At 37.7% G+C, this 72,089-nt stretch overlaps 1 protein-coding gene across 1 annotated transcript; it reads left to right on the forward strand.

Moving 5' to 3' along the window:
- Positions 1 to 21,506: 21,506 nt before the first annotated feature.
- Positions 21,507 to 30,336, forward strand: LOC122145415 (zinc finger protein DZIP1L-like). The gene is given in 12 exon segments (XM_042759193.1): positions 21,507 to 21,774; positions 24,254 to 24,820; positions 26,093 to 26,177; positions 26,283 to 26,407; positions 27,190 to 27,255; positions 27,257 to 27,352; positions 27,532 to 27,663; positions 28,850 to 28,912; positions 29,276 to 29,422; positions 29,860 to 29,881; positions 29,990 to 30,052; positions 30,287 to 30,336. Coding segments are annotated over 11 exon segments (1,362 nt in total). The 5' UTR covers positions 21,507 to 21,774; positions 24,254 to 24,307.
- The last annotated feature ends 41,753 nt before the right edge of the window (positions 30,337 to 72,089 follow it).

Here is a 72,089-nt window from a genome sequence, read left to right on the forward strand (position 1 = left end):
GTTCAACTACACACAAACCAAATTTGGCACGAATGAGACATCACTCCTTGCTCACTTAATATATTTTTCTATGTCCCTCTCCTCTAACTGATTATAAAAACAGGTTTACTCGATGGTGCCCAGTTTTTAACCAACAGGGCAATTAGTGGCGTGAGCGCAATTCCAAACAATGCAATGGGAGGTGTGGACATTTATTATGTTTAAATAATGGCGCAAATGCCTAGCAATTTGACGAGCGCAAACAGTAGTAAAACACATTGCGTGATTCATCTGAATACTCTCCTCCGCCTAGCTTTTGCTAAATAAGGAGGGAACTTGACGCCCTCACACATACATATTCGACTAACGTCAGGTCACAAACTAATTTGTTCCAAGCCTGTTCAGGCGCTAATTCCATCGGGACTGGTGTGTATCTTTAGCAAAACCTGACAGTACATGTTATAACACCAAAAGCACGGTTTGCACTGGCGCAAGCTGTTCGTAAAACTGGCAACTAAAGCATCGCAAAACCAAGCCACCTGGACAAAGTCTCTTCGTTTTGTGGCACAGAAACAAGATTGGTGACTAGCTTGATAAAAACACCTTCTTACATACAGTAGTACAACACCGAATTATGATTCCATTCATGCATCTGAACTACATTTTGTGTGTGTTTTTATCATTACTTCTAAGTCAATTGTTTGTAAGTTCAATAAGGAAGTGGTCCCGCCGTCACATCCTTGATTGACAAGTGTCCCCTTGAACCCATGTGTGGCCCCGGATATTAAGCAGCTTGTCGAACAACAATATCTGCAAAACGTGACAAAATTGATCCGAAAGTGTTTATTCATGAGGCAGAGTTTCGAGATAGAATAGTCATTGGGGCTTCTCACTTTTGAATCTCAGCAGGTAGAGATGAAAATCCGCTCACATAAGCTGGAGGAAGACGAAAGTCACATCAAAGAGCAAAATACCCCTCATCAGGTTTTCCCTAATGCAATCCTTACTAATATGACCTTTTCACAGTTACTATTGCTATGATAATAAAAAAAAACTACTGTCAAAAAGTCCAGTCAATACGTTTTTACGTGGATTAGCATCAAACATTTGGAAGATTGAAGATATTGCCATACTATCCTTTCTGTTTCCCAAGGGGGCGGCATTCAGGTGTGATCGTCTGATGACGAATTTTATTACAATCCGTTACTGCCGTAACGGATTCACGACACAACAACTTTCAACCCTCTTCCTCGCTGTGTATATCGAATTACAGCAGCTGCACAATCCAAAGTGAGAAATTCCTTCACAGACCTGTGGCTCTGTGAAAGAGTTTTTTATCTATAGAATCGCTGTTTCAGTCCTTTATCTTTCGTGATCATCTCTCCTCATCGCCACGAGCAATACCCGTTGAACAGCATTCAACAGCCGCCTCCCACACCAGACACTTGTTACACATTTGGCTGTCCTTATCTGCTTTTCTTGTGGTATTGCCAAATGTGCTATGTTGTTGTTTAAAAATGGCTGAGCCTTTATATGTCAGTCCTGGCAGTTTTTTAAAAGGGCAAGAATTTAGAACATTGAGCAGCACACTATCAAATCACAAAAGTTGCTTCTTTTGCATCAACTCGAATTGCTTACTTGTGGCTTGGTACATGATACAGGGCCAATAACCATATACTGCACAGTGTTAGGTAAGCAAAATGAACAGGTCGATCCGCTTAAAAAAAAGAGAGGAGAGACGTGTGTATCATTTAAGCCCTGTTTTCATGTCGACACAAGGGTTTTTGCACAAAAATTTTGCATGGACAGTTCACCTGCTTCCGGTCCTTGAGAAGAAAGGAAATCACATACTGTGTTTTCTGCTCATATATTTGTATTCAAATTATCTTAATCCTGAAAAAAGAGCCTATTCTGGATTTGGCCTTTGTGTTTACAGAGGAACTCAAACTAGCGAACCATCTATAACATTCATATTTTTTTTCTTTAAATTGTTAATCTTCATCGAATCAAAATTTTGAGGGAATATTAGCGTTTAGGTGGTACCACTGATTCTACTAACATGTTTGAAAAAATACCAGGCATTTTCCACAAAAAACTTTATTTTGTGTGAACACACTTGATCAAACTTAGATAACAGTTAACCACTATAGCATGAAAAGAAGATTAACACTAAAAATTCTGAAGGGTTAGCAGCTGTCGTTTTTTTAGTAAGTGTCGAGGCCCCCTGCTTTGAAGTGCCATTCATCAGCATCTGCAGCCTCATGACATTCAACTCTCTCTCCCAAAATTCGATGTGAAAATAGTATTTTCACATTTCGCTCCACTTTGGAGCCTCAGTTTTTAGACTGAATGCTGGACTAACCAAAAATGTTGATATGTTGTGGATTGACCGGCCAAAACAGAGAGAAAAGATGTGTTTTTCAAACAAAGATGGTAATTGTGTGGGACAATGCCTTAGAGGTGCCCCCCAGCAATCTCCGTGAAAATGGGGCGAATAAGCTTCTAATGTAAATAAGATTTGTGCATCGGTGCCCCTGGACTCACAAAACCAGTCATAAGGGGTCCAAATTTGTGAAATCGAGATTTATACAGCCATCTGAAATCTGACTAACCTAAGATGTCCATTGATGTATGGTTTGTTAGAATAGGACATTAATTTGTCCGAAAGAACACTATTTGAAAATCTTTGAATCTGCTGAGGGTTGCAAAAAAAAATTGCCAAAAAAATTATTATTATCTACCTTTACATTTGTCCACATGAAGTCCCTCATCAATGCATATTACTATTCAACAAAGTAAGTCTTTGATACAATTTACGGTAAGAATTTCCATAATCCTCTTCATGGAACATGATCTTCATTTAATATCCGTTTATGCCTTTTGGCATATAAGAACAAATCAATATCTATAATTTATATAATGTATTTTTAGCTATTGGTACAAATATACCTGTGCTACTTATGACTGGTTTTGTGACCCAGGGTCACATATACATTAAGGAATTTAGCAACAGGTGCACAGATTAACACCAATAACTTGGATGTAACAGTGGGTGTTCTCTAATTTTGTTCAGAACATCGTTTTCAAATATCTCATAAGTTTTTGTTTAATTCTGTTTTACGAGAATATCATTAATTTATGACATATGCTTACAAAAACTGTCCTTTTATTACTGTTAGGATAACTTCATTCAGGACTAAGCAGTGACCTTGAAATTTAGGAAATTTTATATATTGTTCTCTAATTTTGATCTCCACTTTACACTGATGCTCTCTAATCAGAGCTAATCGGTTGGCCAATTTTTTTCAGAAGGCAATGGAGAAAAGATTAGAAGGAATAGAATTAGAGCTAGTTTAAACCACTTTCTTGTTGTCACTATATAAGATTTCAGAGGGACCCCAGTGTCAGGAACAAGCGGATGATTGATTTTTAATGGTGTCTCGAGTCAGATTTTTATATGTTTGTACAGAGATTCTGAGTGAATACCATACTGTTTGCTAAATGAGGGAGAGGTTTTAGGAATAAAGCAAACCATAACAGATTTTATAATGCTTTGTCTGTAAATGATGCTTTTATATGGATGGTTTCAAAAAAATTATTTTGAAATGAATGAAACAGGGCAAAGTGTTGTAATACATAATACATTTATATAATACATAACTCTATGACATGTTTACCAAGACATTTGTTGTGGCCTGAACAGCCCTTAAAACAGCAAATTCATCCATCACTTAACAAGCTGGGCTCCCATTTAAGTTTAATTTACACACACACACAAAAAAAAATTCAGACTGTCCCAATAACAATTTGCAAAAAAAAAAACTGTTTGTTCAAAACAACAAAATCATGACTTCCTGGAAAACTAGCACAAAAATGGAAGGTGTAGCCACTGGCGAAGCAACTGTGGCTCTTATATGAATGTAATAAATTAATTGTGGTTTAAAGTATGCAAACAAAACGCTCTGATGAACTTCAATTTTGCTAGCGATCGGCAGCAGATGCCTTCTTTCTGGTCTGGGAGCAAAAGCATCTGAGAGTTCTGGAAGGTAACAATCAATCATCTTAGTAATTATTCAGGTCACATGATTCTTTGATGTGCTTCATAGATTTAACAAAAAAAAAAAAAAACCCAAGAATTATATAAATATTTATACATAATATATATTTTATAAAATGCTGGTGGAAAGACTAAGATTATAAAAACTGCATCTTGGTCTTTCCAACAAGCATTTAAACAATACTGGCATAAAAATAAGTGGACTGAAAACCGTTATAGAAAAACGAATCAAGCTTCAAGATCTTCTCTAAAGGTACTTTTCGGTCAAATTATTCACATTAAATTGTTTATTTACTCCACAAAATTCTGCGGAATCAATCAACCTGCAGATTATCATTTAAAACATGTTTTTAAAATACAAACTGTCAATTTTCCTATTCAGCCCAAGCCCCAGATCAACATCCTGACGCAAACCCCATTGAGAGGTTCAGTGTTGCTTAACTAAAACCTGCAATTGTCCATTACTACAAGTGTGTATGTGCTCCACTCCGACAACAGAAGTGTTCAACCGAGTGTGTGATCATTGGAACGTGTGAGGCTGCAGACGTGAGTGATGTGTGGGTAGTGATGGAGATCTGGATGTTTGCAATTGCCAACAATACTCACACATTCGAATAGCCTCTGGCACGGGGCAGACCACAGAACGGCTAAGAGATGAGAATGGGAAAGAATTGATCTAAGACGGAGCGATATTCTTGGGTCCAGCACTGCTGCTATTAATATTCAGATATTCTCATTTAGCGCGATATTAAGGGATATTTAATTTCAGCCCTGAAAAGATTAAGAATCATTCCTTATGGGAGCCCACTGATAAGTGGGATTGCAGCTGTGAAAAGGTTAAAAGATTGTATTAATGAAATTGTGTGCAGCAGGAAGAACCATACGCAGTGCAAGAATGAAAAAAAAAATCTTTAGGTTGCAGGTGAAACCCCCCTGGTGTTGTGAAGCCATGCTCCTAGTGATTCTACATCTAGGCAGGCTGGATTATTTGTCACTTGATTAATCTAAAAGATCAATTGAAAAACAGTGGAAGGGGGAGGGACAATTAACGGAGAGAAAGAAACAAAGAGGAGGCATGCAAAGAATCACAAAGGGAGTAAATATATTTGGTTCAAGTCATTAGGAAAGTGAGACGTGAACATTTTGTAGTTGTATTTGCACTCAAGTTTTCTGAAAGTCTGAATAAATGCGATGCAAAACAAGCACCTAACAAAAGTATTGTGTCAGTAGTGTTAATTTTGACAGCAAATTTCGATTTTGTTTTAGTCATAGTCTTTTTACTAATATTCAGCCCCGCCATCATTTATCGTTACACTACTTCTCTCGTTTTCGACCCTCGTAACACTGGACTTTTGGAAAACGCTGCAGACCCCGTTTTAGTTTGAAAACTCCAGGGTTGTGTTTCAGTGAAACGGACCAAAAATGAGACTTTGAAAATGATGGAGTGGCTGCCCACATGTTGTTTCTTCGTATCCTTGTTAACCGTAGTAAACCATAACATCATGCGCATTGCTTGTACCCACAGATGTAACGTATATTCCCCATTAGATCGTTCCAAGCACGTAGACGCGTCCACGATCTAAATAATAGGGAATCTACCTATTCATATATTGGCTGTACCTCCATGATGGTTCACGTGACATGCGTTTTAGGTTGTGTAGTGTAGACGAGGAGTGTTTCATTCTAAAAACGCCGTTTTAAAATCCCCCAAATGCATAGTGTAAACAGGGCCTTAGTCTTGTTTTAGTTGACTAAAATATACAATTTTAGTTGACTAAATCTACAGTAGATTTACTCGACTGAAATCTAATGGGTTTAATTAAATTGTAATGCATTAAGTATTCATCTAAAATTTCCAAACTCAACGTATATTCCTGGAGAAAACCTGTTAATATGAATGATATTGCTGTATTTTAAAAAATTCATATCATAGCAAAAAAAACAAAACACCGCGTACACGGTATTCAGTATGAACAAGATTCTGCATTCTTTCAAGTAGACGTATTAATTTATACAAATTACTTTCAGATTAAGATTCAGATTAATCCAAAAGTGACTAAATCAAAATTAGGGATTGATTTTTTTCTTTGCCTTTTGTTGTTTGATTAACATTAGCAGACAACAGCAAGTAAATTAGGCTGCTTTCCCTTTAAGCCTGAATGTACGGATCCAATATACTGATACAAATTTGATATTTAACCAAATGTTTACATTTACTTAAAGGGGTCCTATTATGCTCTTTTACAAAGTCTTGATTTTGTTTTGGGGGTGTACTAGAACAGGCTCTCATACTAGGTTGTTCGAAAGTCAACACATTATGTTTTCACTTAGGGAATATTTTACACTTATATTACAATACCTCTCTCCCCCAGTCCTGGCATGAAGGGCTCGAATAGTTCCTGTATCAAATGAAGGCCCACCTTCTGGAATACGATATGTGCTGTGATTGGTTAGCTGGGTCAGTGTGTGCTGTGATTGGTTAGCTGGGCCAGTGTGTTCTGTGATTGGTCAGCTGGGCCAGTGTGTGCTGTGATTGGTTAGCTGGGCCAGTGGTGTGTGGAATGATTGACAGCACTCGGCGTCTCTCCCTGGTCGGGAAAGTCCTGCCTCTTACCATAGCTGCCTACTGCAAGCTTCAGTCTAAATATTGTGTCATTCAATCAATTTGAGCACTATTTAAACCCATATGATTTTAACCACTCTAATCTCGTCTGTCTTGGGAACACTAGCACGTCTCCGACATAGTGATAACACTCGTTGTCTTCTCTAGTGCAGCTCAACCAGGTCTTGTCCCATTTTGTCAATCTTTGTGATATTACAAATCCCGGAAAATATGTGTTGTAGTCCAAAACGAGTCATTCATTGTAGTCTTTGAAAAGTGATTTCTGTATAAATAAAATATCTCCTTTTTGAATTGGACTTTGAGCTTTGTAACTTTGCAGATCTTTTTTTATGCTCAAAAAACAGCAACATTACAGACTAACCTAAAGTTGAAAAAGTGAAAAAGCATAATAGCATCACTTTAATACGTAACTGAGTGTGTTTATGCGAAAACTCACCAAAGCAGACATCTTTTTGTGTGTATTCAAGTGTGGTAAGATGCAAAAGAGAACTGAATTCAGAACATGTGTGGTGTCTGAGAGGTGCTTTTTGTGTGCACTCGGGATACAAGACCAATCTGACTTCTTTCACGTTGTCACACTTTTCTAATTTATCATATGTCTGATCAGTGCAATCAGTTGGAGCTTGGCAAAATGAATCACAGAACATTATTGAAAGCTTAAATAAAAGCAGCTTTTTTGTGTTTGAGAGTACAGATGATCATTTGGATCTCATTACATTCTCAAAGGCATTTTTCAATATTGAGCCAATTTAACCACACAACTGCATCTATACGGATTATAAATGTCAGTCAACTGAGTAGAGATTCATATCATCCTCACAATCAACTGTGCAACTTAAACACAAATGTACTATTTTTTTTTTTTTTAAATATGTATTTGTTTCACTAATAATATTTTGCACCATAGTTGTAAAGCACTTTAAAGAACCATTTAAATAACATGGTAGACATGGGCAAACCTGTAGAAACCACAATACTGCTAAAAATTTGACAGCAAGCAGAAATCCATAGTGTACTCGGCAAACTGTCAGAGATGTGCTCTTCCAGTGTAGACAGCTCAGTTGAATATAATGAGGAGCCATTAAGTTTCTGAAGAGCCTAGTGAAAACACATTGTGACTGTAAGTAGTGTACAGTTGCCAAGCAACTTCCCAATTTGATGCATTATTAAAGAATTCAACACATCTTTTGGTTTCACCCCAAGTAAAACATCTGTTTTTGCACATGCCAATAAAAAAATAACAAGAAAAAAAGAAAATAAATCTCATTGTTTTGTGCTCAAATATTAAAAAGTACACTGTCTGGAAGAACGATACCATTATTCCAAGGGAACAAGTTTCTCCTCAGGACTGGAGTCTTTGTGATAAGGCTGAGGGGAAGTCTCTGTGGGAACAATAGACTAGAGTTCACAGTAAAATGAGAGGCAGCTGTCAATCAACCATTCCCTTTTTAGCTCTCTAGCCTCAGTAAAACACAGCTTTGCCAAGGAGACCCGCAGGTTGAGCAGGGAATCCACTACAGAACAAGAGGCATTCCGCTCTTCGGATAAAGGGGAGGAGCGGAGAGGGAAGCGAGTTGGAAAATCTATTCAGCTGTTCCCACACTGGGCTCTATGGGTTTCCTGCTTTCAGATTTGGTCTCTGAGTGGCTACAACCCATTTCTTTCAAAAGGGATTTCTATTCAGAAAGAGGTGGGGGGCTGTGGCAGCCAAATTTGGCAGACAGCAAAATACAAAAATTAGAAAGTGACCTTTTATTCTACGTGTTCCATCCATGACAAAAATTAATAATAATAAAAAGATTTTTTTTTAAAATGCAAAACTGAATATTCATTCTATGCGACCTAGTCTTCCAAGGCGTCAGAAGAGACTGAAGGCCTTTTAATGTATGCCTGCGACCACTGTTCTTTAAACAGAGGACACTGAAAAGGGTTAGTTCACCCAAAAATCCAATTACTCAGCCTTAATATTGTTCCAAACCCATAAGACCTTCATTCATCTTCGAAACACAAATGAAGATATTTTTTAATTAAACCTGAGAGATTTCTGTCCCTCCACTGAAAGTCTGAACAACCAAAACTTTGATGCTTCAAAAAGTAAAAAAAAAAAAAAAAAAAAAGACACTGGTTCTTGTAGAAGCTGTTCAAGAAAAACCCAATGCAAATTAGCTATCCACATTTAGTTTTTCACATGAGGTTTAGCAGTGGGTAAATATAAAATTGATACCACATTAAAAGACAGCAGTGCAATAAAGCGATAGTTCAAACAACAGGAACTAAATGGAACAAAGTTGTTCTCAAGAATCTTGTTTCATTTCTACTCATTGCCAAAAACAAAGGATGCACCAATAGAATACTGACAAGTCAATAATTACGTTGTGGTAGATTAAATGGCTATTATACAAATTCTATACTACTGTGTCTAAATAAATTCCAAATAAAATGGCCATTAATTAGCGTTATTTTAACATTATGTTTAGTTTTTGAATAAAACCTACCCCGTTCAGATGTCCATACAAAAATATGGACGTCTACTCTCAAACATTTCATATAGCGCTTTTACAGCAGGTTTAGTTCACAAACATTGGACACTCATGACCTAAATATGATTTTCATCTACAATAATAAACGCTAAAACACAGCATTAGTAACTTACTTTTCACGCCATCAGTCGCGTGTGCACTCAAGCTCCGAGGATCTCCCATTCGTGTCATTTTGAGACTTTTGAATCTAGTGAATTGTTAACTGGAGACTCAGACTCAGATTATTTGAATCAGTGAGTTGTTGTCTGCTCAATCCAATTCATGAATGAATCATTCAGTGCGATTTGCGAACTGATTTAACAGGCTCATTGAAAATAAACAGCTTGTTCACGAACCAGACACCACTATCTTGTCTCACAGTGCGTGACAATTTCTCCATATCAAAATATTTCTATTAAATTTAGTGGAGTAAAAAGTACAATATTGTGCTTTGGAATGTAGTAAAATAAACTTTACCAAAATAAAAATACTGCTTTAAAAAAAAAAAAAAAAAAAAAAAGTAAAAATTGTACTTAAGTAACGAAATAAAAAAATATTTAGTTACTGTCCACCACATTTGTCATATTAGCCATAACATCAAAATCATAACAGTATCTGCCAAAACATACAACCCTTAAAGACAGAAAAACTACACTTGTATAAGACAGAAATGTGCCAAGGAAACTAGGAAAGTAGGTCATAACAAAAGGCAGAATCAATAAACTAAAACTTGTTCAGTCTATGTCTCTATAAACTCCAAAATGTTATTCCATCATAAACACATTTTTCAGTGTAACAAGTTCTAGAGCCAGAGATGCATTAAAAAGGAGGAGAAAAGTTTTACTTGCAAATTTGCCATACTGCCCAGTTTCTACACAATATCTTCAGAGTATACATTGAGTATACATTCTTAAGGCACAAACACTCCAAGAAAAATAATTATAAAGATGATAATTGCAATAACTATACTAGTGTAGTGTACGCACACTAACAGAAAATAACTCAGTTGGATGGATTCTGATTGGCTGTCAAAGTTTTTCTTTTTTTTTCCTTCCTGTAGAGTCTGCTATTCTCTTAAATTTAGGAAGTAAGCATTATCATTTTTAAACAGTTTTTTAATAATCCTCTTCATTTGCAATTACACGGCTAAATAGCAACATTATTTTTTAGATGTTCCTATAGATGTTCCTATATAATTAAAATAAGATACATTTAGGTCATGTCAAATCCACTCTTTTAAAGCAGCACTTCACCTTTTTTTGTGTTTGGGTGAAGTGGGTCAATTTTACCAGTACAGTGACTGTAAAGACAAACTGCATCCCAACAGAGGAATACATTTAGAAACTAATGTGACAAAGAGATATACACCCTCTCACTGGCAGGATCTCAACCAATTCAGCAGTTCCCATGACAATGGAACACCAGCGGGTTGCAGGATAATCTCTAGGAAATGGAATTGACCCCTGTATGTATTATATTTCTTGGTAGATGCCTGTAAGCAATATGTGAAAAGCTGTATATAACAGATTTCCTGTGCTAGAACACACACAAACCTTACATCTAGATTGTTGTGTAGAGATTCTTCCACGGTGGGTAACTGGAAATTGTGTAAAAAGAAATAGAACTTTCAAGTACCTAAAGACGCTTTTACAATGCGAAAAAACAATCAAAAAAGAATAGCCAACAAATGATATGTTTACAACAAAAGCAAAATTAACACATGATGGACTATGGGAAAACAAAGCAGACAATAGCATAATAAAAGCCTACATAAATTAACTTTTAATTAAGAAGCAATTGCAACTAATGCATCATTTCCCATAAAATCACAGAATCACACCTCTTGAATCCAAAGACAAAGGGATTGCAAGAGTCTGTACACATGACAGAAAAGCAAGCCAGACAAAAAAAATAAATAAAAATGCACTGTCATCACTTAGACCTGTTCTGCATCTAGTCAGACAACACAGGGGCCATTTTCAATTCTCTGAGCATGACATGAATACTAGGAAAACAGCTGAGAGGTGCTGCCGTGATGACAAACAGAATAAATCACTCCATTTAAAAGTCGTCAGAGCAAGGTCTCCAATTTAGAGAGCTCTGCTATCAGCCACTCACCCCTGGGCACATGGACAGCAAGTTTGTCCACCTGAGTCCTAAAAGAGATTCCAGTAGCTGACATGGGAATGAATCACCTGCTAACAAGGACATCCAATCTTTGTGTCTGTTAAAAGTTAACTGCCATCAATGCAGAAAGAGACCTTTTGATAAAATGCCAGTTGTGATAAGAGAAAATGACTTTCTATCAGCAATACAACACTGTATAATTAAAGTGGCTTGATAAAAGGAACAAAGAAAATATTCTTAAAAGGTCAAGTGAGCGTATTCTGCACCACCACCATCACCAAACATAACTGCAAAAGTAAGGAAAAAGAACCATTCTGAAATTACCCATCATAACTCTGCATTTATTACAGGGATAGTTCACCCAAAAATGATTTACTCACCCTCAAGCCGTCCTACATCATCCGCTGGAACGCCACTCTCTTGTGAACATTTATAAAGTTTTAAATATGGATATTTTTCTTACACAAATGCATCAATTCACTTCAGAAGGCCTTTATTAATCCCCGGAAGCAAAGTGGAGCAATTTTTATGATGCATGGATGCACTTTATTGGACTTCAAAATCTCGACAGCCATTCACTGCCATTATAAAGCTTGGAGGAGCCAGGACATTTTTTTTAATACAACTCCGATTGTATTTGTCTGCAAGAAGGAAGTCATATACACCTCGGATTGCTTGAGGACGAGTAAATCATGGGGTAATTTTCATTTTTGGGTAACCTAGCCTATGCCTTTAAAACAAATCAGCTCATAATAATGTTTGCATAATACTGTTCAGGTATGTTGTTTTGTGTTTTGAAAGCAACCAGAAAAGATACCACATTATCATGCACTGCAAATTCAACAATAGTGGAATATTTTTGAATATTTTAAATTGCACACTTGACCTTTAGTGGTATTTAAGAAAAGCTTTAACTGTAAATTAAGCATTAAAACGTTGATTAACAATCTTTTTTCATTTTAAAAGTTAGGCTATCTTCCCATTAACACTACCTTTCAAAAATATGCAGTCAGTAAGATTTTTTTAATACTTTTAATGGAAGTCTGTTATACTCACGAAGGCTTTATCTGATCAAATAGAGATAAAAAAAACAGCAATACTGTAAAATAACTTTTCTGTTTTAACATTTTCAAATTTAATTTAGTCGTCTTCAAAGTCTTCAGTGTCACATGATCATTCAAAAATCATTCTAATATGCTGATTTAGTGCTCAATAAGCATTTCTTACTATTATCAATGTTGAAAACAGTTGTGCCGCTTAATATTTCAAAACCATCAACAGGTTTTTTTTTTGTTTTTTTCTTATAGAAAGTTAAAAAGAACAGCATTTATTATATAGTATCTTTTGATCAATTGACTTTGATCAATTTGATGCAGTCTTGCTGAATAAAATTATTATTTCATTCAATATCATCTACAACGTTCCTGCTGCTCCACACCTCCGAATGCATTTTTAACAATCTGGTGAACTATTTGCTCAGCATATCCAAGTGATTATGCTCCATATCATTGGCATCAAATTGATTTCAGATATTCAGTATTTCGGCTCTTTCATCTCTTTGCCAATAGGACAACATTAGGAGAATTTTACGACGGGCAATGTGGGCTCTTTAAAGCGGAGCTATTCTCGTCACACTGCACGCAGGCTTCTGCTTATTTCTCTTTGTGAGCTGCACAGCTGGTAGTGGAATGAAAATAAACTGATGTTGTATAATCTATGGCATAAGAAAAAAAACCCAATAAGAGGCCTGTTGGCAGTGGCTGAACACCAGATTTATAGCTTGACAGTGATGCTTGTAACTTAGTGGAGTGGGAGGCAAAGCTAAGGGTTTTCCATCTTCTAATGAACCATGTCATGTGAGACAACCTAATAAGCATAGTGCAGAGTCTATAAATTCAAAGCCTGCACAGGGCAAATCAGATTTCACTCCTCTGTCAGCCCTGGCATCCTAAGCCTCAACAAACGTCCATCACAGGGTTAGAACGGCAGCGTTGCTTTCAATTTAATTAACTCTCCACTTCATGAACTTATGATTAATATTTTCTCATCCATAATGCAAAAACTGGCCTCAATGCTAAATATGACAGCATCATTTGCACTGGTAACGGAGAGTGACATGTTTATTCATTTATTTTAAAGGTGCCACTATATGTAAATGCTGCCTGCCCTGCTATCTGCTTTGAATGGATTTCATTAGGCCTATATATTTGTGTATTGTTTATTTTGAGTTCAAATACCTATCATGAACAATAACATTCAATTAATCAACAGCAGAAGCCATTTAGGCTTATGAATTGCAATTGGAGGTTGCAGCAGCTGCGTTTTTTTCCCCACTTTAAAGGGATAGTTCACCCAAAAATGAAAATTTGATGTTTATCTGCTTACCCCCCAGGCCCCAGGGCATCCAGTATGTAGGTGACTTTGTTTCTTCAGTAGAACACAAATCATGATTTTTAAATCCAACCGTTGCAGTCTATCAGTCTTATAATGCATGGCAATGCTAATAAAATCTATGAGAGCAAAAAAAAAAAAAAACATGCACACTAGACAAATCAAAATTAAACCCTGCAACTCGTGATGATACATTGATATGTAAAGACACAAAACGATCGGTCTGTGCAAGAAACTGAACAGTATTTATATCGTTTTTTTACCTCTGAGTAACACAATGTCCGAACTGTTAGAACTCTTGTGAAGGCACATTCACAGCAGCAGGCGCCTGAGGCATCTTCTTCTTGCTTTATGACGGATCGCAGACTTATAAGTGACACTCCTAATTGAGGCTGTAGATAGAGTGTCAATGGTCCACTTGAGAGATAGGTGGCGGTAATGCAATTATAAGTCCATTTTTTGTTTTACTCTCATAGATTTTGTTACCACTGCCATGCATTATAAGACTGATAGACTGCAACGGTTGGATTTAAAAATCATGATTTGTGTTCTACTAAAGAAACAAAGTCACCTACATCTTGGATGCCCTGGGGGTAAGCAGCTAAACATCAAATTTTCATTTTTGGGTGAACTATCCCTTTAAGAAAAGTCCAAATTAAGTTTCCCGCTCTAAATCTTCAATCATTTCCACAGACCTGTAACCCGACCTCTACCCATCTTTTTAATGTCAAACTAAATGAATGGACTCATTTTAGCTGTTCTGCAGCACGAATGTGTGGATGCACCTGGGCTGCAGAAAACTGTCATAGGTCACTGGAGGATGTGTGTGAAAACACACCAGCTTCATTCAGTTCACTGGGAACATCAGCTGCAGGTGTGAGGCTTATACAGTAGATAAATTATTTTTGCACTGTTTAGGACACAAACAGAACGTTTTGGACATTAAAACAATCCATGCAAGAAACAGTGGTACAGTGAAATAGAAATAGTGCTATGACTCTGCTTTCACTTGCCTTCCACTGTATTTTCTAATAGTCAACATTCACACCAAAAGAATGGCAAATGGGTCATCTTAGGTGCTAACCAAACACAAATTTGCTTTGCAAAGTTAATGCATAAGGCTGATGGAACTCCGACTGCATGGTCATGATGCAAATCATGTAGACTCCATATTGAGCGGTTCAAAAACCAACTTTGGAATCTGGACCAACTAGAGGCAATCTTTAGGATGCTATAACATTCATAAACTCGAGACAAGAAAGACAAAACGGAGCACCAATCAGCATTTAAAGATTTTACTTCAGCTAAAGTCTGTTATTTGTCTAATAATCTCTTACCTGCCTAACACACTAAGTATTATGGTGAGCATAAATGTGTAAGCTGATTATAAACAAAAGCAGATTGGTGAGTAAAATTGGATTAGTGTAAGAGTTTGATCAAATGTACTAAATACCCTGCTGAGTGCTGAGTTACTGTATCTCTTCATTCAATACTGTATCTCTGAATGAAGTTTTTTTTGTTATAGCCTAAATAAAGGGACAGTTCACCCAAAAATAAAAATTATGCCATTTATTATCCTCACATCATTATAGATTTTGTCTTTTCTGATCAATAACAATGAAAACACCCCTTAAGATGTCAAGCCTCAACAGAATTAATTAAAAAGTAAAAAAGTTCCCCTCAAGACTCATGCACTAGGCTATATTCCAAGTATCCTGGAGACCAAACGAAATTTAAATCATGGTTTACTGAAAATCTAGCCATCCACCATTGCTCCAGTAATGATGTCCAGTTGGTGAACAAACAAATCACTGAAACAAATGTTCCTAATCAACCAGACAGCAGGGTAGCCCATTCACAAGATGAATTTTAAAATAAACTAAATATATTGTTTTTACATCATCAACATCTTTAAAACAATAGCTTTATACTTTCAAACACTATTTTTAATTTAATAAATGTTAGTAATATTGTGACTCACCTTGCTGCTTTTTTGGTATGGTTCAAAAAGACTTTTATTAAAAAAAAAAAAATCCATATGAGAAAAATACTTTCAGAATCAAGGACGTTGGGTACTTGTGCACTCTATTATGGTTTGACTCTTTTATCGAGGTGAAGATTATAAATGAGATGACATGAAGAATAGCGCATGGACTACTTTTTTATATTTCATTGGTGATTCTGCATCCATTTGAGGTTTGACATCTTCATTTACTATTCAGTGTCAATGCACCGCAACAGCATTCTTCAACATCTCTCCTTTGTTGTGTTTCGCAGAAGAGAAATATAACGAGTCAAACAAGACTATAGAATCAAATTTTCATTTGTGGGTGAACTATTAATTCAAATAAGTTGAATGCAAATTCGGTTGTCTTACAGCACTCTCATTCCTAATGTCTTGTGTTTTGTTGTAAAGAAGACAACAGAAGCAGACTGTCTCAAACCCCATGAGCTGCGCACCTAAACAGCATTTCTGTCCATAGGCGCGTTCCAATCGATTCTATTAAGAATCGAACGTGCATGAGGTCCAAAAAGGCTTTGTATGGTAGGTAGGCAGCTCACTGATGTTTGAGACAGAACCGCAGTCTTACCCAGCTTTGCCCGAGACTCTTCCAGCTTCTGAATCTGGTTCTCAATAAACAGCATCGCCACTCCAAACGCCATAATAGCCAGCAGCTGGAACTTGGGTGGCATCATGATCCTCAGGAGCCCCATCAAAGTATCGGATGATTATCTACATATCATGCCGTAAAATGTGAATGAGAAGCTCGGATCAATCCGTTACTGGAGCAGTAATATCGACTCCGGACAGATGATCTCGATTATGCGCAGAGAACACAGTAAAGTTACGGATGTAGTAACTGAATACATCAGTGCAAGCAAAGGCATGTCAGACGCTCATCTGTCTGCAGAAGGTGGTATTCTGTTCAAACCGGGGACGCTTGACTCTTGGTCAGTTGTTGCACATCAGTGCAGCTCCGACCGTCCACTGCTCTCCTGCGTCACTCAACGCTGGGATTTTATTCCTCCGCGGACTCAAATGAAGCGAGTGGAACAGGACGGCGCTTTAAGCGCCATCTATCGGGTTGGAGATTGAGACGAGCCAAGTCTTTCATATTGCTCGGCTCAGTGAAAGACTTGGCTCTTGATTATTAATGAGTTTATGCTACTGGATCTCCTTGGGATTACCACAAGTACAGTACACCTTGCCATATTAATATACATGAGCTAAATACTGGGCCAAAGTCTCTGACTGTGTCTTAATGTAAAAAAAATTAATAAAAAAAATAATGCTGATACCTTTTTTTCCCACCGTACACAGGCAAAACCTTTAAAGGATCTAAAGGCAAATCAAATTATAATTTACAGTGAAAACCTGTAAATTGACATTCCCAGTATTCCCTGTGGAACACTTTACAACTGAAAGTATTTTGTTTGAATAATTATGTTTCTTCATAGTTATCAGTTATAGGCACATTTGGGTTTTATCTGAATCAGTAAGGTGTTTATTTGCAAAGTAGGCCTATGTTGGCGCACACAAGGAATAACCTATGTTTTAGAGACAGAAGAAGCTTTCAGTTTCTGTACATCTTATGTTATTTAATCAATCTTTATTGCATTATTTTAGTGTCGTGTGTGTTACCATGATGGTGTTTTGGGTTTGCGTGAATCACTGCACCTTCTGAATGCTAGTGTAATTTTGCCTGTGGAAAAGCTTGTAAATTGACTTTTTTCGTGATTCGTAATTCGTCTTCCTTTTTTACCACCTGAATTAGTATGGTGGTTGTCAGTATATGTTAAAGAAATAAAGGAATACAGAAATAGATTTTAGTAGCAGTGTGCATTGTTGGATGAACTGGTTTACGGTTTTATATTGTAGGCCTATAATTTTCAGGTTGTTTTTATAGTTTTTTTTTTTTTTTATTTTTTTACAGTGTAGTGTTATTTCAAGCTTTTGGGGCATAGGTTCCCGTGAAACTCATTGAAGATTTATGTATTTAGATAAATATTTTCACAAATTATAAAACAGATTATGCAATAAAAAAGTATCAAATGCATTGTTTTTTTCTGTTTATTAGTGGTTCTTGCCTTGGGATTTATGCTTGACATTTCAAATTACATGGCTTGTGTCTTATACCTTTCTAAGAGATCCTTTTTAAATGATTTTTAAGAAAGTGATTTCTGCTTGGACAAGTAAAAATATATTTACATTAAATGCAATTCGGCGGTGGGCTCTCTTGAACATATAAACAATTATCAATCATTAAATCAATCAATAAAAGCACTCTAACAGCCATTTTGTAGTTGATTCAAAAGTCTGTGTATTGTTAACATAATGCTGCCAGGCTGATTGATTGATTGATTGATTGATTGATTGATTGATTGATTGATTGATTGATTGATTGATTGATTGATTGATTGATTGATGGATTGGTTGATTGATACACTCTCCAGATTTTATAAATACACTCTCAAAACTGCATGCCCTGTAAGTAGCCTGCATACAGAACATCTGAAACAAAAATAAGTCTGTATGATTATTTTCTGCAGTTAAATTCAAAAGGAAAATCAAAGTGAGAGTTTGAGAGAAAATAAAACACGATTCATAAAATATGAAGAATGAAATACTCTTGCTAAATAAAACCCTGTAACATACCCAACTAAACACTGTAATTGTAAAACTGAATAATATGATGAGAAGGCCCATTCTGGAGACCTCAGCCAAATATTTTAAGCATTAGACTCATATTTCCAATTGTGATTGCAGAGGGTCCACCATGGGAATTATGTATAGATGTATAAAAGACCAACTGTATTTTGTATCTGTGCCAAGTGTTGCCAACACACAGCACATATAGAGGCGTGGAGGAATCCAACTGTGCATGAAATTGCCACCAATCAAATCATCTGGATTTGGCTTCTGCTTTAAATATCTTCCTCTTACCATCTGTCACCACAGCAGGTGTATCATCATGTACTGTATGTATGACTCTCATCTTCCTGTGGCCATAGAAATAGTATATACTGCACAAACTGCAGTATATGATGCATACTGGAGGTACATATTGAAGCAGCCAATAGATGGCCAAAAGAAAAAAATATACCTACTGGTTCCATATAAAGGTGGGTATATAAGCTATGATTCTCAAAAGTAACTTGAATCTATCAAGTTCATTGGACCACGCTTTCATAAACTGAAGGCTCATTCAATGCATCATTCAATCGAATTGCTTATTTACTGTGTGAAACTATGAAAAGCGTGCAGCTCCTTGAACCTCTCTTAATCCACCACAACCCGCTGTTTCCAAAAAATCAATAGCGCTTCCTTCAGTGATCTTATATTCATTTTTCATTTCTAAATGCAATGAAAGGCAAATATTTTTCTCATTTATAGGTTTTTATTTTAATTTTTTTTATGGCTTTATTTTAGCCATGTCTGGTTAATATATATATATTTTTTTTCATTAAAATCTGCTTAGTGGTCCTAAGAAGGTTCATAGTTTTTCCAATCTTTTAATAACCTTTTTAGCTTTCTTTTTTTTCTGCTTACAGTTTAACTGAAAAGCTGAGACTCTTGGCCTTCATGACAACAGAGTATACAAAATGCTTTTAAACTGCATTTGTTGCACTTCAATCAGTGATTTATTTGTGTAAGCAATTATTAAACACACATTTATATAAAAATCAGATGTACATCATTTAAAAAAATGGCCAATTTACTGTCTTTTAGCATTTATTGTATTCTTATAATTTGGCTCATTTATTCTGTGGTCATGTTAAATGCCTCTTTTTTTAAGATTAAAATTAAAAAATGTTAATAATGCCGACACTTTGTTTGTGGTTTTTATTTAGGTCTGTTTTTTTTGTTTGTTGATAAAAAAATGTTGTTAAAGAAGTATTGTTGGTGGTAATAATAAGTTTTTTTTTTTGATTTTTTCTTACCAATGTATGTAGAATTCAGTTTTTTTGCTAATTGTTTATTTGTTTTTAAATATAGCTTTAGTGCATTAAAATGTCTCATTATAAAGAATTACTTCTACAGCAGTGGAGAAAAATCCTGTTTAAATTGTAAAGGTTTAATTAACTTCAAAACACAGCATTCAGAAATAACCAGTGAAGGGGTGAAACCTCCTTTCATCCAGATAATGTCTTATGAAAGTAAATAATTAGAAAAAAGCATGAAATGCTTATTTAAATTTGTGGATTAATTGCTTTTGATAAAGAAGACACTACACACTGAGTGTGAGGTGTTTTAGATTAACATATTCTGTACATTCAAGGGTTTCTTCAATAGTCTTTAACTGTGCAGTGGAAGTATCAGCCAATACAATACAAGGTCAATACATTCTCATGAGATTATTTGTGATCCATGGCTCGCTGTCATGTTGTATTGTTAAGCTGCTATGTAACTGACTTAAAGTATTATGTGCTATTTTTTGATATTTTATTTGCTTGTGAGTTAAATTATATTGTCTCTCGTTCACTATGGGAAATGTACTGTATGTCTGCAGTAAAATAAGCAGTAAAAAGGCATTACTCACAGAGAAAGGAGTAAAACTACAAGGCACAAAGAAGGCAACCTTAAAAAGGATTACAACACTAATCAGCAGTAAGGCATCTGTTAAGGCAGTAAGAATACTCGTATTAGCAGCTAATTAACAATGCATTAATCAAGCCCAGACATCCATTATTAACCTCTTGTACTATAACTCAAAACTAGTAATTAATAATAAATGCTTTGGCCTAAATGCTGATTTATTAATAGCAGGGAAGTTCAGCATATGGCCTTTTCTATTAAAAGTGTTTTACATAACTATAAGAGAGAGCCTATGGGAAATATGGAGTTTATTTTATTTCAGTTCCATAAGTGATGGAATCACAATGACCTCAAGTTCATACATTACTAATGTTGATGTATTATAAGCCTTTTTTAATGCAGTGCAATTACCAGTTGGTCGGTTTTTTTTTTACCAAACAGTTATTACTCTGAATCTTTGTTTTGGCGATAGAATTCATAAGTCCTAAATGTGACAGCCAGGCATTGTTCAAGAAAACAATCATTCATGCATTGGACTTAAAACCTATAACCAGTAACTGATATAAAGCCCCAACTTCACCATGTGACAGCTAGCCCTTTTCTCCCCATGTATGTATGCGTTCATCAGTATATTTGACTCTGTGGTCATAGAAAATAGAATCCCAGTCTGATGCGTTGTTGTGAAAAGGAGGCACTACTGACAGTGAAGCTGTTAGGAGTGTGTGAGAACAGAGCTGGGGAGAGAGTCACTTCAGGCAAGTCAAGCACCTCATTAAACAGACAGTGAAGGATGAACTTGCTCCTCAGAAGTGGCCGAAGCAGTCAGGCAGAGAGCACTCAATGAGATTTTAACATCCCTTAAAGAGAATCTGTAAATGCACAGAAATTCATTGATGATTGTCAAGCTAAATTGATTAAGAAGACCTATATAGCAATGTTTTCTTTGTCCATGCTTGCACATTCATAAATTTCATTTCATAAAGTTTTGCTGCTAACCTCTTTAATTAAATTTACAGTATTATATAGTATTTTAAATATCACTTTATTGTTATGGCGCCATCATGTGTTCAGTTGCAATGTTGCATGGCAGTTTCCGTATTGTTTTTGTTAGTTCGACTTTAAAATTTAATCTCAATTTGTTTTTCTTTTAATTGAATATAATGAAATGTCATTTAATTTCCTTTTTTATTTTTATAGGGCACAAGGAATACAAAAAAAATATATATATATATTTTACTCTGTACTCTGTTTACTTGGTTTTACTTTTACACAGTTATATCACTATAAATATATAACATATAAACATACACAAGCAATATACAATTTTCCTTCTCTGCTTATCTTTAGTTGTGGCACCTGAGGTCATCCACCTCCATGAGTCAGTAGTCACTATGGCAACAAGAAACGCTTCTCTCTTAGCCCCGCCTATCAGCAACAGTTGCCAGCTGTTAACTTCTCCTTTCAGTTTGCAGCTTAAAGCTTTTAACTGATTATTATTATTATTATTTTATTATTATTAACTTTTGTAATCAAGACAAAGGTAAGTGTCTGAAACATCTATGTCTAGACGTTACTTTTGTGTACAGTATGTCGTTGTTGTCAACCGTTGATCGCAGAAATAACAATCACATAGGTTACTTTTTAATGTATGTTAGTTATATTAGTATAATTTTCCCCCCCGCGGTACTGTTATTAGCAAGGCTACTGATGGGTCATTGACGACATTAGATATTATAAATGTGAGCAATCTTTTAAAAATCAAATCTCAAGTTAGTGCGTGTAATTAGTTACAACGTTGAAACTATTTTTAGATTTTTAGATAGAGATTTAATAACTCTAACTGCTAATTTACTTTGTTTGCAACTTTGTCAGCACACACTGCTAACACTTATTTTCCAAAACGATTTCAAACTTCATTTTTTTTTTTTTTATTATTATTATTTTTTTTCCATTAATATCATGAATTTTGAGCCATGAGCATATTGACGAAGATTTGTTGGGGTTGTATTTGAACTGAACAAAACATAATTTTTTTTTGTTTATATATATGTCATATAAGTCATATATGAGTCATCAAGCGGTCATCTATTTGTTTGTTTGTTTGTTTTAATCACATGACAATAAACTGCGTCTTGCACCTTGGTCATACACACTGAGGTTGATCTGATTATTTTCTAACCAAAATACTTCATTGCTCATACATTAGGCCTACATACACACATAGGCTACATAATAATTAGACACGTGCACAAAAAAATATACTTTAATTCCTAATATTAAGAGAAGTGATGCTGATTCTGGTGGGATCAAATAATTTAGTTATTTGGTCACTCAGTCACTGAGATCCAGGGAAAATGTTTATATTATGTTGCATGTAATTCACCTGGTTAACTGTTGAGATTGTTCAGTCAGAGGTGTGATTGGTTGTCTTGAAACATGGGAAGTAAAATTAGCCAGGTAGTGTTACGGGTTTAGTTTGAGTTGCAGAGAGACAGTTTACTGTTGATATGTAAACTAAAAGGCATTAAACTCAGTTCAGACCCCATGGCACTGATTCATAGCAGAACAAGATGAACCCTTACCAAGTGCATTTTCAGGTAAAAATATTTGTTTTTGACTGTTATAAAAAAAAAATAAAATGTTCTTTAAGAAATATGAGATCTCTTTCATATACAAGACTCACTTAACAGATTTATATTTGGTTCTGTTCTTATGGCTGACGTACTTACTATGCATGCTAATGTATATTATAGTCTATGTACTGCACAGAAAATAAGAGAAGAAATGCAGCTCTTGCTCTCTTTCACACACATTTTATTGTTGACAATTTGGAAAGCTTTTCATTGAAATTACAGTCCTAAAAACAATCGTGCAAGAGTGGCCGCTGACAATGGCTTTTAGTTGTTGTCATAGAGATGGACTCTTTGACTTTCACAAAATTTTGTCTGCCATTTAATTTACATGAATATATGTGACCCTGGACCACAAAACCAGTCTTAAGTCGCTGGGGTATATTTGTAGCAATAGCCAAAAATAAATTCTATCAAAATGATCGATTTTTCTTTTATGCCAAAAATCATTAGGATATTAAGTAAAAATCATGTTCCTTGAAGATATTTTGTAAATTTTCTACCATAAATATATCAAAATGTTAAATAACAGTGTCAAGGTCCAGAAAAGTATGAAAAGCATCGTCAGAATAGTCTGCCATTTACCACTTTTATTTTGTTTTATTTGTATACAAAAAGTATTGTCGTCGCTTCATAACGTTATGGTTGAACCACTGATGGCAGATGGACTATTCTGACAATGCTTTTCATACTTTTCTGGACCTTGACAGTGTAATTAACTTGGCAGTCTATGGGACAGTCACAAGCCTCCTGGTTTTCATCCAAAATATCTTAAATTGTGTTCCGAAGACGAACAAAGCTTTTATGGGTTTGGAACGACATTGGGGTAAGTAATTAATGACAAAATTTTCATTTGGGGGTGGAGTATCCCTTTAAATACTGGTTTTGTGGTCGGTCCAGGATCACATATTTCCTTCACTTAGCAATTCCATTAGAACAGGGAAAAAAGCAACTACAATAAAAAAAACAATAATGCATAGAAATATATAACTATATATTTTTATATATAACACATACTATAATAAATAATAATACAAAATGTAAAAAATAAAACTAAATTATCTGGTTTTAGATTTAAAAATGTATACATTGCTATGCATTGTTGGTAGGATATTTTTGCTGTTTTTGAAAGAAGTATTTTATGCTGACCAAGGCTGCAAAACTGATTTAATCAAAAACACAGTAAAACAGTAATATTGTGAAATAGTTTTACAATTTAAAATACATTTTTCTGGTTTAAAATATTTTAAAATGTCATTAATTCCTGGATGGCAATGCTGAATTTTCAGAAACAAATACTCAAGTCTTCAGTGTCTCATGATATTTTAACTATGCTAATTTGATTGTCATAGCTTAACTCAAAATATTGTGTTTTCTCTCCCCACTCAGCCTCTGTCTAGGAATCACCACATCCATTCACCTCTCTATCTCAAACCTTTCACTATGTTGGGCCAGTTCTCCCCTGGTGAGCCCTACAGTGCTCTCTCTACCACACCGCCCTGGAATCCAGGACACCAGCTTCAGCCCTTCCGCTTCCGCTCACGAACTGAGCCCATAGACTGGAGGCGTCTCTCTGCCCTTGACGTGGAACGTGTCGAGCGAGACATGGATGTTGATGTGCTTCAGAATTTCATTACGACCGTAACATTCTGTGCCGTGGAGGGCGAGAGGTGCCCAAACTGTCGAGGACCTGCTGACCCTTCTTTGATCAAACTGCTTCGTATGTCTCAGCTGAGCACTGAGTACCTGCTGCACTGCCAGGACTTGCTGAGCTCTCAGCTGTCAGGACTGGAGGAACGTCTGCAGGCGGCACTCTCTCTGATCCAGAAAGGAGAAGAAAAACGAGCAGAACTTGAAAAAAATTTGCAAGAAGCCAAGCAGGAGAATCGACGGAGAAAAAAAATGATCGCCACTCAACAGCTCCTCCTGCAGGCCAGTGCTAATAATTATCACAAGGTGGTCTTAAAAATTTTTGAACATTTGAAACCCTTTTAAAACCTTACACTCATAATCATACATACTGTTCAAACATTTAGGGTCTGTATGATTTGTGTGTGTGTGTGTGTGATTGAAGCCTCTTATGCTGACAAAGGCTGCATTTATTTGATTAAAATCTATATTAAAAACAGGAATATTGCAAAAGTATTACAACTTAAAATACCTGTTTTCTATTTTTAATGTATTTTAAAAATGTAATTTATTCCAGTGATGGCAAAGCTAAATTATTCTAGTCTTCAGTGGCACTTGACATGATATTATCAGTGTAAAAAAATCAAATTAAATTAAATTGGAAACTGTGACTTTTTGAAGGATTCTTTAATGAATAGAGTTAAAAAAACAGCATTTATTTGAAATATAATTTTTTTAACATTGTACATTTCTTTACTGTCACTTTTCATCATTTAATGAGTCTGTGCATCATGAAAGCATTAATTTTTTATATATATAAATGAAAATCTTACTGACCCCAAACATTTTAAAATAACTGTTTTCTATTTTTAATGTATTTTAAAATAATTTATTATTATTTTAGAATTTATTCCTGTAATGGCAAAGCTAAATTACTCTAGTCTTCAGTGTCATGGATATTATCAATGTTAAAATAATAATAATAATAATAATAATAATAATAATAATAATAATGGAAACTGACCTTTTGAAGGATTATTTAATGAATAGAGTTGAAATAGCAATATTTTAACATTGTAAATTTCTTTACTGTCACTTTTCATCAATTTAATGTGTTTGTGCATAATAAAAGCATTAATCTTTTTTTTTTTTTTAAATAAATAAATAAAAGGAAAATCTTACCGACCCCAAACTTTTGAATGGTAGCATTTTGAATCTGTAGGCTAATAAATGTAGGCCTATTCCCCTCCATCAATACCTTAAAAAATATAGTGTGATATCTTGTTCTAGATAATAAAAATAACTTTTTAAATTTGTATTGAGCTATCATTATACTAAGCTAGTAGGCTAAGCTGGTATTTTGCTAACCAAGGCTAACTGAAAAGATAAAGAATTGAAAATGTGTAATGTGAGCATTACACATTATTTAGTCTGGTAACATAATGTTACATGTAATATGCAATTTAAGAAACATTAATATAATTTCATGATTAAGTAGATACTGTAAAATTGGCACAGAATGAACTACTGGCTGCTTGGTGACCTTTAGTTATCATAAAACCAGTTCTAATATTTTTGATGCCTTTTCATTCATGACAGTGCCAGTTCTGTGAAAAATCATTTGTCAACTACTCTTACTTACAAGCACATGTTCAGCGACGACATCCTGAAGTTACAGATGCAGGTTGGTGGAAAAAAAATGGTTTTTAACTAAGGTTGAACTTCATTGATGATGTGGTTGGAAAGAATGATTAATAACTGAATATCACTGCTTGTGCATATGTCTCAGAGAGACAAAAGAAGCACAAGGTAGAAGAGATGGAAGATAGGATAGAAGAGCTAAAGGAGAAACTGAGATTGACGCAAATGCAGCTACAGACAGAGAGAGAAACAGAAAGTTTGAGGCGTCAGCAGGTGAGTTTGTTTAAATCAAGATCCAGCATAGAAAAATTCTTAACGCTGTTTTCTTCTGTATCTATTTACAGTATTTGATACTTACTGAAATTGTCATGTGTTTGTTTGCTTATTATCAGTTCAGTAAGCCTTATACTTCTTAAAGGTATACAGTAGCTTTCATTTACCCACCCTTACTATTATCAAGCAGAATTTCAAAGCTGCTCTTTTACATACATTGAAAGCATCTGGAGACTATAAATTATTTGCATAATTGGGGGAACACTAAAGTTTTGCGAGCAAAACCAAAATCATTGAAAATCATTGAAATATATTTTTTCTATCACCATCTCTAATAATTCTAATCTCTTAAAAGGAATATGTTGAGGAAAAATAATATTCCAGTGCTTTTGTTTTCCCTTGAGTAACTTGCATTCAACTGTGAAAATTTTGCATTATATCAAAAAAGTTTTGCGTTCTAATGGAAACTTTTTGCTTGCTTGCAAAACTTTTAAATGCAATCACAAAACTGATGATCAGAATAATTTGAAATGGGGAAAAAAACTGTTTCAATGCTTTTCCAAGCAAACATAACATTTCTTGCAGGAATACAATACTTTTTATAACAGAACACAAATGCAAAGTTTCTAGGGGGGACGCAAAAGTTTTGTGAGCTAGTGTGAAAGCATTGAAAGATCTAATTTTTACATCACCATTTCCCCTTAGATGACGAAGACTCCTTGAACTCCATATGAAATACCAGTTTAAGAGGAAATATATCAATTAACACAGATGTGTTCCAGGAACAAGAGGAGCAGCGAAGGAGAGAACAGTCAGAGAAGGAAGCACTGGAGAGATGGAAAGAAGAGGGAGAGAAGAAAATCTCAGCAGGAAATTGGAGAGCTGAGACAGTTATTTCTCCAGGAGTCTAAAGACATGGCAAGCAAGAGATCATCCATAGAGGCTGTGAGTATACAGTACATTGGTTTAAAATGAATAGCCAACTTTAAACTGTCACCAGTAGATGGAGACAGATCCTCTGGTATGTATGCCTGCCAGGCAGCCAACAGATGAGCTCCTGGGGTATGTTTTGTGTATGTCGTTGTAATAACATTTTATGTTTTTTGTCATCGTTCCATCTATAGAAACTGCTAGTGTTGCAGAACAAAGAGGTGGGTGTAGCTAATAATGTCACTTTACAAGAAGAGAGTGACCCTGAGAAAGAACTGAGAGAAAACAGAGAGAGAGAGAGCTAAAAAGAGAAAATGGCCAGGAAGGTGAGAGTTCTTTGCTTGTTCACTGAGTCATGCATGAGTCATTAATACAATGCATTTTTAAAATGAATGGTTATTATTTTTCAAGTTGGCAAAAAATTGGTTGGAAAAGAAAAAGGATTATTCATCAGCAGACACTGAACAACTCTTAGGCAAGTTCTTTCTATTTAGGAATGCCCAGTAAAGAATCTGAGGCAAAATAAATTACTTACGAGACTCTGTGAGTCTCAAGTATCAAATCTTAAATGCGATTAAGGTACATTTTCTCACACTCAAATATTAAAATCTGCAGTAATGTTTAATTGGCTAGGTGTACAAGACTGCCTCTGTGATCTTTGGTGACACAAGTGTGGGCATGCTTACGGTCTTTACAATGTTCACATTTACTATATGGGGAAACTTTTATACAAAACTTGGCTAGATATAATAAATGTTTCTCGAATTAAATAGGGGGTAGTGGTATATTAAAGACAAGAGAAAACGTCCTCCTTACATTACTGCGTACCTCTCTGTGGTAAATCATCAAAATACAGCACAGAGATTCCTTCATTCTTTCTTCTGTTGATTATGTGGTTCAGCATCCGTCCGACTGCTGGGGGATAACAAGCTGTTCATTCTCTTTCTGCGTGGAACAGCTCTATATATAAGATCGTACTGTTTGCGACTGTTAAACAAGACTTCAACATCCATTATGGACATTATGTTTCAGTAGCTACATTTGGTAACAGACCTCTACGATGTGAGTAAGCACTCGCTATGTGACTAAATTTCCATTCCATTTTCCTGTCAAAATAGTGGATTATATTTCAAACAACAAAATGTACAGTTTTCAGGCTAAAAAACAGATCATTCTGAAACTGAAAATCTGGTCATACTTTAGACAGCTATGTATTAAATAGGAAATATGTTCTGAATCTGATAATCTGTTAGCACGCTGAATTTTCTGTTGCCATGCTGGCACTGCTTGTCACTGAAAACTGATGTAAGGTCAAAACTACATTACAATATATATATATATATATATATATATATATATCTATATATATATATATATATATCTATATATATATATATATATATATGCATAATAATATGCATATTTAAGACTTTTTAGTTCACAGAGTGCTTGCATTTTTTTGCTGTTTACCAGTTTCTCAATATATTATACATGTCCATTTTTGTCATTTAGAAAAGTGAATGGAAGAAGAAATTTCAGGAAGCACAGAACAGACACCAACAGGAGAAAGCAGAGGCAAGTCTTTGTAGTATTGCACTGTCTGGGCATTATGAGTGTATTTAACTTTAAGTTTTTGTTTAAGTTAAAAGATATTTAAAGAAATTTTAGAATTCTAATAAATATATATATATAATTTTATGAGTTATACAGAGCTTATTTGTTAAACAAGAACTATGAAGGGAACAAAATTACATTTAAAACGGACTTACTGTGTAATTAGCAAAACATCTGATGATTTCCTAAATTTATTCGAATGCCGATATACTGTAGATAATTTTAAGATTGCTACAGATACAGATATTGGCTCTTCTGCACACCCCTGCTGGGCAACATACTGAACATTCTTATCATGTCTGTGATTTGTATGGTGTGTTACAGCTGAAGAGTGAGAATGCCAGGCTTGTGAAGGCCTTGTCTGTGGAGAAGAACTCTGGCTCCAGTCTGCAGAAACTTCAGCAGCAGGTTGCCTCTCTCTCTTCTCAGCTGAGCCAGAAGGACAGACTCATCAAATCTCGGGAGGAGAAGGTTGGTTATTTACTTCACAGTTACAAACAGTGCATGAAAGATAGCTATAAAACCATGCTCTTATCAGAAAATGTTACCTTAATGGTGAAGCGGCATTAGAGGCACCCAAAAGAATAGCAAAAATGATGTTTTCAGAATCCCCATCCCATCTGTTTTGTCTGGACAACGAAGTCAATTACATGCTAAAAAGTTCATTGCAAGCCATTATGTAAAAATAAGCACCAGTGTTTACACTCTTTGGAGATCCTATAAACCTATAGTTGTCTATACTTATTAAGCTGTGATGGTGTTTTTAAAGTATTTAAAAATGGCACACTTCAACTTTAACTCAATAATAACACATAATTAGATTAACGTGATTGTAGTTATTGCAAAATTATCTGCTGATGTCTTGATTCTTGAACACTATCATCTTTCTTATTGATGCTTCACCACAGATTAAAAAGTTGTCAGTCTCAGGTAATGAATTTTAGCTGCCATATATGGACTTACTCACTGCATGATCACATAAAGATTGTTGCTTTGAATTTAATGTGCTTTGACCCATTTTTGTGTCTCATTTGGTAGCTCCAGTGGTTTTGCAAAAAGCCCAAGATTCTCCTGAGGAACCACAGGAGGAAGACGAAGAGAGTGTGTGGTTCAGTAATTTCTAACCACAGTACATACTGTACATACACCAATCATGCCAGGGGGGGGGGGGGGGGGGGGTGGGGGGGGGGGGGGGGGGGGGGGGGGGGGGGGGGGGTGGGGGGGGGGGGGGTGGGGGGGGGGGGGGGGGGGGGGGGGGATGGAATGGGGGGGGGGGGGGGGGGGGGGGGGGGGGGTGATGTACATTATTAAAACAAAATTTGCATGCACCTTCAGGCATGGAGGATTCAGATGAACCCCAGTGGGAAGGTTCTAAAGTTACGTAAAGGAAAGTCAGAGCTGATGAAAGCGTCTAGACTCATTCTAGAAGAAACACTGGAGGAGAAACTGTAGAATATGGGACTGCGGAAGGTACAGATTGACTCAAACAAGCATCAATATTTAGTTTAAGGCATAAAATACTAAATGAAACAGTATTTTAGGAAATATAGCATGATTTATGTTAAACTGTAGGAATGATAGTCTGATCATTGACATACTGTACAATCCAACTACTAAACTAAAGAACACATCTGTTGCGACTTACGCAACAACAGTCACAACAAAAATATATAAAGTATGCAGCAAAAAAAAAAAAAAAATGCATGATGCATGAATATATGATGTAATTCAATAGCATTGCTCTGTGGTTGAAGTGATGATGTTTTGGCAGGGTACCAAGGGTATCTCTGAGCAAAACTTTAAGAACCTGAGTGCTCTGTTGACTGGTCAGCGGCTGCAGAGATACAGACAGCAGCCAGCCCTTCAGAACCCAAGAGACAACCTGACACATGAGATCATCAGGCGAGTGAAAAGCCTACAGAATAGCCAGGGGAAATAACACCCAGCACTTAAAACAGGGTAAGCAAATGTGTTATTTATCATGCCACCACACTACCCATACTCACACGTCTAACTTATCTGTAAGTCAGTTCCATTTGGTTGCCACTGTTCTGAACCAAGATCAGTCATTCTTTTATATTTGTTTTAGGGGGAAAGAAAAATTCAACCCTAGTGAAGGAAAAAAGCGTCCGATCCAGAGAGGGACTCAAAGTCCTCCATTCGGAGGACCAAGAGCCAGCAGCCACAAGCACTTATTCCAACACCCACCCCACGCTCCAATGCACCTCAGAAACAGACTCCAAAAACACAGCAAAAAAAAGAATGGGTATACTTTCTTTTAAAATTGGTAATGTTCAGAATATTCAGAAAACATATGAAATAGAAAGTTGAGATGTCAAGCTGTTTTTTAACTATGCTTAATATTACCTTATCAGTATGTTTTTAATGAGTACATTTTGTCTTGTTAGCACACCACCTTTCAGTTCAGATGAGGATGAGTCAGTTGAGGACAATGCTTATATCACCAGCTCACGGGGCAAGCCTTCCCCCTCCGTGCGCCTTGTGCAATCAGGATCACTGCTGAACCCAACAGCTGATCCTGATTGGACAGACAGTGAACCGTCAGAAGCTTTCAGACACACCCAAACTCCCCAAAAGTCCCAATTCACATGGTGAGCAAACGCCAAAGCCCTATACGTGTATTTATTTGAATTTCTCCATTTGGAATTAGTCTGAATACTGAATATATTTAATGTAAATCTGTTCACAGCCCTCTGTCATCTGTATCATTTTGCCAAAAATAGAGTGCTGCAGTGAGGACACATTTTGTAGGTGAAAAAAAACCCTGGAAGTTATCGTTATCGAGTTATTTTAATTTCTGTACAGTCTAATCTCTAATTGTCATGCCATTCGGATTTCATATTAAGAAATTATTTTAACCCAAAGAGCAAACTATGCTTCCTTCAAACTGGTTGTCTACCAGTTCGTTTCAAAAACTGGAATAGATTTAATTTCATTCACATGTTTTTCATAAACACATAATCCTTTTTGTATTACAATCCGCCATCAAAATGATACATTATTATTCCAGCTGCTGTGAGAAAAGGCTATAAACGATCCACTACCTGCAGCATCCTCACATGTGATATAACCTACTAGCCAGGACAACTTCTTTATGTTTACAGACGTGACGTTACGACACGGGTGACATGCTTTGAATTTTCGTTGTAAAAACGTACCTGTACCACTCAAATTAGAAAACATTATTATAAGCTAACCGTTATGACTCGGGCTAAAAGTAAGGTGATAGCTTTTGAACACTGGCTGGTTATGTACTTGCCAAATATTGATTTCGGATAATTAATAAAGTTACAGACTGCCGCTTATGTTCGGCCATTTTCATAGTTTCCATTAATGTTGAATTTAGAACAGTTTGGCAAACTCAAACTTTTCTATAATGCTACGGTAACTTGTTTCTGCGGTTTTGGTTCAAAAGTGGGTCAAAGTTTGGTCAAAAAACAATCCCTGCAGCACCAGAACAAAAACCCAACATAGACCGGATATTTTGCAATGCCAGCTATAGAACGAACAAACTTCTGTGGGATATAGAAATTTTAATTTGTAAAGGTAGTTTAATTTTAATTGTAAGTCTTCCGTTTTAGTAAGTTAACATGACTGGTTTTTTGATTGCAGGTCTGTTGTCCAAACACTGCCAAGAAAGTTGGGACAGACAGATAAGCCACAACAATCAAAAAGCCTGTTGGCGGGACTAGAGTTATAGCCACCCTCCAGACCCTCCCTCGCCCTTGCCATTGTGAAAACAGAAAGCGGTTATAAAAAAAAAAAAAGATTAAAAAAAAAATAACTACTCTTCTACCATATATCACATATTCTCACGTCACTTCCATTGGTGTTTAAAAGCTTGCGTGCCAGAACATATCATTTGTTTTTGGAACATTGCCTTCATTATTAGACTGAAAAGCTTGTAATATACCTGTCTTCTAGCATCTGTCATCTCTATGAGGAGAGTGACTTGAGCTGTCCCTCATAGAAGAGCTAACAGCCACAACCGTGCAGGAGTACACAAAAGTCAGAGCGCGGGGACCTCAGGGACCAGGCTTGGAGTTCTGTGGCCAGTAGCCCAGGGCGCTGGTGAAGTGTGATGGGACTGTCAATAAAGGCTGTTGTCATTCAAACCCAAATTCTTAAAGAGAATTAACAAAGGGCAGGTACAAAGGAATCATATTAAAAGCCTTTCTATGCTTTAGGAAATTAGTGAACCAAAAATTGTACCCAAAAGAAATCACACTTAGTTTGTGTGTGTTATCAACATTCAGGTGCTTGGTTTTGTAGTAGTGCCAAACCTAGTCCAGGATACATAAACTTTTAGCAGCAAGCAGGAAGCAGCAATAATATTCATGAGCTGTGAGTTGTTTATATACACTAAGTGAATCATTGGCTTTCAAAAGAAAAAAAGTATGAATTTGTGATATAGATATATTGATATTTTAACTATTCGGATTCTGATATTGAAGATTATAAATCAGTCATGACATTGTAGAGACCTAGGTGGCCATAATAATACGAAATCATCATGCTCATTTCAGCTGAAAATATACCATTAAGCTTTGTTACCGAAGCTGAAACAATATCGAGGTGCCATTCATCATACAGCTTTGGTGTTGTACTCCCTAGCGCTCACAAATCTGACCGATTATTAAACGGTATATTTAGTAGTAACCTTTATCGATTTAAGTTTTTCAAGCAGTGCAGATTAGGAATAAGCATCACTTAAGCCGTGTAGAATATTTCAACAAAATTTAAACATGAGCAATGAGAAAATATTTAGAAATACGTTTGTCATTCTGTAGAATCAAAATGATTTTCCAAGTTGTAAATAAGCGATTACTGTATATATAATATGTTTTTCTACTTTTCTGCTAATTGCCATTTCTGTATTGCTTGAATTACGTCTACCGGCATCATCATTATAATTTTATTCTTAAAGTATTACTTATCTTTTAGTGCATTGTTAAAGATGACCCAGTATTTGCATACATTTTGGTGACTGTAAGTTTGAGGAAAAAAACAAAGAGCATGACAACTGCACGGCTACCCAACTAGGTGCTCTCGCTGTACACATTTCTTCTCTCTCAGTTTCCACAGATAATGGTTTCAGTACTACTTCTTTATCATCATACCGCGCGAGCCACCCTCTAAGGTGAAAACCCCTCTCCGTTTCTTCCTTGTCAACGCACAACCTTGCCTTCATACTGCTCGTTTCAGCAGCGGCCGGGCGATTTGTGTTCATGACTATTCTATACCAGACTTCCCTCTCTTTAGGCGTACTCTTTAGAATGGCTTGCATCTCATAAGAGACATAAATGTTCCTGTTCTTTAAATTCTGGTTCTGTTGTCCTCTGAGCTCTGATAGCCTGAGGCAGCTACCTGCAGTCATTGTGGAGGGCCCTGCCATTAGCTTGAAGTCTGCTGAGAAAAGAACTGTGCGGTGGTGACAAAGTCATAGATGAAAGACTCCTCAAGAGGAAAGCAGTGACAAATGGGGATGCCATTTAACAGCCTTTTAAGCCCTGGTTACCTGGCTTACTTCCTCTGGAACTCTTTCCTCACTAACCACTAGATTGATATGCCTAACTAATTGCTATTACAAGCTCATCTGTCACTAGAGGGCGCAATTTGTACAGAATAAGCCGTCTTGTTTCGCAGCGAGGAAACAAGTTGTCAGAGCACTTGATAAGAGTGTTTCTTTTTAATTCTCTTTTGCATTCTCCGAAGCCCCAAGCGGAAACAGTTTGTTTGTACTTCACAACAGGCCTTGAGGATTTTTGCTCTGAATGTGGGCCAGTCAAGAAGAGGACAATCAGGATTTTACCCACATTTCACACTCGAAATAAGTGTTTAAACAGTCAAATCCATAGTTCCTCACAATCTTCTATGTCCTTGTTCTTTATTTTCTGTCCATCCCGAAGCTCCATTCAGCTGACAGACAGAGGATTTCAAATCCTTGAAGATGAGCATTTCCCGGGGCCCCTGGCTTCAATGTGCAGCATCTACTAATACCACAACCCAAGCAGACGATACACATCCAGTATGGCTCTCGCGGAAGACTGGGAAGCAACGTATTCAAGTGACATTGAAATAGTTTTTTGTTCTAATAACAGAGGAAACACAGATGCTAGAAACTGACATGGTCCCATCGGTGCTGGATACGAGGCTTAAGTTCCTGAAAAGGCTTCAGGATGCTGGATGAAAATAAGAGACCTTTCCCTATTACCTGATTGCTGGACTTAATGTGTTGATCCCACAGGTCAAAGCCTCGCAGATAGTGAGGTCACAGGGTGAATTATTTAGCATGGCATTTGGCTTTTCATTCTAACCAGGAAACATAAACTCACTCTAAAGATCAGCAACACCACGCCGCTGCATTGTATGGTCAAAATAACTTTGCAAGCACAGGCATGAGTACTGTCTGAAGCTGCTTTCCATCACGCAGGATTCAGGGAATGAAAAGAAACGACTTGAGAAGTGAGTTGAGGGTGGGAGATTCCTCCAGGAATGCTGAGTTTCCATGCACTTGAAGGATGGGAGGCACAAACTTTGCAGGATTCCAGGGCAATTAAACCAATCAGGTCTAGCAATATGGTGTGTGACAGAGGGAGCACATCATGGGCCACTGCGACTCACATCCGTTATGCATTGAGACTGGCCAGATCTAAATTAGAGAGCCACACTAACTCTGCTAATAGCCATCTCCACTGAAATCTGGGAGAGACAAATGGGATCACCGAAGACGATGCTTTATTATTAAAGTGAGGGAGCTCACACAATATCCTCTTTCTGCTACGATTGGAGGGCCTCCACTCACTGTCTTGTTTTTACTTCAGTTAGCCCACAATCGCCTCCCCATATGATTAAAAGTGCCTATAATTATTTTTCAATTAAAGCTTTGATCTGCAGTGTAACTGTATACAGCTTCCTGGCACGACAGAAAGAATGAGGATGAGACAGTGAATTTGTTCCTTTTCTGTTTGGCGTGGATTGGGGTGGGCTCGGAGAGATACTGTTTACAGGGAGTACCCTCTGGGATGGACACTGCCTCTGTGCAAAAAGCTGATGAAGCGCAGCTCGATTTAGTACAAGCTTTTTAAAGTTGCCGTTTCCTGAAATTTCCAGGTTTGAGTTTGTTCGGGAATATGAATGCATGCTAATAAGAGGATGTAGCTCGGTGTAAGTATAAGCGCATATACAATCTCTCGACTTCCTGTAAATTGGACCCGTCCCGATTAGCAAACCCGAACCTGAATACACAGCACTTTGTAAACTGCAGCAGGGAAGCTTCGATGCAACTCACTCAGAAAGGTCGATGCTTTGAACTGTAAAATTGCTTTGGATAAAATGTGTTAAATGTTAAATTACAAGTGACCTATAAATGTGTGCAGATTTTAGCCAAAAAGGAAAAATAGTTTGCCAGTGAAAATGCGTGCAAGAGCGAGAAGAATCGCATATGGTTTATATGTTAATTGCATAAATTGATAGGTTACATAGATACAAGCAGGCTTATGAAACAGTCAATGAGACTGGGAACGCATGTTGACACATAACATGTCATGGACATTTTTCTTTTCAACAATCAATCACCATCAATGTTTTAGATTTTTAAAAAAAAAATTAAGCAAGTATCATAATTAAGCAAGCGTATAATTTACAGTAATGTTACAAAAGCACCAAGCACAAAAGTGTAAAATAATAAATTAAATATTTAGATTATTATTTTAGAATTCAAATTGACTGCTACATTAAAGGAACAAAAATAGCTAAAAATGAAAGCTCTTATGGGTATTTGGTGTATGTTATAATAAATTTACAATAGTAAATATTGCTAGTTGGTTTCTAATGCCTGACGAGATCTATAACCAATTATATTGTTTTCAAATACGCAAAAAAAAAAACCCAAACAAACAAAAAAAACACTCTTTCCCTCTTTCCTCGTCACACAGAAAAATACAGATAACTTCCATACCACAATAAAATGCAAACAGGCACTGAACATAATACAAAGCAATAATCTTTAAATTCTTAAAAAAAAAAAAAAAAAAACACTTCCATATACTTCTGTGATTTAATCTTAGCTCTTTATCTAGTTGTTTTTGTTACTGTCTGCATCAACAGTTTTCCAATGATGGTCTGCAGGTTTTCAAAATTGCTGGTTCACTAGCGGTTATGTGTGTGAGATTTACAGGGTGGAAGCCGAAGGGAACTAAATTGTGGGGCAACACAAGAACAAAAAAAGTTAAGTGTGGGTCCTCGTTCACCTCCACACTGAATCAGCCTTCCTCTGCTGCAGTACCTGTGCTGGATGTGATAAAGAGAGAGGATGGCTTTGCCAAGTGGAGGGACAGGGCGGGCTAAATTATCAGTATAGCTGCAGGATTAGACAGCGATCAGTAAGGGGGACGGGAATTCCATGGGGCGGAAGTGGAAGGACGCTTCTTTGTTGTGAGAAGCTTTAACTTACTAGGCATACCACACCCTACAGGCCCATTCTGGGACCACGGTGCAGAGTCATGAAGATGAGAGAAGGGAAATACTGGCCATTGACAGGGCCGGTTTTCAACATCACCAACGGTTAGAGAGTTAAAAGTTAGAGAGGGACAGAGAGAAGTGGGGTGGGGGTTAACAATGGGTGGGGTTTAGCAGGTAGTTTGAGTGGTTTACAGATATGGGAGTTAAGACCTTAGAGTAACAGTAGAAGGAAAAAGAAACAGAACAGATAAAAAAAAAGCCATATATATTCAAAGCCTCTGCGTTTTAATACAAAGCCAGAAACAGGGTGCGTCAGCATTCCAATACCTTCATTCAAGAAAATAATTACTGCTGCCTGCACAGAGGGAGAACAGGTTTCCTGGTCCACACTGAGGGTTGATGGTGGATTTGATATTTATAAGGCCAAACACCCCCAAATCCTCTTGTCAGAGTGCTGGCTATTGAGAACTTTGTGTCTTTCAAGAACTGAATCTTTCTCTCAAGGCACGGCAAAGAACACCATGAGCGGGTGTTTTTCAGCTAGAGATTTGAGTCAAAAATCTAAAAAAATAGGACACGAAAGAGCCATTTGTTTAGAGAAACTAGTAGGATGGACATAATAGAGGGTTACATACACAACAGAACAAAGACAAACAATGAAGATCAAGTATTGAAATGAATGTTACTGAAATTGTAAGCATTTCATATGTAACAAGATCCATTATAATATACATTCCTAGCTATGTGAATATATATTAACTAATGATCTTTTAGCATTATATAATGTTTGTAATGAATTTATAAAGAAAGTCATTATAACGTGTTACCAATAAATCTTACGAACCTCAAACTTTGATACGACAGCCTATCCTGATCTGACAAATTTAAGGTGCCCTGTTGCCTATATCATCACAGAACCTTTTGGTAAGCCTTGGTGAGACTAAGAAACTTAGTGGTAAACTTTAGTTTTATGAACCAATTCTCATTAGTTATCTAGTTGCTTATTAGCATGCAATTGCTAGATATTGGCTCTGCATAAAGCAATGGCTAATGTCTTTTTCTACAGACCTATTTTAGATCCCTCTAATCCATCCCCCCTACCATAGATTGACAACTAACTACTATTAATAAGCAGTTAAAATTAGGAGCTTCTTATTTCGAGGGGCACAAGTTAAGTTAATTCCTCAGCTTAATAGTGAGAATTAGTCCCCAAACTAAAGTGTGACATGATACCAAAATAAAATTCAACTTCACCCATAAAATTTTATTGTATTTTATATTTTAAAATGGTATATGTATATACAGTAAAAGAAAAGGAAAAAAAAGAAGACAAACGGGCTGGGCTACTAAGGAATGGCATGACATCTTTTCAAGTGGAAAGCTTAAATTAATGCCAGTGTTAAGCCAAATACCAAATTAGCTAAACATCTATATGTTCCCTTTCAAAGTCATTACCCGAACAGCTTTGGGTTGTCAAGTGCACTCCTTAGCACAAGGAGATAAAAATATAGATATGCATTAATGTGCTTGTTTATACACATATAAAAGATATGGAATAAGAGAATAGGAATATGATTAAATTACTTCAACGCCCCATCTAAGATGCCCACTTAAGAAATGACAGTAAAACAGCCTTATAAGGAACTCTTTTAATGTAAAAAATCGTGGAAACTGAATGAAGAAGGGGAGATTTTTCACAACAGCCTTTTTTTATGGAATGATGAAAGAAAGCCAGCTTACTGCCATCAGCTAATTGGCAATCACAGGAAAAGATGCTTTACCTCTAATAGATGGGCCTCATCTAACATATAGCATATATGTAACAATGCTACACACACGCTTTATTCATATCACACACATAAAAAAAAAACAGGGTAATCTGGCTAAAAGCTGAAAGACGAAAGCAAGCATATAGGTAGTGAAGGTGGATCTAAGTGAAAGTAAAGATAAGATGGAAGTGAGGGAGGATGGACGAGAGCGCGAGAGATCTGAGAGAATAATTGTAATATCAGGGCAAGAGAGAGAGAGCTCTTTGGGAGAGATGAAGTGTAGGGATATTGGCAGTGCGTGTGTGCGGAGGTGAGGGAGGGGGGAAAAGGGTGTGGATTGTGTCTGAAACATTTTGCATGAACTCCTCTCTCGGCCCTTCCATCAGAAACGGCCTGGCTCCTTCTTCTAACTAGCTGGCTCTTTTCTTCTGTTTGCAGGATGCCATCAGTAGCAATCTGCATGCCAATTATCGGCCAGGCCCCTGATACCCTCGTATGAAAATGATCTGTGCAAAGAAAAAAAAAAAAGAAGGCCGAAAAAAGGAAAGCGAAAAAGGAAGCTTTTGCACCATTGCCCCAATCTCTCCCATCCCCTCATTTTCTACCACTCTCTTTCTCCTTTCTATCGCTCCCGTATGAGCCGTGACAGGAGATTCACGGAAAAGTAATCTATGGAGAGTGAAGAGAGAGAGAGGGAGTAAAAAAAAATATAAATGTAGATATTCTTCGTCTTCCAGCCGGCTCAGCTCTAAGGCTCCCTGGGGCAGGGGACAGCAGAAAAGGGTGATAATTTCAAAAAGAGTGAAGGATGATAACAAAAGGGATACTACTCTCCCCTTGGAATGTTTAGAATAACCCCCCGGCTAAGGGAGCAAGTGGGCCGGCTTACAGCGATTCTTAAAGCGCTTTGTGCCCTTCCAGGTATATTCCTTTCATTCAGCTATCAAGAGTACAGAATGGGTATCCAACATTATGTCAATTTTCTGATTGAGCTTCAGTACGTAAAAAACTTCATCACGACCTGCATGCGCTGAACGGTGAGAGGGCAAAATACATAATCAAGATGTCAAATAATGATGATCTCTGTGGCTAAATCAGCATAAAGATCACAAGGGCCAAAGTTTAGCTACTTTAACAGTGATACCAGACAAAATGCATTTTAATGTTTGACAGCAATGAAATCCAGCAGGTTGTATTTCAAATGATAGTTCCAAAAAAGTCAAATATATATATTGAGTTTGCCAGTATATTGTTTGGAGATTTCTGAAAAGAGGGTCCAAAATAGCCTTTTAATTCATGTTGTAAATTTTAGGAGACCAGAGAGTAAAAACCAACTGTAACACTTTAGAATTAAGGGGGAACACTATTCGCTATTACCTAGTTGCTTATTAGCATACATTTTTACTAGCATATTTGGCTGTTTATTGAGTACTTGCGATGACCATATTCTGCAGCCATGACCATAAGCTATATATTCCCTTAACCGTTTTCCATACCTAATACTACTATTAGATAAGCAGCAAATTAGGAGTTTTGATGGAACTTCCCGTATCAAGATGGTAATCTCATGTTCCTCATATGTGTCTTGGACTATGCTAATATGTCAAAACCCACCTGAAAAAAACTCATTAGCTTGTTAATATAGAATCTAAGAAATGGATGGGTTCAGTAAAGGGAGACATCTAAAATGTGTTCTGATTGATGAGCCTCCAGTAAGAGGGTTGGGGAAAAACTGCGCTGTAAGCCAACTCTCCAAAGTGTTTCTCCCCATCTACTAGCCTGAGGACACTGGGATGTGTCTTTGCACAGACAAGTGATTTGGAGAGAATGGATGGAGTCATGAGTCCCAAATGAAATTAATCTGGTGTTAGGAGATCTGCTAACTGGTGATCTCTGCATTAAAAAACATGGTGGTTTCATTGTACGATTTACGAATAGTGGAAGTAGTTTTGTGCAGGTTATGGCATTGCGAGGGTTTGTTTTTTCACGAGGAATGTAGTCAAGTGATAAAATGTCGCCCTGATCTGCTTATATGGTCAGAAACACTTTCTGTGGTTAAGAGAGTCTTAAAAAGTGAAAAGAAAAGCCATTGAGTGAATCGTTGTTGTCAACTCATTTTCAATATAGGGGACAGCCAGTGAAGCTAAGCCACAGAACAGAGGCTACGGAGCTCCAGTGGAGAATCACGTTTTTCTCTTTCTCCTTTGTGCTGCATGTGTGTGTGCTTTGATTAAAGAAAGAAGAGGCTCTAAACATGTTAAGGCCAATTTTGTCCGATTGTTTTCACACCCCCGTCCTTATCCTCCCGCAAAAAGAAAGCGTGATATAGACACCACAGTGGAGCAAAAGCAGTGTCTCTCTAACCAGTCTGATCTACCCAATCTCACAGAACAGAGCCAGCACAAGTTAACCAAACAAAGCCCGGAAAGGGTTTTGTAAAAAATCTATTTCATCCGCGGTGTTGCTCTGTTTTTGTAAGAGATTAACAAAATGCAGTAGGTGTCTTGAAGCAATTGCACAGTAGGTGGCGCATCCCTGTCGAGACATATAACAGCTTTTGGGGGACCAGAGTTGAATCCAACTTGGCGTTATGGCCCATTCCCCCACTTCCTTGTGTCTGCTTCTACTGTCCTGCAAATAAGGAACAAATAGAAGCCTTCAGGACGAACCTTGACACTGTATGTTCCAGACAATCTTCTGAGGTTCTTATGCCACCTTAGTCTAAAGTCTGTGACCCACCATGCTGTGAGTTTGCACTCATTTAGACACAAAGTACTGCTAGGAAATCTCTTACTATATGTGACATGCTGTGGCAATCTACAAGTTCTAATGCCTTAAGGGTATAGTCTGATTTACCATCTTAGCTGAAATTCCACAGGTGAAATGCAGTCATCTGAAAAGGAATCTGAACAATTTTGAATTTCAAGTAAGGGATGCCTGATGTGTGATTCATGGATTCAAGTTAGTTTCAACTTTGAACACACAGATTTGCAATATTGACCAATATAAAGCTGTTTTAGTTCAAGAGTGATGTCTGAGTAAGTGGTGTTTCATGCATTGCTACACCATTGATAGTCTTTGCGGCAACTCTGGCCACTCTGGCCATTGAGATCCCACTTTCCTGCAGACTTTTGCTGTAGCTCCAACCCTAAAAAAATCAACTGAAAAAGCAAAAGCAAGGTCTTCATGATTACTAGAAAGCTAGATGCATGTGTGTTTTATCAGTGTTAGAACTAAATTTCTCAGGAAAGTGTGTGGATGTCAGGGGCCACAGTTTCCTACCCCTGGGCTGTGTCCAAAATCGCAGACTCTCTGAGTAGGTACTTCTTTTGCATAAGTTATTACTTTGCAATAGTTTAAAAAGTATGTAGTATGAATGTGGGTGTAGTAGTCTGGATGTGCTACATTTGTCATTGTCATGTGACCTACTTGCATTTGCTTCACTGCCGCTCACAAATAGTTTGGGGGTGGGGGGGGTAAAATCTCATTATGACATAAATGTTTTTCTTTAGTTCACGTTGGCCACAATTATTCGCACCCAATTATTGCAACGTCCCTTTGCCCAAGCCATTTCAACAGCTCTGAGTTTTCCCCTGTAATACCCTTCCTACAGAATCCCTCCATATCCTTCAGATTTCCAGCTCCATGTTGATGCTTCTTCTCTTTCAGTTCATCCGACTCATTTTCTATAGGGTTCAGATCAGGGAACTATGACGGCCATGGCAGAATCTTAATTTTGTAGTGACAAATTTTTGAGTTGATTTTGATGTTTGTTTTGGATCATTGTCCTGATGGAAGATCCAACCGCGGCCCCATTATAAGATTTCTAACAGAGGCAGTCAGGTTTAGATTTTTTATCTGTTGGTACTGTATTTGATAAATTCATGATGCCATGTATCTGAACAAGATTTCCAGGACCTCCAGCAGAAAAATAGGCACACCACATTAAAGATCTAGCAGCATATTTAAGCGTGGACATGGGGACACTTTTTTATCCCATATATATTAGTGCTGGGCAACGATAAAAAAATTTTAATCGTGCTATGGACAATGTGGAACTAATCCAGCCAATCACAGTGCAGATGGGTATAAACACTCAAGATCATGAATCTTTAGGCACAAGAGATGAAAAGCCACAAAATCGAAGAGTAATACAAAAAAGAAATAACTAACTAGAAATTAAATTATGTTAAGACACAATCGCATGAGTTGTGATATACTAATACCACATTTTCATTTGTACTGTTTTGCTTACCTAACTCGTTTCTGCAGTACTTGACGACGTACCTTTGTTGTCCACGTCTTCCAAGCCATTGTTTCTGCCATATTCTCTTTTTTCATGGTTTCGTCTTTCTTTCAGATAAAATAACTGCACATACCAATTGAGAAGGGGGCCGAGCTTGATCACGTCCAATGCTTGAACAAAATGGCCTATAATCGCTGTCATTTGTTGAAGCAGCATTATTTGAGGAAAAAACATAGATTTACGGCTGATGACGCCCGAAACGAACGGTCTTCACTGAAAGATGTTTTTGTAGGTGTGCACCTCGGTTAGCATTGTGTTGAGTAGTATGCATACAGCTATGACAAGAGCGATCGAACAGATGAGAAGAAATCTTGTTGCGTAGTTGAGCAACACACAGAGATTTAGCTGAGTGCTTTCAATCATGTAGTGTGAAGCTTGCCATTAGCGTCCCTTGGCTCCGTTGAAAGAGGTGGGCCAGAAGCGCGGTTCAGCGCTAACTGAAACTTTTGCATAATTGCGTGAACGACACTGAACAGCAAGAGTAATAGATGCTGTAAAGAAATATTGTGAGAAAGGCCGTGTGTTGCAGCGTCCCAAGCGGCGCTAAAAATAAAAAAACACAAAGTTAACAAAAGCGAACACATCCTACTGTGCTGAAGCGAGAGTGCTTCTCTGCTGTCTTCACGTCTCTCAGAAACTTCCTATTTCCCACTTATGTAGTTGTGATTACGACCACATGCATTCTTCTCTGTAAAAAAAATATAGTGAACAGGCTGGCTTGTGAATGTTGATCAGTGTTGGGCAGTAGCGCATTACTTATGGCACTTTTCCATGCAGTATATATATTAGGCTTTCTGACCCCCAAGACTCCCAGCTGTGATCCTTGGAAATTCTCAAACTCTCCTCCTCACTATGCATTAGGATGATATAGACAAACCTCCTCTCCCAGGCAGATGTTACATTTTTTTATTGTTGATTGGAACTTCTTATATTATTGCCCCTGATGGTGAAAATGGGGTTTTTTCTTACAGCCATTTTCTATTTTTGTGAATATCAAACAATCTTGTTCTGCACATCAAGAACAGTATTCTTTGGTTTTACCTCCTTGTGATGGATGATTAAGGGAATTTGGCCTTTGTGTTTCTCCCATTCATAATCCTGAGTCATGGCTGACCATTTCATGCACCTAGTTACCCCGTTGTGCTAAAAAAACATATGCATTTAAAAACATTCTTCAGAGATATTTTTACTCATAAGAATTTCTAGGGGTGCCAATAATTAGCCCCAGACCAGCATGCATTGGAGAAAAATCTAATATCATAATGTGTTTCCCCCTCCACTTTCACCTTATTTTTACTTCCAGTGAAAGGGGTTAGAATTTTTGGGATTTTTTTTTTTTTTTTTTTTTTTTTTTGAATGAAAGATAAAATGATGCAGGATTTTATTTGCTGCAGCCACTTTTTGCTCATATTTACCAAGGGTGCCAATATTGGTAGAGGGCACTGTGAGATTTTTTTTCACTGGGAAGCACAGATGCAACCATTTGTGAAATGCTCTTTGCAGCTGCTGATAAAATCCACCAAAAACACGCTAAACCCCTTGCAGCAAACTAGCAATGACCCAGAACAATGTAGCACCAGAATATTGTAGAAACATTGGGACCGGGCTATTTTGACTTGCACCAGTGTACTTGACACACAGTTCAATATATTACTGTAGCAGCATATTAGCAAGCACCAATCACATTTTCTTTAGGATATACCCACGATTTTACACTTTAAAAATGAAAGTTTTATAAAGCTTAGGATATATAATAGATTTCTGTGTACATTTCAAAGAGCAGTTTTGAAGCTGTTGGTAGTTTAGGGAGTTGTCAGTCAAAGATTGTAATTATTATTTACATTAGCTTGTTTCCACAGGCTGGACCACCTAATTTCTGGCCGGAAATCTCTACATCATCCAGGCCACACAGAAAAAAAGGGACCAAAATTGTACCTTTTGGGGTACAACAGCTTGTCACCATAGAAGTACTCTTGAAAGGACATCTTTGTACCTTTTTTACACCTAATAGGTACATATTAGTACCTTAGAGTAGTAATTCATACCACTAAATTCATCTGTACTAATAGTTAAGCCTACCCATTAGAGGTAAAAAAGGAACAAAGATGTCCTTTTAAAGGTACGCTATGGTGACAAGCTGCTTGCCTACCGAAAAAGCGCCGGGCCAAATTGCGCCCCTGTTTTGTCATAGCCTAATACTATCCACAACAATTTCTGAAACCACAGACAAACCTTTCATTTGCCTATGGCAGCACATTAAAAGGTCTGAGTCTGCGGGCAAGTAGCCGCAAAATAATTAATAGGTGCGTCTCTTGCACTGAAACGTACTCGCATTTTCCTTTTCTTCATTTTTCCCCAATATCTCTGCCCCAACCCCTCAACCCCTGTAAAAAGAAATCAATTAATTTACATATTAAGTGGGTTCCGCGTGCTCCTCCCTCATGGCAAGTCCCGCGGCCATGATGGTTCATGATTCATATCAGCTAAGCATCCCCCCCCCTGCCCTGACTGGACTGGACTCTTTATCAGTAAGCCAGCCCCATATTGCTTACCAATACTTGATGATTCCAAACTGAAAGACTAAGTAGTCATTCTTCATTTTTTTTCCCCCTTAGGACAATATTGCATTAGTACTTTCACTTTATATTTCTGAAGCCTTCTTTTACCATATCAGGTGAGAGGTTTGACAACAGACAGCACAGAAAGCGCGGATGCATTTAGCTATGCTTAGCCTGCCCAGATAGCGCCTAAGTCACGGCTGTTTTAAGTGCCCTTATGCGTGGCAGAGAGCTGAACTCTTACCTCCGCGTCACTTGATTCCTGAGGGCTAATACTTAACAATCCTGACCCGCAAGTCGTCAACAGTCAATTACAACCCTCCTGTTCTCGGTGTATATATATGCCCAAGTACTGCTGCCACATGCTAACACTCACGCGAGTGAGAGAGAGGAGCAGATACCTGCTGGAAACTGAGATTATGGCCCACACGGGGGATTTCTGCCATGGAAGCCTGAAGAGCCCAATGTCATGCGAGGTGAACGGTGAACACGGGCAACCCGGCCATCCCACAAACATGCGAGCTATTATAGTGACGAATTACACGAACAGGGCGGACTTTTGGAGGAGTGTTAATGGCCGAGCTCTTGGATGGTGTCGTTTCAATTATTTTTCAAGCCTAGCAACTTTTTTTTCCCCACACTCCATCCATGGGCCTCTACAAGGTTAATACAGTGGACAATGCGGCAAGCGGTATGACAATTGGAGGAATCTCGCTGGAGTGGTGGTGAGCAGGGAGCGGAGGAAGTGTTGGCGCTGACTTTCATGCATTGCTGCAGAGGAAGATGACAGATGCGTGACTAAGCGTGGTGACAGAAAGCAGGAACTCATACTTATATACTGCAGAGAACAAGTAAACTAGCAAGAAGTTAATAGGTAAATGTAATGATAGGGCCTGGTTGCATGCCAAGCTCATGCTTATTTGTTATGACCCAGCCCTGTTCATGGAAATACAATCACAATTTTCTTGTTTTCTCATAAACCGCCCCCAGCAATCATGCCCCTGTTAAGGCTGCACAGAAATGAAGCCTGGAATTAGATACACAATTTGTTTTCCCTCACCAAACAACTCAAGCAGAATCAGCAATTTAAAGGGGCAAGCACTGATGGATATTTCTAAAGCCATTAATATTAGGCCAACATGCCCATATTGCACAGTTGATGCTTTATATGATTAATAGGCCAGTTTAAACATAGGCCATGTAACCTTCCAAAAACATGATTTTTTACATAGCAATCCACATTTCTTGTATTTTAACAAAGCGACGCTTAAGCAAACATAATCAAGTGTGACAATAAAATCTTAAAAACTAACAAGTATTTACACAAACTGCATGTAAAATTCTTTTTTTTTTTTTTGTTTGAAATTTCATAATCACCATGTAAAATCATAACAATCTCCAAATCATGTATTGAGTTTAATATGGATCTGCTGCGTGCGAAAGGACATTAGAAATTAAATTTGAAACACTTGACGATATAATATAATTCGTCGTTCATTTAGCCCAGAAATATTTATAGAGATTTACACCCCCCCCCCTTTATGGGCATTTATGCCACAATTTTTGTCCTTGCTGACCTTTGTGGCGAAAATTTTTTTGCCCCCCAGAATGCATTTTCTACATATTCTAAATTTGTGCATCTTCATTATATCTACTGCGTTAGTGTTTTTTTTTTTCGTTTATTTTCCTTTAATATTTCTTTGATTATTGTTTTTTTTGCCCTATGGTTTATGCAACAGTTATAGCAAGACCAAATCAAGACAATATTTCACCTGAACATAAACTTGGGAAATTCATCCGAGATTTTGCCCTCTGTGCACCATCTTATTAAGAGACTGCCCCCTTCCTCCTACTGCGCTAATGTACTCTTATTCGCAGAATCTTTCAGTAATATCGTGCCCCAAAGAATGCCAGTCTGCTGACTGGCCCCAGCATTATCTCTATACTCAAAACATTCCACTTAAACTGTTTTGATTAACCCACTAATTAGCCCCATGATAACATGATTACGCCACCCCGAAGCGGGAAGACAGATGAAACAGAACATATAATAAAGCAAACTGGTCAACAGTAAAGCCGAGGAATAACAACATTATCTTCTACTCCCCTTCCACTTTCTCTCCTCTAACTACTGCCCTCTCTTTCCTTATTCCTCAGAGCTCAGCTACCCCCCCCCCCAATCAGGTCATTTACTACACAGTCATCCTTCATCCCTTATTACCCCCTCACTGCTGTATGAAGGCTACTGTTTCTCAGCGTTCCTCACTTGAGCTTTAAGTGTAGCTATTAATAGTTCTTGAATTATGCAGCAGCCATTGATTAATGCACTCAAGATATGGTCATACACACAGCTCATTCGGCATCGGAGCCTGTATATATTAAGCCTGTATGTGGGAGATAAATGGCACTGTACAGGCCAGTGCCAGCTAATCCACACGGTGAACGGACAGAATGTACATATGCTAACAATTCCTCATAGCTTGTTAGTGAGCTCAGCCCATGTACCAATTTTAGCTATAGAAGTTTGCTAGTTGATCATCTAGATATTGATATTTGTAAAAGGGACATTAAACTCTGAATAGAGGTATTTTTTTCTGAACTTTTAAAAAGAGTCTACTTTAGGTTCCCCTTTAGTCTAATTAAATTATAAGTAATCTTTGGTGCCCAGAAGCAGAACAATTTTTTTTTTCTCTAACTCTTTTTTTATATATTTTGTTGCTTGTCTTATAAGACTGACAATCTTTAATTCTATTATTTTTTTTTTTATGCTTTTTTACGCGTGTCATTCCTGAACAGTCAAGGTCATATAAGCCTGGAGTGGAAGTTTGGAAATATTGATAATTACAAATTATGAAAGTGAAATATGTAGCCCCACAGTATGGGGTCCCATAATTCAGCAATTTGTCTCTCATGCCATTTAACCCCAACCAAGTCCACACGCGCACACACAACACACACCACACACTACACACACACACACACACAAACACACACACACACCGTGAACACATACCGTTCAGAGCATGTGTTCTTTGTTGCTTATATGCGCGCCTTTATATTGGCCAATGTGATAAGCCCACTCTCATTTATTGTGAAACATACATAACAATCTTTAAATATTGCCAGCAAGTACACGAGATGCCCCACCTTTGGACTGTCTACTATAGCCAAATAAATTGAAGTAAAAGCCATCACCTTTTGACTTCTTTTTATGATATGCTATTGCATTAAATCTTTGATGCAACAGCCCCTTCATTCTCCTCGACACGGTGAACATCAATATAAACTTTTCAGAGAATCCTCACAGAACTGACTAATTTGTTTCTATTTCTTACTATTTTAGTAAAAACTGCCTGTAATCATTCAATTCAACTCCTTTACAGAGAGCAGTATAATGGAGTCGTTTTGCGCCAATAGGATTGAAGAGCCTACTGGGTTCCTAGAATCTCAAACCGTATCACGTTTCCCAAAACTCTGCTTTTTGATACTGCTCTATGCCTATTGAGCCCATGCAGATGAGAGTAATTACTGCATCCATTTGAGGTGTCTCATTCGTTTTTTTTTTCCACTCCGCGAAATCTTGTTACTCATCCATTACTAATTTGTATGTATTAGACCCCCCCATTGAGATTTTGCACCAAACAGATTAGAGCAGGGGGCCGTGTAGAAAGGCAGAAGCTACATTTGTTAATTGCAGACAGGCACTCTTATATTTGCCTTCTCTTTTCCCCACTCAAAGTAAGTAAGGCGTAAAGAATACCCACCGCTGAGTTTGTACTCGCTAGATTAGCCGGCATGTGGGTTAGGCGGTGGTAGAAGAAATGAAAGAGAAGAGAGTCTATGCTGGGCCTTAAAAGCGCACAAATTTGAACTTTCTAAATCCCTTCTTTTTTCACGCCAGAATATGCCCCCTACTAGTCATACCGATGTCTTAGGTTTCAAATTGCGCACATCAGATTTCTATCATCAAATAATAAATGAAACACTGATTTTCTGTCTACTCAGCAAGCAAAGAGAAACCCAGCCCCAGTCTGTGCACGCATCATTATTTTTATGATTTTCAAGGTCTCACAACTATATCCTCTATTTTTTTCTTATTCCCCCCCCTCTAAATTCCCCTTGGAAAATTTCTAATAGGTATTCAAATATATAGGCGAGAGTACAGGATTTTACGTACATTGCCCATTCTCTTTATTTATTTAATTTATGAGGGACCTGGAAGTGGCTATCGAATGCGTTTGACATCACTCATTGTGTATTCCTTTAATAATTCATTTCATGACTCATCCTCTTAAGATCCTACGTGTGCGGGATGATGGTGGCCCTGTGGATACCTGGCTGTCAAAGTGGAGTGACAGAAGAGCTGGAAATAGCAAATTAAACTCCATCAGCTAATGTAAGTTGTCAGGTAACGAAAGAACAATCTGACCTACTCATATTGAAATGCAAAAGAGGGGTCTCGGCCATTACCCCTTGCACTTATCATAAAAGGCCAGTGAATTTCTAGTTAATTATACATGAGGTCTGCGAAGTTATTATGGAACTCCACAGTCTAACAAACTTCTCAAAGTCTGCACACAAAACAAAAAAGTCAAAGACTATTATGTTCACTGGCATCATATGCAGATCTACAAAAATGGCGTTCTGGAGAACTGAAAATCGTGAAAGTCTCACTCCTTTGAACATGCTACAGCCTATCTCTTGGTCAGTACAATGCTCTCTCTCTCCCTTCTCTCTGTCTTTTGTGGATGTTTGGCTGAGAAGCAAGAGAGACAGACATGTGTGTGTAAGTCGCTGTGAGTGTGTGTAATTGGCGGTATCAGGTGGGAAGGTGGAAAAGGCTATTGCCAGTGCTCTAATTCATCTCTGCCACCAAAGTTCCCAGGCTTTGCCTCTGCTCGCTCCACCTCTCGCTAAATGTGGCTTAGTACTTGTTGTACCCCTGTTCACCTTGTTTCTCTGTTCCTTTTGGTTATTGGGACATTTCCCCTGTGCCAATTCTTACATCTCACTCAATTTTTTTTTCTTTGTGTGTGTGTGTGTGTGGGTGTACTGCTCTCTCTGAAGCAAGCAGAAATTGCCTCTACCATTAATGAGTACCCTTTTTTTTTTTTTTTTCTTTTTCTCAATTGGATAAGTAGTGTTATTAGAGATGGGGGAAAGTTTCACCCATCTATGGACAAACAAACATTAAAAATAACTTTTTACTATTGGAGTGACACAAGGGAAGAGAATATGAGGGTAACATGTTATAGACACTTTTAGGGCTCATGTAAACTCTATAGCGACATATTGTGGGGAAAAAAAAGAGAAGATGATAATCTCAACCTTCAAATATCCATGATTTAATATTGGGTATTTGCAGCACAACTATGTACATAAATATAATAATATTATCATCCATATTATTATAATATTTTATATTAGCCATATTATTCTTATAATATTTAATTTAATTATAAGTCAGAATTATGATTTATAATGACTTATACTGTCTTTTTAGTGTTGCCGTTGCATGTCGCGTCACGTAAACATATTAAAACCATGTCTGCATTTGTGATCGGGGAGAAATGACCAAACAACAAGCGCTACTCTTACACTGCTAAAAATTCGCGTTTGAAATCATCAGTGGCAAACCTTTACATATGTAAACCTACTTACATACGTGAGTCAGAAGCGCCAGGACTGTCCTTGCAAAGAGTAAAAATGGCCAGCGGGCTTGAGTGAGGGAACAGCCGGGGGCTTGAGTAGAGCCTCAGGTTTATACTTTCCGCATGAGCATATTGGACATGTACACGAGACAGCGCAGCGCCAGGACTATTGTATTTATAACTACCCGAAAGCGATAACAATGACATACAGCTCCGCCAACAAACATGTAAACAAAACAATGCCCAGAATTATTGCACATCTGGCTGTCTCTATATTGGTTTTATCGATGGATTGTCAGGTTCGTGTAGCCAAAGGGCTTCTTCACACAGCCTACGACATGACGCAATTGGTGCCATTTTAAGCCTACTGACCATGTGTACTTGTCCGCTCGGTCATTAAAAAATGGGAGGCCCACGGACGTTCCGCTCAGAGCCTCCGTGCACACTCTCCAATGATGCATTTTTATATGTCAACTCATATCAAGCGGACACTTAGCGGACTCGCGGACGCGCGAAAGTATAACACAGGTTTAGGAGAATGACACTGCGGGCTTGAGTGAGCACCAGTCAGCTGGCTATAACGAGGAATGGCTTGGCGGATTCGACGAAGGAAGAGAGGCCAGGGGTTGCGGAACACCACAGGTGACGACCCTGGGCTGGACTTTGCCTTGGTCCACGATGAAAGCCAATCCAGCAATCCACAGCGCGAAGTTGATGTATTTCCTCAGCGACCAGCACGGATCAGCCCCAGGGCATGATGAAGCAGATATCGTGCTCTTTTTGGAAGGCCAAACAAAGTAGTATCACTTTCACAATGAAACACACTGCTTCTCCATGAAATGGGTGCCATGGCGGCAACAGCTAGAATAAAAGGTACGCCTTCTTTCTTTTGCGTGAACATTTGGGCGGCATTATTGCAATTCTTATCACCATAGTGGACATAGAGATGTGGGGGGCATGTTAGAATGAGCTGTTTTAGTGGGGTGTGGGGGGTGGTGGGGGTGTGGAAACGTCTTAACTTTATAAGAATATCTCTTTGGATTTGAGACTTTAGTCTTTGCAAAATTAACAGATCTTCATCACGCACCAAGAGCTTGTAACACTCCAAGAGAGAAAGGAAAAATTTGATATCGCATCATATGACCCCTTTAATGTTACATTTTTGTACCCAAAGGAAAACTGTAGACTGAGAGATCTCACATATCAATCTGTGGGGACATACTGCTCTCATGCTAATGTATTAATTTATATGACACGTGTTTTACTGCAGCTGACTTCTATAATGCCATTATATTATTTGAATGTCTTGGGCTTCCCCTCTGGAGACCCCCTATACAAATCAGGCCTGTCTCTTTCACCAAGCAGCAGGCCAAAGATTAATGACAAGCCGGCGTGGCAAGGATAGTGAACATGAGAGTGCCTGACATATATCTTGCAAAGTTTGCTATATGAACTTTTGCCTCAGCCAAAATATCCTGAATCCAGGAAACAAAGGCACGTGTTCTTGAATGACCAGGGATGACCCCCATCTTTCCACTCCACTCTCACGTACCAAAAAAAACAATAACACGCTCCTTCAGTGTTCTTTTTCTTTCAGTGTTCTCCTCTGTGCTTTTGTCTTATCTGTATGAATTTCCCCAATACTATCACGACCAAGGAGGCCCTATAATATCTGAAGAGATTGATGCATATTAAAGGGATACTCCACCCCAAAATTAACTCACCTAAACATTTTGTCATTAATCACTTACCCCCATGTCATTCCAAACCCATAAAAGCTTTGTTCGTCTTTGGAACACAATTTAAGATATTTTGGATGGAAAACATCCGTGCCACAAGGATACAGCGTTTTCTTTCAAATCAAAGCTAAATACATGTAGAAATAGCACATCCTTGTGGTGTGGATGATACAGAAGGGCATATGCAGCATAACAGTGATATGGAGAGAGACACAGAGGGGACTGCTGACAAAGGACTTGTTGAATAATTGTATCAATGCATTTTAATCAGCCAAACCTCAAAACACACTGATCATGACAGCTTTTAAAAAGACACATGAAATAGTCATTACATACCCAATCACAGACCTCCACATTCAAAAAAAAAAAAACAACCAAAAAAAACAATGTAACCAATGTAGTATACAGTATGTCATCATCAATGTCAAAGTCAGTTCACTCGGCACCCATCCTGGGAATGGAACTAATTAAATTAATAAATACCAATATTTCAAAAACTGCTTTCATTTCACAAACATGTTACTTGAAAACAAATCTGACATGAAAGGCATAAATTATACGATACCAACTAATTATACGATTGTTTCTGGTGGTATGTGGAGCTACTGCTATCAAACAGCAAGAGTTAGCCGGTTAACAATTGGCCCTTTATTTTTATTTTATTTTATTATTTTTTTTAAGCAGGATTTACTGTAATAGAGCTGCCCATATTGGGTGTTTCAGTTTCTTCTATTCATATTAACACAAGTGGCACTGTCTCTGTCAGTGCTTAAACTAGTCAGCGGGAAACAGTTTTAGAGCTTGTGGCAAGTGGCATGTGTCCATTTTAAACAACAGGGAAATATGTGGAAGGGGTGCGATGAATGACAGAGGAATGACAACAAGAGGATTTGATTGTCACCTACAGCCAGTGGCTCTAAAGATGGATGGCTGCGCTGCTGTGACGGCAAGAAGCTGTTCACTTCCATTTTCCATCCTGCTGAAGAGTCAACAAGCAGATTAAAATAGCCACACTGCTCATTCCCATTAACCATCCACTCATTTTCCACCCAACCTCAAGCCCTGCTCTCTCAATTAAAGAGCCCCATCCATATATAATGGACCGGGCAGAATGACAGCACATGGAATAACAAACTCCACCGCTTTCCTTCCTGACAGCCAAGAAGCAATCTGGTTCATGTTTACAGGTCTAGGCTGAGACCTGAGCTGGCTTTCAGTGACAGCTCTCCAACAGTTTGCTCAGTTGTTTTGCTACACATCTTTGCTCACACAGGAACTAAAACCATCAACTTCTATGTTTATTCACACCCTGTATCATTAGTCTGACATAAAAGACAGGCCTTGGTCATGTGCTCTCCTCAGAAAACAAACAAACAACAAAAAAAAAAAACTGTAGATTTTTAAAACCGAGCTACTGTCCAAGACAGATTTAAACACTGTTAGGTGACGATACAATAACACAATCTTCTCTTGAGTCTTAAGAAACCAAGATAAAACTTTGCTGTCCTTATGTTATCCATATGGTAAATATAAGAGCATTTTGCATACACAACAGTCCCTTTCCTGTGCTTCAGAATGGCTATAAACAGAAAGCAGCAGGCCTTTCAAAGAGCCAATGTCCTCTTCTACATGCTGAGCTCAAGCATATCTGGAGCGAAACCGCTAAAACTCTTATGGTTTATTCCATTGTGCTTTGAAAAAAAGCCCTTTGAAATGCATTAGCATTAGGGACACAATCTAAAAAATGACCAAGTACGGATTTGAGACATAGCAAAGGAGCACAAGAGAAATGGGACACTGTGAAATGTATTTATATATTAAAAAAAACCGATCCTCCCAACCCTATAGGAGGCTTTTCTTTATTGTTTGGTAACAAATTGATACCTCAAAGTTCTATCTGTATTTTTTTTTAGCTCCCCAAATCACTTTTTTCTCTTCTCCTCTCAACCACAGCAAATTGTTTTCAGTCTCCATAAAATAGCCATTTGCTTATTTCTGAACAGTGCTGTATACTGTGGAAAATCTTTCACATAATGTTTCCCCTAAAAGCACATTACTCTGTCCTCAAAACGTTAAGAATGTAGTTAATATTTACATTCGTGAAGACAGAGCGAGCGAGAAGGAGGAAAAAAAAGCCCAAAAAAAATGGGGAGGAAGAAAGAGGAGAGGATTTTGCCGTGGAATAAAATTCCCCCACCCCACGTATACACACTTGCTCTCTCTTTGGCGGGCAGTTAAACAATTGCTATTCACAATCCTACCCTTAATGCCTAAGTCCCACATAAAAGCAGGGAGTTTAAGAATATAGGGATAAGCTCTTTCAGCTTTTCTAAGTCTTAAGGCTGGTTTATGCTCTGTGAATGCTGAGCATCAGCCGCCACTGCTGTTGCCACTCTAAATAGATATTACAATGATTTGGGAACAATGGGATTCTTCCAGACACAAAAATACATATATGTGTATATATATACTGAATAGGAGGCAAACATTAGCAGCTTTCAGCTCATGAGAGTTGGAGAAGAAGAGAGAAAGATTACTGTCTGTGAGAGAGAAAAGGCGAGATGGCAGTCGGGGGTGTTTGTGGGGAAAGCTGGGGGCTGGGAGATGCTTTGAAGAAGCTAAATCTCCCCCAGAGCACAATGCTGCTCCACTGATACAAGCAGCAGACATGGGGTCACCCTCCCCTCCGGGAGATAAAAGAGCTGCGCTGCTTGCAGACGAGAGATGAGCTCCAGCACTTCTGCACCACTGGCTCAGCGATGGAAACTTTTGCTTTATTCGCTCGTATTGTTGCGTTTGTTTTGCAGTCAACTGCTGTTGGTAACTGGGCATTTCTGTGAGCACTTTCAGCCCTGAGGACTTTTAGTAAATAAGCCTCCCACTAGTTTATTTAATTTTGCTACTATGACTTTATTTAACTTTATTTTTGGGGAAAAATGCAGGACATCTTGGTCTTCGGGGTTTTTTTTGTCTTGCTAAAGCTAATTACACAATTAATGTTTTGAGTCTTTTTGCAAAATCTGAGAAAATTGCGTTGAAGTTCAGCGTTGAAGTTCATGCACCAAAAAAAAAATATCCTGCTTGCAAGTAATATTAATTTCTTCTCAATCACATTTCACCTCAAGATTGCTCTTCACTTATCCTCTCAGTCTCTTTGTTGACCACACTAACTTAACTAAATATTATTAGCTGTTAAAATTGTTAGCTGTGATGGAAATGCCACAACTGAAGAATTTTGTCTTAGTTTGCATAAAAATGTATAAGCTTTTTTACACAACAAATATTGCAAGTTTTTTTTTTTTTTTTTTTTGCTTAATTAATTAAACTTTCATAATTCGGGTCTTTAGATGGAATGATAGAATTTCTCTGTGCTAACGTAAACTGGACTAATCTAGTCCACTTAAACCATCATATAGCAGTTGACAATGGTTGACTTTGAACTAAATATAGGCAGGTGCAGGTAATCTTTTTTTATATTTACCTTGTGATATTGATGTCAACAGTAAGGTTTGGTGGCACTGCAGGAAATATTCCCTTGGGGCCGTTATTCTTCCTTCTCATTCAAAAGGCCTGAGGGGCTGTAGCTAACAACTCTCTCTCTCTTTCTCTCTCGCTCTCCTTGTCTTAATCCAGTGCAATCACTGCTCTCAGATTTTGCCACCTCTCACAATTACAGCAGTCCATAATCCGAGGGGCTTCCATGCTCCTGCGACGTTTAAGAGAAGCAGAGATCAGGGGGGATCATTGACCACCCACACACAGCCCTCTCCATAGCTCCCCGTCAACCCTGTCACCACAAATCATATGGCGATGGCACTGATAGATTCTAATGCTGCCTTCTGCTCATGGTCAGTGCTTAAACACAGTTTAGTGGCTTAGGGAGGATTTGCTTGTATCAGAGGTGCTTGGTGTTTAGGATAAGCTTTCTCAAGCGTATTGCGCTTGTTCACATGTGTTTATGTTGCCAAGATGGCCTTTTGAAGGGGGCTCAGGAATTCACCAATTTGAAAGTGTGGTCAATGAGATACTTGACTTAGAGGCAAAAGTCTCTCTCTGCTCATGGAGTTTAAGCTTTTTAAGGGAGACATTCCTAATTCAACTCAAACAGATATGACTACCATGTCCATTTGGATGGTGATCCACTTTGTAACCTCTTCAGTGGCACCATGTGAGCCACAACCAAGCCGGAAAAACACAATCTACATTTTAAGCAAGAACTTGAGCTTTGTGCAGAAGGCTGGATTAACCTATTGAGTTGCAAGAAGAGTGCTTCAAAGTCATACTAGAAGGAGAGAGCAGGGAGATTGAAAGTGAGACAGAATGAAAAAGAGTCCTTAGCTACTGCAGAAATACACAGTGCTTAAGGAGATGATAGAAGCGGTTAAATGAATCATCCAGTTGGCTTTAACTGAGCTTGGCTGCTTCTGTACTCCCAGCATCTTTAATGTGTTTGTTTGCCTGCAGGGCCTGTGATTTTTTCCCTTCTTGTCTCTGTACCCCTCTTAAAATGGGAAGATCCAGATTTATTTCAAAACCTTGAAATGGACTTGGATCGATCAATATCTTTTTGTGTGTGTGACGAAAAGCCATACAGGAGGGGGAAGAACACCCAATGCGGCGGATGTTACAATTCCGATTTGCCTTTCATCTTTTTTACAATGCGCACAATAGCATACCGAAAGGCCGTTTTAAACTGATTTAAGTTAGGGCTCTTGTCATAAAAGTGTGTGTTTGCAAGTATCACAAAGATGTCTAGAATGAGGAGAGAGACGGCAATAAAAGCAACCCAAGGCATTCTACTTTCTTTGCAGAAGCCTTAAGATTCTTTTTAAAAAATATCCAGGTTTGGAATGATTTGCTCCAAAGTTTTTTCTTCAGATTTTGTATATACATTTCTACGTGCAGGAGAAAGTGCTGAAAAAAGAACACCTGCTACTAAGAAAAAATGGAAATGGGAGGCTTCCTTTACTTTCTGAGAAGCCATGTTGAATTGTACAACTTTCTTAGAAATAACACAAAGAATAGTGAACAAAGAGATATTAGTGCTTAAAAAGGGTTACAGGCAGATTTTATAAGAACAAAGAGACTGTCTCATATTTTACTCCAGTGAATATTTCTCAGGGCAGTCAATACCGTGAACGTACATGCCTTGACTACAAACAGCTGTTGAACATTTCTGTAAAAAATAAAAAAAAAAAAAAACAATGTTGCAAATAGCTCTCACAACTTCAGATTCAACACTGGATTATGTAATAATGTGTTGTTGATCCTTTAGAAATCTAATATGCTAATTTGGTTGCTTAAGTGACATTTTCTTATTATTAACAGTTGTGCTTGATATGTTTGTGGAAACGCTAACTCTTTTTCTCCAGGATTCTTTGATGAATATAAAGTTCAAAAGAAGGGAAAAGAAGAGAAACATATTTGCATAATTGAACTTTTGACTTTATAGTTTTAGATATGGCATTTGTGGCAGCTTCTGACCCTGTGTGACAACTATCACTGTTCTACCATATATTCAAATATAATTAAACCCTAAAACATTGATAGAATATTTTATTTTGACAGTATACTGGCTAGGTGTCTAAAGATATACAGTTGAATGATAGTTTGCAACCAGTGACTGTGTTGCTCTCCAATCTGCATCCTGGAAATCTGTTTCCACAGCTTGGGTCTTATTTTAGTTGCTTTTGATGGATTTGTGGCATCATCCTAGCAAATGGGTTCAATTAAGACTGGGCAACCATATTGGCAAAGTCCCTAAAAAAGTATATTGGCACTAAATCAAGCTGCTTAGGAGAGACAAAGATAATTAAAGGGTGCAAACAGTGAATGACGATGAAGAGAGTAAGGGAAGAGCCACAGTCTGAACTCTCAACAAAATGTGTTACTGGTACTAATGAGAGCACTATCTAAGCCCAGGTTTAAGCACCTTATGAGGACTTGTTCATCATGGCCAAACACAAGTCACGGCATAATCTTATCACCAGTGTTGTGCTCTCCTCAACAGGAGGAGAAGCCTCATGGAGCCTTGCTTGAACAAAACCAAGAGAAACCCAGTCAGTCATTCACTGGACTCAGCTAGATGACAGACACACTCTGTTTGTGTATCATGGTGGGGGCCTTTCCTCTTAAATGTAACGCTCACAGAAACCTTTTGCTCTTTAGGTTTTTATTAAGACAGTAATGTAGATTTATTCTAACCCTGCGATGGTTTTACAGGGACACACATGGTTCATAAGCACATTTTTTTATGCAAAGGCATTTTACTTTTGATAACTTTATAAAGAAATAGTACCACCTCGTCTGGCCTCAGATGGACATCCACCACTAGAGGGCAGTGCAGCCCAGTCCTTGTACATATGCATGGAAATGCAGCCCAACGACTGATAAAGACAAGTAACCTGATCGTTCATGCTGATAGTGCGAATGGAACATAGTCCATATGGTGCACGAATTCCAAAACATTTATTATCTCCTTTGATTCATTCCTGATCAGCAAATATTTCCATCAGCAAATCCTCCCACTGGGCCCTCAGACTGTTGGCTCTCAGTGGTATTTGTTTTTCTTGTTTCTTTTTACTGTTGCTGAAAAGGCTGGACAAGGAATGAAAGAGATGGAAGAGAAGAAAACATGAATTAGCAATGAACAATAATTTTACAGCATTTATTAGGCTATCTTGGCTAATGTTAATTTCTGTATAGGGTGAGTGGCAAAAGGGAATGTGGAATAAATTAGTCTCAATGCGAAAATAGTTGCAAAATTGAAATCAATCATTTGTGAGGGTCTGTTTTCAGTACTGTACCTCTTTACCTTTATGTGTTACAGTAGTTTTTCAGCTAAAGGGGGGTCGAATTTAAAAGAGTTTGGATATTAAATAGTATACTATTGTAAGTGAATGTCATAAACCATGTAATACAAAATAAATAAATAAAAAAAAATACAGTAAAAAAAAATAAATTTGTTAAGAATTATACAATTTATATACAGACACAAATCTACCCATATCTGTTACATTTTTGTATTTTATTGATTACAGTTTAGATTTCATTATATTTGAAACATAATTACACTAACACTGAGCACCAGTATACTACTAACCTAACCAAAATTAATAAAGCTATGAAAATATTGGTTATTGTTAGTTCGTGTCACCTAAATCACTAAAAAATATTTGGTTTTATAATCATATTTTACCCTCAATTATATCTTCTGTTACTGCCTCATAGAAAAGAAACAATATGTGACAGATGTTCACATTCAATGCATTTTTAAAAACAAAACATCAGGATGATTTAAAAAGTGAAATGTTTTAAAGGCGAATGTAATGACAGAATGGGGGAAGAATGGAAGGATGGAAAGAATGGAAATAGAAGACTCTGGATTTAACTCGTCTTTAATCCGCTGGCTTTGTTTTTTCTTCACAGTGGCAAAGCTCTGGCATTCACAATTGGATGAACAAGTTTTTCTTTTCTATTTACGTGTCTCTCACAGCTATGACTCATTTCATAGCCCACAATTATGTGTCTTTGCAAAAGGTAAATCTTCTTTTAATGCACTGTAATTTTGTGTGAGTGGTGAAATGAAAGTTGGATGGAAAAAGTCTGATGGAATTTAATCCTGTCAGTATGAAATTATCTGATTGCTTCAAACCTGTTGAGCTTAAAAAACAATGTAAAACATGTCCAATAAATTATTTTAAAAATACATTTATTTAATATTTGATAACAAAAATGTACATGTGACCAAATTATATATATAGTCAAATATATATATAGTCAAAATCCAACATAGAGCATACATTAATGTAATAAACAGATTATTTTTATTGCCAGTTCATATTTTTTTTATCAGTCAAAATATGGTTGTTATTTTTTTGTCTCTCTCTCTGTTTTTTCTTTTCCTCTTCCTTTAAAATCCAAGCAAACTCTGGACAGCTGGGCCATCCATTGGTTGTGCATATACGTGTGAAAGAGGTTCAGAAAAAAAAAATGGGAAAGGGAAAAAATATTTCAAGTTTATGTGTGTGTGTGTTTGTGAATGTGAACACTTCCTCTTCTCACAGGACCTGTGCTTGGCTAGCAAGCCATACCCCAATAAACGACACACTGCTCTTACTTTACACAGATATTGTCCTACAAAGTACCTTCCTTGGGCATGGAAAAGAGCCAAGAGCAGCACCACAAGCAGCACCCTGATGTGTCGATCTGTAATATAGAGTCAATTCTGCTAGTGAAAACAACAACCAAGGAGAAGTAATTACAGGATTCACCTCAGGGAGATAATAATTGAATGAGATGAGACCACAGAAGAGGATGTTTCACTGTTTTTTACTTGCCTTAACTGATCAAAAGGGAGTTGACATAAAGCTTAACCGCCGAAAGTATAAAGGTCATGCAGTGCACAAATAGCTCTGTGTGTTCTCACTGAAACCACAACAATATTACGCACATTGTTTTCCACATCATTGATTCTCAGCCGTGAAAGCCTGCTGTCAAGTGGCCTTATCAGAAATGTAATGAAGCAAATTAAACTACAATTATAATACAACTTTCACTAAACGTATAATATACAACCGGAGAAGAATTACAAGCACCTCTCTCAGAATGTCTGCTAAAGAAAAGTTATCTTGTTTATACAGTTATACAGACTCATTACGCTTGTCTTTGAGTCACCCCAGTTCATGAGCGAAGGATGTTCCTCCAGCTATGGAAGGCTCCTGTGCTAGCATGTGGCCCCTGAGGGAGCTCACGAGGAAGAAAAGAGATGAGTGTGTAAGATAAAGCCTGGTTTAGGTATGACATGCTTTCAGGCTTGAAAGAAGACACCAGAGTATTATACTTAGGTCTAGACATGTTTGATCAGCACCCTCTATCAGACAATAATCTTTCTCCATGAAGTCTAGTGAAAGCTTATAAGAGCACACAAAGATACACACCGAGAGTTTGTGAAATGTGAACAATGAAAAAGTATGGGTCTAAAAGGAGTTGTCACAAATGCTGCTTCCACTTCATGATCAGGGATGGCATCAGATATGAATACCATGGTACTTACCATCAGTCTGAACGTATACATGAACCATAATATTAAAATGATTTCTCCAGGGTACTTAAAAAAAAAACATCTTGTAAGTTACATGGCTCAGCAGTAGCCATCGAGAATCATCCACCTTCAGCAGATCGGTAAGTTAATTCAACAATTTATGGGGCATTTTTATTGTCATTAATAATAGTATATTATTTCTTACATTTTTTTTTTTTTTTTCAAAAAACAAAAAATATTTTATCCATTAAGGGAAAGCATATAACAAATTAGTTTAAGGCACCCTATCTTTTAGTTTTCTTGGTCGGTGATAATGCTTGCAAATATACACCCCAATTAATAGATTGTGCCATTTCTTAATGCCAGTCGTTCAAAAGTGGTTTGTGTATGACCTCAACAAAACTGTATTGAACACTTTTTTGGGCCATCATAATTGATAATAAAAACAAATAAAAACAAAGCCAGCGCACTATGCAAGCACTATAATATATAATATATATATATATATATTATAATAATATATACTGTCTATATATATATATATATATATATATATATATACATAATAACATATATATATATATAATATGTATAGATATACTATATATATATATAATTTATAACTACAAAACTTCTAAATTACTATTGGGTTGTAGGGTGTAATTTTTGATGTTGCTGTCCTAGGGGAACTTCAAAGGACTCTTAGTGATAGTAATGTATCTGCTATAGATTTTAATAGATTGATATCAAACTTATGATATTAATAAAGAATCCACATGGCATGCTGCCTAAATTCAAAGTGTTACAGTATTGAATGGTAGTTTGATGATGGAACCACAAATACTGGAAACAACTGTACGGTCTGAGACTCAGTGTGACAGTTGTTTTACATCTTATAAAAAGTGAAATTATTTTGGTATTTTGAAATCAAACTACCAGTCCCTTGTGTGTTTCTTAAACATCTTCTCACATTAAACTACAAAGAAAATCACCTCTGTGGCCCATTCCCAACACTTCACCATTCAAATCACAATAACCACATAGTTTTTTGAATCTCTCAAATCAATTATCAGAGCTCCTCTGTAGTGCTGACGAAGCAAATGGCTGTGTTTTTTTTTCGGGGTGACTGACGCAGAGGGACATCCTCCAACATCAATACCTACAAGATAAGCCGGCTGTTCGACCGCTACCCACCCTTGATCCATTATTAATCAGAGTTCTCTGAACAGATCCTAACGAGGTCAAGCTCACAATTATGTGGCCAGGCGCAGGAGACGAGGCTCTGAGATCCTCAGACTTGGGCATTATTCGCGGCTACGCTGCTCCACCCTCCTCAATCCTGATTTGATATTAATATCCATTAAGGGTTTCTTTCTCTCATCTCATTGAGATTATCAGATTCTCTGTGCCTCTGAACACTCATTAAATCTCTTGTGTGCTTTGTTTTAAACTGTTGGGAACACGGTTTTAAGCAGTGTTCATGTTTAAATTACCATAATGTGCCAGAGAGGATCTATCTGCTGAACTTGACGTTTTTCCACCCCCGCTCCTGATCATAATTGATTGGCATAGCAAGAATGGAGCCTCAACTGGAAATGCGACACACACACTCACACACATAGGGCAATCTTGTCTATTACCTACTTCATCCAGCAATCATTTTAGGATGGCGTGATATCTGATATTGGGGCATGTTTTATTTGCCGAACAATGTCTGTTGGTCTTTTTCCGAATAAGCGAAGCACAACCCCTCGAACGGACAGTTTCCCCAAAGATGGTGAATTCTCGTTGAGGTGGAGAATGATTTCTCCACCCACTTTCGTTCTGCCACTTCCATTACCAACACTTATCTGATGGTATCAGATCTCTTGTTAGTAGCACAGGCAGGGAGATTGAGGTTTTGGAGAAGGAGGGGGGTCAGGAGACACACTTCTTGAGTGATTTTGGATTTACCCACTAAGGTGACGGGTGGAAGGGGGTTGCTGAAATGGTGTCTGTGCCCGAAGGCCTACTAACTACTGCTGCATTCCAGGCCCTGTTGTCTTCCCTCCTATTGTCCTGTGTGACAACTGCAGCCCGACGAAACACATCAGGGGGTCGGGTGTCGGGGTCAATAGTGATGGGGCGCGACAGCACTTCAGGACACTCCAACAAGGCATTAGCTCATCTGATCTGCACAGCCTGATGAGTTTGTTGGCGGGTTAGACTGTGGGAGTCATAACAAACATATCAGACCGTGTGGGTTAAACTACCAGATGCTACCAGAAACATTACTTGTGACTAGAAAACAACGGTTTGTTTTGTGCCATTTTATTTTAGCGCCTCTGCCCATATTAGCCTACAGTACTGCATAGCGGAACAACTCCGCGAGCAGTGTTTCAGTGCTGAGCCTGTTTGCTGCATGTCATTTTTGCAATTTAGTCTCTAAAACAATGCTCAACCATTGTTTGACAATGATTAATGTAATGCTGATTAAAGTTGTCTAAGCAGTGACGAGTAAAAACAGAATTTTCTGTTTCAGTTAATGTGCCAGAATGCAGACCAGAGGATTTCTTTTTTTCTTTCTTTTTCCTAAAGATTTCCTAAAATATAAATCTAAAATATGAATATGTCTTTTGATGTAAAAATTTCACAGTGAAATACAAAAAAATAATACAAATACAAATTAATACAAATTAAATATGTGTAAAATATTACCTAGAAAATGTACACAGTTTTTATTTATTTATATAGGTATAAATGAAGTCTAGAAAGCCGAATGAAACAATGTCAAAATAAATAATAATAATAATAATGACAGAGATAATAAATGCATTATTAAAGGGGGAAAAGAAAAAAAAAACAAAACAACCAATAAATAAACCATAGAAATAGAAAGGGGGGGAAATGTATTATTATTATTATTATATTATTATTAATAATAATAATAATAATAGGGAGTAATAAATGCATAATTGAATGGGGAAAATAGTACAAACAAACAAATAAATAAGTAATTATAATTATTATTGTTATTATTAAATATTTATATACTTATATTCTTGTTATATAAGTATATATATATATTAATAAAGTATATATTAAGTATATATACTTGTTTAAAAAAAAAAAAAAAAAAAAAACATTCAATCTAATAACACATTTTATTTTCTGTACAAAGCCGCAGCCTTGCATCAACACTCATATGCTGCTTATGTAAACATTATGAAGCAGGCCTAATGCTAACACTCCAAACTTGTCTCTCTTTCTCTGAAATTCATCCTGTTAATCTGTCCTCTCTCCATGTGCAGAAGGGGTGGAGCCTACATAATTAGCGTTGTGTGTTACAGAAAAACCGTGGCCCGGCTCAAACCCTGACTGATTCTGTGACTAAGGCCGGAGGACTGTGGGAGGGAGAGCTTTCTGCCAAGGGGTATACTTTCACACAGTGCTGTCTTCTCATATTTAACATGCCTAATGGAGAGGCCTGGTCTACAGCCTGCAGCCATTCCTACCTCTACAAGAGCTTTTCATCATCCAGCAACGAGAGGGGGCGCGGAGGGGGTCCAAGGGAGTTGAGAGAGTGCTGTTTGTACTGAAGAGAATTTAGAGAGACTTCACACCAAAGAAGAGAATAATACTTGGAACCATATTACATTTGAGAAGTGAAGGGGCTTGCCATTTCCGGAGCTGAAGGAGGTTTCTTTGTCGGGTCCCGGGTCCTTGTCACACAGTGTGCTGGTTTTCTTTGCAGTCTGGCAGTACTTTTGTCTGAACATCCCTGTTAATGGTTGAGTGGCTGTCTACAGGTCTCGCGCCATTTCCTGACTGTTCGCCAGTCGCTGGGGCTACAAGAGCTTTGTGTTCTGGTGCTGTGTTTGCTTGATGTGTGGTGCTTGCTTATTTGGAGTAGTTGAAAAGAGAGAGGGCCAAGGGAGAGAAAAGAGAGAATGCTGTTTTACTGAAAGAATTTAGAAGAATTCACAGAGAGATTAATTACGTGGAAACATATACATTGAAATGGAAGTGCTTCCATTTCCAGAGCTGAAGACTGGGCAAAGAGTAGAACACAATAATTATGGCGACTACAAAACTATCTACACCTTTACCTTTATGAGAGTTTCCTGTTCGTTATGGCTGGGTTGTTGTGTGGTTCTGAACGTGTGCTTCACAAAACCTCCTCCGGCCTGAATCGCTTTCTAGTACTTTGAGTGGGGTCCCAATTTACCCGGGATTAGCTGTGAATATTGCTGAGAGAGCGTAGAGAGAGAGAGAGGTATGGCACTATAAATAACAAGAAGAACTAATAAACATGGGGAAATGACTTGCAGCAGGAGATAGGTTTGGAGACATGAATGACAATGTGAGGTGTGGCTGTGATGTTATTTCACGGTCAGAAGATATGGATCATGTTTTTGTGCTTTGGGTGCCTGCAAATTTGTGACTTGAACTGTTGTTTGTGTTTGGTTGTGTGTGGTTCGTGTGTGGTGTTGGTGTTTTTGTTGGCAGCACGTGTGGCATCGGCTCTCGGCGATAATAACGGTGGTGGGTGAATTGTTTGTTAGGCTCATTCATAATGTATTTTAAGTTAACACATGAATCACAGAGATTATAATTATAAAGTCCTTAAAAAAACTTTTTTTTTTTGGTATTTTATGTAATTATTTTTCTCAGAAATAACCTTGGTCATGGGAGGTGAGGGGTGGGTGGTGAGGAGTGGTGGGCTGGTGGGGGTGTTTGGTGGTGTGTGGTGGGTGGGTACAGGGGGGTGTGTTTGTGGGGCAGTGTTGTGGCGCTGGCTGCGGTAGGGTCTGGGGCGGATGGAGGGTGGAGCTCACAGGATGGTTTGTTGACATGGTCTGCTCAAAAAATGAGGGGTGGGTATTGGGAGAGTCGTGTGGTGAGTAGGAGGGGGGGTGTGGTTAAATGATGTGAGAGCGTTGCAGTGGTGTTTGGTACGATTTTTTAATATAGGTGTCTGAATTGAAATGTTCGAGCGATGGGTGTGGAATCCGAATATATATTGCAAGACTAATAAAAAACATAAGAATAAAAAAAATATAGGCTTATACTTTTACTCTCGGTTTCTACGTGTTGTTCGGTCATAATTTACTTACCGTCATCTTGTTATTGCATGGACAAACACACACCAAAGTAGGCTTATTTTACTGATTGCACTGAAGAAAGGGACTTAGGGTGAGCAAAGCATTACATAGGATACTAAACAACAATCACTTGGGCGTCTATTCTTCACAATTTATCGAAAGTCTGTGAGCTATCACTCTCGCCAACACTGCCGTGTAAAGCTGTCAGCTGCTTTTGATCGGGTTTTAGAGAAGAGAAGTACCAACATTCGTGGCCAACAAATACTTCTACTGGGAAGCCAGTTGTCAAGATGGGCAGGGACACGGAATCGGAAACCCACTGGCTCTGTGGGTAAAAAATTCCACTCCTCCTGCTTCTGACAAGGCAACAGGAATGCACATTTTAAAACAGTCACTGAACATGCTGAATCTCTGATACTAGTTTGTGTGTGTGCAGTGAAGACCTGGTGAATGCCAGGTATACAACCGGCAATGCAAAAAACATCCTGGCCACAATAAAATAAGCGATAAAACATGTACAGATGCCGTTTTCTCACAAATGCTCTTTCCGATTTTGGTATATCACAAGGCCCTTTATTGGGTTCTTTCATTTTGCTATGTGTTGTTGTGGTCAAACACGTCGAGTTCTTTAATTATAATAAACTGATTCAGCATCTCAGACTTCGCTGTTATTCATGTTTGTGCGTCACATGAGTATGATTTTAAAGAAAACAGAAGTAAGATATAATAAAGAAATTCTCATACAGCTGAATCACAATACAACACAAAGAAAGGGAAAAAGGGGAGTGCGGGGGCGGGGGGGGGGGGAAATTGTTCTAATCCTAAGGTCCCTGGATTGTGAGACAGACCAGTGAATCATCCCGCCGTCCCACATTCCCCCCCCCCTCCTCACCCCCCCCAAATACCACCTACGACAGGCGACTCAACGTACAATTAAAACCCGTGCAGACAATGCTCTGTGGGTGGGAAGGTCCATTCCTCCTTCTTCACACTGGCACAGACTGCAACTTCACACTGTGCATCGCTGACTATTTTATAAAGCTCACTCGCTCGACCGGTGTCATGTCATGAGCGAGAAGCGACCTTGTGACTGCCAATATTTTTTGGTACAACCGTGCAACCTGCAAACCCTCTGGACCATTATATTGCACTAATCGATTAATTGTTTACAGATGACAGATTGATAATCTCACAATGCTCTCATGCTTTTGAGTATTCCAGTCCCTTTGAAAATGGATTCTGGGGGGCCATATTATGCATTGTGTTGTGGTCAAGTGTCAACGTTTTATATGAGCTCCATAGTATAAAAGGGCAGTACCTGATTCAACTTCATATTCGTTGTTCCACCACCTGTTCGATCAGAAGTAGGATTTTTACAAGTACAAACAGAAGTCATCAGATATGCTAAGAAATGCCTCATACAGCTGAATCACAATACACACAAAAAGGAAAAAGGGGAGTGGAGGGGGCGGGGGGCGGGGGAGAGTGTTCTATCTCTAGTACTCCCTGGATAGTGAGAGACAGTGTTGGACATTCCAGTCTGTCAATTCACAAAACCAGTTTGAAATTCAAATCTTTGAGGGAAAAAAAGAAAACAATGTCTCCTTTTTCTACTACACTCATTACCTGGCAAACGATCAAGTGGATAATGCACTCCCTTCTGTCATCAAACCGAACAATTAAAACAATTCAAATACGAGAAAGCCTTCTATATTTTTATGTTGCCAATCGCTCGAGTGGGTTGTCATGTCATAACAAGCAGAGACATTTCATTCCACCGTTTCCCATATTTTTTTGTTTAATGTCGGTGTACCGCAGTAAAAAAAACTCTTTGGCCACATTATTGCGTTCGAATTCAAGTAACCTCAGAAAGATTTTTGTCATTCCCCTTGATCTCATGTTTTTGTGAGAGCAGTTCATTTTCAAGATGGGATTGCGGGGGGTTATGTTTTAACAGGCAGTGTCTTATAGGTCACTATGAGCTCCACAAGTTTTCCCAGGGGCAGTACCTTGAGTCCAGCCCCCCCCACCCCCCACCCCACCAACGTGCAGATCGACGCCGGGCTATTAAAACTCAACGCAATGTAATCCAAATGCTTGGGTAACCCACTCCTGCATTGAGACAAAGACTAGGTTTGGGGCAGCCAGGTTACACTTGGCAAATAGAGAAGAAAGGAATTGGCCCAGGCAGGTAAATAGGTAGTGATTGTGCAATACCAAAGAGTGTTGGGTTAACCTGTGACCCTATGCCTCCATTTTCTATACCCTGCCCTGAGCAAAAGTGGGAGAGAGAGATTTTCTAAGGTTTACAGCAGGACGGTTTTGGGGGACATGAACAAGAAACTGTGACAAAACTGTTCATGGTTCAAAACTACAGCTCACTCTAATTTCCTCATTTAAATGCAATTACCAACAGGTTCTACCTTCTGTGAACTCCATTAGAAACATTGCATTCTGAAAAGCATAAAAAATATCATTTTAGCCCACAGAATGTGTCGTTTTTTGTTGTTCCGTGGTGTTTTAGCACATCACTGTACTTCACCTTCACCTCATCTGTCTTTCCGAACAGAAGGACGCATGGAGGCAGAGGAGTCAATGACAAGAACTAAAAGATCTGGGAACGAGTGCCGAATCAGCTCGGATAAACAAATTATAAATAATTCACAATGAAAGAACAAGTGAATAGGTTTTGTTCTATGATGAAATATGAATGCGGTGTACACTCTTCAAACACACCAACACACACTCACTAAAGGAGAGCCATGACTCTGTTCTGATCTCAGTTATTTCTTTCTCTTTCATCTAAAGATCGCACAGTAATTCAGATGCCACTACATTCTAGATTACTTTTTTCTTATTTTGCCATAGCTGCATATTAAAGGAAATGTCAAATAAAATAAGATTGTATCTTGGGTTTGAAAAGAAGTGAATAGTCTGGCTTTCTTTTTGCTTATAAATGGTCTATTTGGTTTGATTTACTAGTTTCTATTCATTCTTTTGAATGGGGGGGGCATTTGGGCTTATTATTGGTACACATGAGTCACAGATCAGCTGAGAACAAAACTCTCCCATCACATTTCTTCTAATTAAGTTCATCAAGCTCCACACCAAAGACAAATAAGATTGTATTTATCTTTTTTTTTTTTTTTTATTTTTGCTGTGGCGGCTTAATGCGTTAATTAATGAAAAAGGCTTATTTTTTCATAAGTAAAAATGTTGGTGTCAATGTTAGAGTCTGGTGGTGGAAAAGATGACTGCAATTTTTCAGTTTGAATTCAATCTTAAAATGGAACAAGCACATGATATGCTTGCGATGTGAACTCTATTCCCTATACATCACACATTCAACACCTTAAATGCATGCCAACCTAGGTGAGTCTTGTTCTCCTATCTCTCCCATCCAACAGATCTAGATTGGGTGCAGTGGAAATAAGATAATACAAATACACTTGGGAAAACGGGGTAACTAAGAGAGTATTTTAAAAAACCTTTTCTTTCTCCTCCTTATTTCAGCCTGCAGCCAAATCAGTACTTGTGTTCTGCCACGGCGCACATAAACACGCACAAAGAGAAGTTTTATTAGCGTAGATGGAAAATGCAAATTAACTAACAGTGTAAAACTGCTCTGCCTTACCAGTGCTCTATATCACCCTGTAATTACTCAAGCTTATAGGACTATAAGTGAATGCTAATGATGTTGCCCACGCCGACCAAGTCACCAGGGTCCCGCACTTCTACGACCATAAAATACAGCACTTCCGCTCTCTTTGTGGTCCCAAAAAAGTTTATTATTTTTATAACCACCTTTTTATGCATTTCATAAAACCGTAATGTTTGTTTTTGATATTTACACTTTAATATAAAAAAAGTAGAAAAGGGGAATGTTACCCTTATGGGTATCCAAACAATGGACAGGGTAATAGGAGCCAACCTGTAAACTTGTAAAAATAACTCACTTGCTGCTGATAAAGACATATGTCTTACTTCTGCGGAAAATGATGAGTCTTACACTGAAATCAGACTATTGATTTTAAGATAAAAATATAGTATTTTCCATTAAAAAAACAAACAACAACACAGACAACAACAACAACACAAAAGACAATTAGTGGGAAGCAACATTTACGCCCAAAAATGCTCGTTGATTGTGATGTGGATTGACGCTTAACCGTAAGTGGCTAGTGTGACCCTTGAAACTTTTTCCATATTGTGCACCTCCATGTGGAAATGCTTATTGAAACAAATCAACAAACAAAAAGTTACGAACAGAGGGTTCTATTCATTGGGTTGTATTGATTGAATGAAGCCAGGAGCTAAATGCATCCTTGCAGTGGATTGATAAGAAAACGTGACAGGCGTTTTATACAGCAGACACAAATGCTTTGGAGAAATCAGAATAGAGGATTCTGTCAGTTCAACTGAAAGATTGAGTTATTACATTTTAGTATAAAAATCCCAAGGTCAAAAAAACAAAAAAAAAATGAAAAAAACTGAAACATCCATG

The sequence above is a fragment of the Cyprinus carpio genome, chromosome A6, assembly GCF_018340385.1.
Source record: "Cyprinus carpio isolate SPL01 chromosome A6, ASM1834038v1, whole genome shotgun sequence".
NCBI classification, from domain to species: domain Eukaryota; kingdom Metazoa; phylum Chordata; class Actinopteri; order Cypriniformes; family Cyprinidae; genus Cyprinus; species Cyprinus carpio.